The sequence below is a fragment of the Asterias amurensis genome, chromosome 4, assembly GCF_032118995.1.
Source record: "Asterias amurensis chromosome 4, ASM3211899v1".
Taxonomy (NCBI): domain Eukaryota; kingdom Metazoa; phylum Echinodermata; class Asteroidea; order Forcipulatida; family Asteriidae; genus Asterias; species Asterias amurensis.
Genome location: NC_092651.1, coordinates 2,149,366 through 2,221,454, shown reverse-complemented (window position 1 = coordinate 2,221,454; position 72,089 = coordinate 2,149,366). Strand labels below are relative to the sequence as shown.

At 38.7% G+C, this 72,089-nt stretch overlaps 2 protein-coding genes across 4 annotated transcripts; both read right to left on the bottom strand.

The window, feature by feature from the left end:
- Positions 1 to 76: 76 nt before the first annotated feature.
- On the bottom strand, positions 77 to 6,650 carry LOC139936271 (E3 ubiquitin-protein ligase TRIM33-like). Its single transcript, XM_071931060.1, has 3 exons — positions 6,587 to 6,650; positions 4,052 to 5,314; positions 77 to 3,191 (listed from the first exon to the last, which is right to left on the bottom strand). The coding sequence occupies exons 2-3, from the start codon at positions 5,307 to 5,309 to the stop codon at positions 2,578 to 2,580; spliced, it is 1,872 nt and encodes a 623-aa protein (XP_071787161.1). The 5' UTR covers positions 5,310 to 5,314; positions 6,587 to 6,650; the 3' UTR covers positions 77 to 2,577.
- A 32,203-nt stretch (positions 6,651 to 38,853) lies between these two features.
- Positions 38,854 to 68,469, bottom strand: LOC139936069 (E3 ubiquitin-protein ligase TRIM56-like). 3 transcript variants are annotated; one of them, XR_011785889.1, is made up of 6 exons: positions 68,385 to 68,469; positions 66,728 to 66,912; positions 53,836 to 53,911; positions 44,711 to 44,812; positions 43,196 to 43,311; positions 38,854 to 42,281 (listed from the first exon to the last, which is right to left on the bottom strand). XR_011785889.1 is itself a non-coding variant. In XM_071930794.1 (3 exons), the coding sequence occupies exons 2-3, from the start codon at positions 50,916 to 50,918 to the stop codon at positions 48,179 to 48,181; spliced, it is 1,872 nt and encodes a 623-aa protein (XP_071786895.1). In that variant the 5' UTR covers positions 50,919 to 50,923; positions 52,870 to 52,963; the 3' UTR covers positions 45,682 to 48,178. The 3 variants fall into 3 exon arrangements, 1 of the variants encoding a protein (XP_071786895.1); XR_011785890.1 differs by having other exon boundaries at positions 66,728 to 66,870; XM_071930794.1 differs by lacking the exons at positions 38,854 to 42,281; positions 43,196 to 43,311; positions 44,711 to 44,812; ... (1 more) ...; positions 66,728 to 66,912; positions 68,385 to 68,469 and adding exons at positions 45,682 to 48,792; positions 49,661 to 50,923; positions 52,870 to 52,963.
- Between the last annotated feature and the right edge of the window lie 3,620 nt (positions 68,470 to 72,089).

Below are 72,089 nucleotides of genomic sequence, written 5' to 3'. Positions count from 1 at the left end.
TTCGAGTGATACTTGTGTGGATCATTAAATTCTACTATTAAATTATCTTTCTAATCATATGCATTTTATAAAAAAACGGTTACAAACGCTTTTCAAAGACCAACTCGACCGATTCAAAACCACACTCTGCTGGTCAGAAACACCAGAGTCTGAATTTGGTGCTCTTAACCGCTCAGCGGTTAAGTTCAATTGTCAAATGAAGATATAGGAATACAACAATCTACATTTTTAGTAATTACCAATAGTGTCCAGTATATAAAAACATATAAACACAGATCAAACCTAGTTTGAAACATTAACTAAACTACTGTTTAAGAACTAACTACAGATAAACAATCTTAGTCCGGTAAAATTAACTCTCAATAAATGTCAAACAGGAAAAACATTATATTTATCTTTAAATCACTTTACACATGTTCCTTAACATCAAAGCAAATTCAGAAAGTTTAACACATCAGTCCAAACTTCTTTTTACTAACTACAGAAAAAAAAATCTTGATTATAGAAAATAGACTTAACTTCCTTTATTGGTTAATACCAAACAAATGTTTATATTTGTATGACTTGATCATAATGTACACTTGTTTCTTAACATCAAAGCAATCACAGTCAATTGGAAGAATCATTTATAATAACAAGTTCAATTGTCAAATGAAGATATAGGAATACAACAATCTACCATTATAAAGTTATGTCATCAGAAATTTCAATCAATTCTGTGATCAATGGTGTTTATTGATTCAGAGTCAAATATTTCTAGTTCTACTTTTTCCACACCATGATCAGACTATTGTGTCTACAAGAGCAAACCTACTTCACAGTTGCCATGTACTCTAAAAACTCCTGACTCAGAACTGACCCCGACTCTAGATCCAATTAGACCTGACCAATGTTTGGATCAATCTGACCCATATTCAGGGTCATCCAGGAGTATTAAGAGTGCTTAGTATAAAGCCATCCAGCTTACCAGGCAAGTTGGAGGAACTCCATGATTACTCATCCTGACTCTAGATCCAATTAGACCTGACCCATGTTTGGTTCAATCTGACCCACATTCAGGGTCATCCAGGAGTATTTAGAGTGCTTAGTATAAAGCCATCCAGCTTACCAGGCAAGTTGGGGGAACTCTATATTTACTCATCCTGACTCTAGATCCAATTAGACCTGACCCATGTTTGGATCAATCTGAACCACATTCAGGGTCATCCAGGAGTATTTAGAGTGCTTAGTATAAAGCCGTCCAGCTTACCAGGCAAGTTGGGGGAACTCCATATTTACTCATTCTCAGATTGTAATGTCAGTAAGTTGGTCAACAACTACATACAAGGATTTCAAACTTTGTATATCAGAGCTACAATCAAGTTAAGTTTGATGAACTAAAAATATCTGTCTAGTCATAAATTACCAAAGAGCCGACTAGCAACAGGTTAGAAACAATTCCAAATGTGTTTCCAGTTGATGTCTGTTGCAAAGTCTTTCTGGTAATTGTTTCAAAATTGGTATCAGAGCTGACCTTTCAATGCTCCTTGTTTGCTTACTATACAACAACAAATACTACAAATGTATTACATTTGCAATACAATACAATTAGGCCATACAGCATCATAAGAACATACAATTAACAAGGTAAACCATTGTTCCTTTGCAAGTCAACAATGATGTTTATAAAATGAATTCTGCTCAACTAGCACAGCATGTTATATTTCTGATTACAAATCAGTGAAGTAGACTTGTCAATCTTGAACAGACAATTTCTACCATCACAATTATATGGTCCCTGCATGTGACAATTTGTTGGCATTTTACCTAAAATCGCAATCATACAAAATCCTGAAGCTAAAAATGGTTCAACAGTAGAGAAAGATAAAGAGTAACAAGACAAAACGGTTGTTCTTTTACAAATCAACCATGACAGCATGGAAACCAATTCTACTCAGCTAGCAGAGATGTTATTTTCTGATTACAAGTCATTAAAGTATACATGGTCAATCGTGAATAGACAGGAACAACAATAAAGGGACCACTCTTCTACCGTTACATTAACACTTTTTCAAAGTGGTTGTCAAACCACCAGTAAATGTTTGAATGGACATGCAGGCTTATACTAAAAAATGTTTGAATTACTCTCCAATATCATAAAAACGGGGGAGGGCAAAGGCTAGTAACATTTCTCATGGAAGAATCCGAGGGTGATTTCGGAAAAAAATTAAACTGTAAAAACATGAAAAAAATCGAATCAAATTAGTTCCAGTGAAAGCCTGGAGGTGTTTGAAGAAAAGTTAATAAAGCATCTGTACGGGATAGCCACAACAGGCGTTTGTACAGTAGCTGGCAGATGCAGATGCAGATGAGTTCACTTCATGATTCAAAATAAAACAATTGTGTGAATGTATTACTGATATTATTGATCAATTGAACTAATTGTGAGTTTCTAATTTAAACTGATCAGATTATTATTTGATTGAAGAATGAAAAACACACATCTTTTTTTAATTCTATATTGATTTTTATTGTCAATGTACATGTTGTACTTGTAGCATTTGTTTCTCTTACCAGTATCATCATAATCAGATAACATTACACATTGTTATAAATCTTCACTGAATCACAGTCAGCCACTGCAAGCTGCTGACCATCTGATGTCAATGAGATTCCATATGGGTTGTACATACCCTGAGCAATACAGCTGAGAAATCTACCCTGAGTGTCATACTGATGAATATGACCACTGCTCTTATACCCATTGCCCACTGCAATGTAGATAGCTGAGCTGTCACAGCATACACCTCTGCAGGATTTAACCTGTTGACTATCAATCTTTGGATAGATGCTGATTAGTGTAGCACCATCGACTCCAACAATGTCTACTTGTCTGTCATCATCACTGACTACTACTCTGTCCTTGCTGTCAATTGCCAAGAAGCAAGGTTTTGTCTGAACTGAAACAGTGTCTATCAGTGAACCATCACTGGATCCGTGTTTAGTTATAACTGACCTCCCCACATCCCCGACCATGATTGTATCCTTTATGACTGCTACACTGCAGAGGTTTACTGGTGTCTTGCCCACTTCACTATGAGGCACTGTGTGGAATTCAAACATCGTGTTGCCATTCCTATTGTACATCTTGACAGAGTTGGTCACATCCACAATCACTAACTGATTCTTGAATGCAGCAACAGCCATTGGACCTGAAAAATAAAAGAACAAATACAATGATAATTTATTCGCAAATTACTTTCAATCTATTTAATTTGATGATTGTGAAAAATGAAAAAGATACAGTTGCTTTATTAAATTTTCTCCTATATTAGAAAAGTCTGTATTACTTTGCTAATAACTCACAAAGCACCTACATGTACATGCAACTTTGAAATACAGTAGGACAATAAAGATGAATCTGTTCATACTAGCAAGGTGACTACTATCAAGAGAACTTTGGTTTTGAAGATAGTCTCGTTGACTCTTATTTTCAGTCTTTACTTAAATTGCATTAATCGCTGTTATTTATTCAATCATTTAAAAATAGAAACTTCTTTGTTGATGGTGTTGAATAGAAGAATGTAAATATTCAGAATGACAGTAGATAGAGTGAATTCGGGGATCATGTAGAAAGTATGTATAACAACAGCACTAGCCTGCAAGGTCATTTAATCAATCTCATACATTGGAAATGATTTAAAATAAAATAAAATTAACCCAGGCAATACATGGCGGAGTGAACAAAAAACTGAGATATTATAATTGTTTGAATTATAAATATAAAAAAAACATTTAAAACCTATGCAGGGGACAAATGTCAGCATGACAATGACCAAAGGGGCCTTGCAACCAAACAGGTCCCTCACTGCAGGGTTTTAATGATTGATTTGAGTTGATCAATTTGATTAAACTTTTTCAGATTTGGTTTCAGTTTTGGACAGTAGTGACTTATTTTCACGAAATATTGTTCGACTGACAACTAATCAACTGCAGCTTTTAAAAATGTTTGAACTGAGAGTTACAGCATAAATACACCTCTAACTAAAGACTTAAATTATAAAGGACTTACGTTGTGGTAGTTTGATAGTTTTCTTCTGGTGTCCCTCAGTGTCGTAGATTACCACTCTGCTTTTCCCTAAGTCTGCCACTGCTATCTCATCCCCAGGAATACAGGCGTCAATATCCCTAGCCGCACCGATTCCTTTATCATACTCCAAACAAAGCTCCCACCTTGGCTTCTTCATAATCAGATTACCAAGGGAGATGTCACAAACCCCTGGAGTGAATCTCAGATGGGAAGGGGTCAGATCTATCTTGGGTTGATTTTGATCTCTGAGTTCCTTCAAGTCCTGACTGATAGTAGAATAGACTGCAAGGAAGTCAGGAGCTAATGAATTCTTGCTGAAATCTTTGGCGCTCTGCAATGATTGCTGTATTTGCTGCAAGTTCACATTCACTGCTTGCTCAAATTCCTCCAATTTCTTGTTCCGATCTTTAAGGATGGTTTTTATTTCATCCATGATGCGACTCTCTTGAGCTGTTACCTCAGCCCTGATTTCATCAGCTCTGTTCTTCAAGTCTGCCATGGTTCTCTTAACTGCAATGTTTAGGTTGTCTTTCATTGTTGAGGCAATTGCTTGAGATTTTGCAAGCTTCTTCAAGGTTTCTTCAAGGGGAGTAAAGAGTTGAGCCAATGACTGTTTGTATGTGGATGAGGCTTGGTTGCAGTCAATATACTCATGTTGTGGATTACAGTGATCTATGACAGTGCAATCTCTACAAATCATCACATCACATGTTGTACAGTAGAACCTCATCACTTCACCTTCATGAGTTTGGCATTCTGGATGGCGTTTTGGTTTTCTGTCTTTGCTTGCAATCTTCCCATCACTAATGTCTTTCAAAGTGTTTACTGTGTGGCTTTTCTGGTGCACTTTGTAGCAGTTTGCACAAAAGATTGCAGGGCAGTCAAAACAGAAATGAGTTGCCTCATTTTTGTCCTTACATAATTTACAAACCCACTGGTTGTCTTCAGATAAGCTGACCAGCTTCAGTTGATCTGCAAGACCAGTTATGTTGAAGTTAGTCTTGAGAGCTTGAACATCTTTCTGATGAAGTTGTGTCTTTTTTAGACACACAGGACAAATAAGCATCGTAGCATCTTTGTAGTTGGTAGACTGGTATTTCTGCAAACAGATTTTACAGAAGCTGTGCAGACAGTCAAGAACTCTGGGATCATTATATTGCTCGAAGCAAATACCACACTCCAGATGACTCTGGACAATTTTCTGAAGAGCTGAAACCTTTGGTGGGTTTGACGAAGCCATTTTATCTGAAAACAAGGACAAAGGAGCAAAACAATACTTTTAAATAAGATTAAGCATTTAGTTTACCAGAACCACTTTCACTGTACGACTTTAAACTAACAGATATAAGCATAAGACAAAAAAAGCACCTTGTACCCAGTAGTTTGAATTTCTAAAGAAAAGTACTTCACCATTCACCAATATGTGATAAGCACTGCATACTCAGTGCTTTCCACTGAGTGATGCAGACACAAATCACAAGCAACCTACTCAGGTTGGATTCGAACCCATGACCCACAGCATCCGAGAGCTGATAACTAAACTACTAGCCCACTGAGCATCCCAGCACAGAGTGATGAGAATCCTGTAATTCATGCCTAATAAATGCTGATCACACATCAGTGTTTGGTCAAACCCATCGACCTATTGAAACACCAACCAATTTAAAGATATGATATTATTTTGGGTATTTGTCCAAACTCTTAAATTTTGTGTACATTTGTATCCAGAAAAAAATGTACCTATGTTTAAGATGTTATCAAAAAGGACATCATTTGACCAAAGCTAAACATGAAATGTCCAGAGAATGTTAAAAAATTAAATGTACATTGATTTTTTTTATGCCAGTCTATCCTACACAACACTTTTTTCCTCAATAAACTTTAAGTAAATGTTGAGACTTGTATATAAAAAAAATAATTGGGTTCTAAAATTCAAACCAATAAGTCTACAAGACACTCAGACACCCCTCTGACTAACACCATGACATGAGAAACATGTAAACTGAAGATGAGGTTGAGTTTCTAAATTCAAACCAAGGAGTCTACAAGACACCTAGACACCCCTCTGACTAACACCATGACATGAGGCACATGTAAACTGAAGATGAGATTGAGTTTCTACATTCAAACCAAGGAGTCTACATGACACACAGACACCCCTCTGACTACACCATGCCATGAGGCACATGTAAACTGAAGATGAGATTGAGTTTCTTAATTCAAACCAAGGAGTCTACAAGACACCCAGACACCCCTCTGACTAACACCATGACATGAGGCACAGGTAAACTGGAGATGAGGTTGAGTTTCTAAATTCAAACCAGAGAGTCTACATGACACCCATGCAAACCTCTGATTTAAACAAAAACGTTGCCTATGAATTAATAACTTTTCAACAATGCTGAGTGCGTAGTTAAAGGCTAATTCCTGAAATAAATAAATAAATAGTTACATGTAGGCCTATCAAAGCCCAGAGTTTTGAGCAAAGGTTTAATAAATTTTGTAATTTGTACTCACCTTGTCCCTGTGTACTGTAAACACTATCAAATATCGCTGATCACAGCTATACGTACTACTGAGGTCTTCTCACGAACAATGTTCCAAGCGAAAATGCAATGGCGACAAATTGTTTTACCTTTTGACTCCAAGAGTCACGTAGCAGATATTTACAAAAGGTCCTGGTACAGCCGGGTACAGCAAATAAAGAACAAACAATCCAGTTGTGGACTTTCAAGTTGGTATATCCGTGAAGTTTAAAATACTTGAAGCTAAACCTATTGTGGTGTGTTTGTACACGAACTTTTAACTAAACTTGACGTGAACTTTCATGAAGCAAGTTACCCTTGCTGTTTGCCTGCGCTGCGCAACAAGATTTGATATCTATAACATAGGTGTAATGCAAATATTAAAAGTAAGCAAGACAGATAACAACTTGTCCATTGTCTGGTCACGTATTTGATGTTATTATACTTTAAGATGTTTCATCATTTTTTCTTTTCTAAAATTTCTTGAATGAACAGTAGAAACTGAAGTTCCCTTTGATGTTTTAAAGAGACAACGACAAGGATTTGTAAAGATACTGTACACTTAAAGACACTGGACACTATTGATGATTACTCAAAATAATTGTAAGCGTAAAAACTTACTTGGTTATGAGCAAAGAAAGTTGTTGATAATACAAAACCATGTGAGAAACGTCTTCTTGTGAAGTAACACAGTTTTTGAGAAAAAAGTAAATGCTCACTAAAATACTTGAATTGATTTCGAGACTTTAGCTGAGGTCTCAAAGTCAAGCATCTGAACTGAAAGCACACAACTTGTGTGACAAGTTTTTTTTTTCCTTCAATTATTCTCTCACAACTTCGACACCCCATTGAGTTTTATTGTTAACAGTTTAACAGGTTTGTTATTTTATGCTGATGTTGAGATACACCAAGTGAGAAGACTGGTCTTTGACAATTACCAAAAGTGTACAGTGCCTTTAAATGAACAGTGGAAACTGAAATTCCCTTCAATATGTTTTAAAGAGGTGAAGGCAAGAATGTGTCAAGATACACTTATTCAGAGTGAACCAATTCATCACTACTTCAAATGTAAGATTCATTTGTATGGCACTTACCATTCAATGTGCAAATATAAAGAGGAGCTTTCTTCTTGTTCCTTTACTTTTACTTTAGTTCCTTCCGGCACCAAGTCTTTGAAACAAATCAAAAAGAACAATAAATCAACGTTGAATTGATTGAAGTTGTGATTAAAACACTGTACATGTAGGTATTCTATAATGTTACTTATAAAAGAGATGTTTGGTAAGTTTAATTCACTTCTTTGAAAAGAAATTGAAGTGTTATCTTCCAAGTTTCAAGACTGATGAAGAAGGTGATGAACACAAATCCTAAAAAGAGGACAAATTGTGAATCTAGACAACAAGCCTATATGTAAATGGTGTTATATTTGAAACATTCAAGACAGACATTATTTATTTTTGTCTAAAGATTGGATGAAGATTAAATTATGAATTTGAAGGACCATTTGGAGCTGGAACCAATGAACTCCAGTCAGTGTGGCAAAGGTTGTGGAAATTATCTTCTTTTAATTTACAACGTTTAATTAATTACACTGTATATGAGTTTCATATACATACATGTACATTTACAATATACATTGTACAGTGAACAACAGTTCTTTCATTTCATTCGTTTAAGACGAACAAAAACAAAGTGCCTATAGAGCGCTAATTGAACCAATGACCACAGAAAAAAATGCAACCCCCTCTACCAACTGAGCTACATGTAGGTGGTAGTCCACCTATTTTGTCAATATCCTTTGCTTGTGGGTGCCAGTCATAAGCCATACAACCTTTAACTGGAAAAAAAAATCTAATTTGGTGCGGTTAGAACTACAATTAGGTAGACAGGTCCGCTGTTCTATGTGGAGAGTGAAGTGTGTTAGGAGCGTGGCGCTTCAATCTTTGTCAACACTAAATGAATTAGTTACTAAACTTTTTCAGAGTCTAATGCCCTCCAAAATAACGACAATTCACGGCAATATTGTTAGATACATAATAAATGTCCGCTGGTATGTTACACTACCTTTTCGGTTGAAAATGGTTGAGATAATCATCGAAAAAAAATCACTAGAAAGTCCCGCAAAACACAGACCTACCAACCCCGTGATCACAATATACAACGCACGCAGCATGCAGTCACAAAGTCTCCAATAAAGGCTCCTAGTCTTTTTACTTTGCATTCTATAATAAAGGCAAGAAACATTGAATGCTAGAACGCCCTCTATTGTCGAAATAACGCAGTGCATTACGCGATACCGCCTTGACCAAAGACTGCAGATGTCTGTGCATACTTAAACCGTACAACAGCATAGTCTATGCTGGTACGCACGCAATAGCCGCCCACAGCGTGGTCTGCGAAGCATATAGTTCCTCGGTTTGTTAGTCAAAAATCAATAATGCTGTGATGAAGACGCATTGATTTTGATCACATGCGCAATGGGAAGTTGCATCTTAAACAGCCAATAGGCTGGGGCAGCAGCGGCAGTTTCTTTTGAGGTTTTACTGTGCACTCGCCGCGCGGTCGTGAACTTCTCCGGCGGGCCGGCAGCTGATGGCGAAAACACAAAGAACAAGCAGACATACTTGGTTGTAAAATTTATTTTGTTTAATAGGGCAACTCAAAATGATGAAACTACATAACGACGACGGCTTTTCTAATACTCAAACACAGATTTCTTTTAAATAATTGGACACTCTTTTGGTATTTTCGATATCATTTAGGAACATCAAAATTTTCAAATCATCGAAATTTTCGATATATCGAAAATCCGGTATTACGATATGATTATAAAAGTGACATCGGCGATTTCGATGTCAAAAAAATATCGAGTTTTTGAGTATTTTCAATATATCGACGGACGTTACCCCCCCCCAAAAAAAAATAAAAATAAACATGTTAGACGGCGAACATCAATATATTTTTTCCGGCCTGATGAAACACGGAGCGCCGGAAAAACTCGGGGAAAATCTGAAAAAAGCCGGAATTCCGGCAATAGCCGGAAAACTGGCATCCCTGTTATAAAAGATGCCCATTATCGATTATACATACATCTTGTGTGTTCAACATTTTAAACGAGTTTGGAAAAACCCTCAAAAATGAAATTCCATTATAGGGCCTAACCTGTTGATTTCTTTTTGTGTGTGAACCCAATTAGTTTGTTTGTCACGCTTAAATGTGGTTGGTCAGAACAAAAATCGCCTAAATTCACAGATTTACGAAAAACTTACACGGTCAAAACTTATCATGATGGTACATGTACATGTACAATAAAACATCCCTTGAAATATACTGTCTGAAATATCATCTATGATGAGAAATAAATAAAACTAATTTCATGTTTTGAGTTAATAACTCAGTGGGCGTTTTATCAGTTTTGATTAAATAATGATTTTTCCACTATTTTCTCATGTCAAAGATGGCCGATCGATGCCAAACTTCTACAGGTGTGTCAGTTCATGTTCATGGTGGATCACATAAAGTGCTTACACTGCCAGCAACTGTTTAAGTTCGTTAGCAAAAAAAGAATCTGTAATGTTCCTTTAATGACTGCGTTTGATTAGCTTCCCTGGGTCGACCCAGATCTGCCCCCGGTACATTCAAATAGCTTTGACGTCATTTCAGGGGTTCACCTGGGTCAGCCCCAAGTGCCCTGCTTGTGGATAGGTCACTCTGGGCTGGCCCAAGGTGCATGGATGTCACCACGAGAGGGTGAGTGATCGTTTTGATATGCTCTTGTCAGGTGCTCACCCGAGTGAACACCGCGGGTCGACCCAGGGAAGCTAAGCGAACGCACTCTACATGTAAGTTACAGCTTGACAAAAAAACAAAAACAAAAAACTACAAACTGAAATCATGGGATATCTTTAAATCGGTATTCTAAAGAGTGCGCCTATACTTTCATCCAATGTATACAATATTCACTGGATGTGCTCCGACAGTAGCAACAAAGCTAGACATACTTCAAACTGTTTTCGTGTTTAAAGTCCAAGTCCATTATCAATAGCCATACTCCAATAAACTGATAATCTAGCCATTGATCATTATAAATGGTTGTTTGTTTGATCTTTGACTATAACAGCAAGTAGCTCTAGTGCACAGTTTGTACATCATTAGCCCTGTACCTATATTACGTCTTATTTATTTGTTGATTTTATCTGGACTGGAAAAACCACAGTTGGGAAATCTAAGAGGTCGTTCACACGCCGTACTAAAGTTGGTCTAAGTCCACTTAGACCGGTTCGGGTTCAACATTGTGCGTGTGAACGCAAATAAAGTTAGACCGGATCGGGTCTAAACCCCAAAACTTAAACCGTCCAGCGAGGCGGTCTAAGTCTAAACCAGTTCGGGTTTATCTTTTAACACTGCGTGTGGACAGAATGACCTCCGGTTTTAACTCACAACGGACGACCCATTGTGTGGTTCAATGCACACGCCCGGGACCCGGAGTGCTTGTATACGGTTTCTGTTGTCTCTGATGCCGAAAAGCACCGAGTATTTATAATTATATTACTTTCTTGCCGCTTACCGAGTTGGCGAGACCCTCTCGATCGGTGTACGCAGTTTAACACAGGCCCACGCCCATGATTTATTAAATTCTGAAACAAAATTATATTTTCCAAGCTTTTTTTGTTGCCAACAATAAATTGAAACTGTTTTTCATGCGTATACTACGAGCGCAGCGAAGAAGCATATTTTTTAATGTTTCTCACATGCACAGCGCTGCCATCCCATAGTGATCACTCTCTGATATCCCATAGTTATCCATCACCGATCCCGTGGATGTGCCTCTCTATTGCCGTCACCGTTACTAGCGTGCTGTACTTTCAATCTAGGAGAATGAACTGCAGTGGGTGCGAGGCTGGGTGTAGGGGAAATTCCCTTCGCCAGCAATATCACCACGTTGTTGGGAAGTTGGGAAAATACTGCAAAGTACATGTATTTACGTAACTTGCACGTGTGTAGTTATGTTTATGAACGAATCGGAATAAAAATCGCGGCACCAGCTTTTGAGAGATCGCAACTTCCAATCGATTGAAGTACAAACTAAAAGTATTTATTAAATCGGAAACAGTGGTATAAAACACATAAATGAACGTGTTCTGTTTCATGGAATATGGACAATATTTTGGTGAGTTTTCTCTCCGGTTTGTATCAATATTTTGTTTGTTTAAAAAAAGAATTCGAGTCGTGTTCATGTTTGTTTTAAGTGCCCATATCCTCCCAGCGGAAAAACTGTTTTCCGCGTTCGATCGAGCCATTTTTATCCGATAATATGTTCTGATGATCATCCAGGGCATGAGGCACTCAGTATATCGGCATGCTCGGTGCGTGAATCTGATGAATAAAACCGGATGTTAGAGCAATGGGGTCGCGTCTACTTTGACCTCTTAAAACTGAAGATAAACCAGATCGGGTTTAACTCTGTGCTGTCTGAACGCAAGGGGTTTTTATTTTTACGACCACCCCCGCTGCTCGTAAAAGTTAAACCGGTTCGGGTCTAAGTTAGTACGCTGTCTGAACATACCCTGAGAGACAGCACCACCTCATCTTGAATACCATTTGAATATTAACATAGGAAGAAAATAAAACCCCAAACTGGAGTCTCATTTAGCACAACAGTTTTTTGTATGCATGGGTACCAATCTGTCTTGAAAGAGGGGGGCGGGGACATCGTTAGTCATAGCAGTTATGGCGTGGGGCCCGAGGCCCGCTTTAAGGCCCTGAAGATGTTTAGGTCGTAGATGCTCTCTGGTGCGAGAGGGTGAGTGATCGTTTTGATTTGCTCTTGTCAGGGGCTCACCCGAGTGAACACCGCGGGTCGACCCAGGGAAGCTAAGCGAACGCACTCTACATGTAAGTTACAGCTTGACAAAAAAACAAAAACAAAAAACTACAAACTGAAATCATGGGATATCTTAAAATCAGTATTCTAAAGAGTGCGCCTATACTTTAATCCAATGTATACAATATTCACTGGATGTGCTCTGACAGTAGCAACAAAGCTAGACATACTTCAAACTGTTTTCGTGTTTAAAGTCCAAGTCCATTATCAATAGCCATACTCCAATAAACTCATAATCTGGCCATTGATCATTATAAATGGTTGTTTGTTTGATCTTTGACTATAACAGCAAGTAGCTCTAGTGCTCAGTTTGTACATCATTAGCCCTGTACCTATATTACGTCTTATTTATTTGTTGAATTTATCTTGACTGGAAAAACCACAGTTGGGAAATCTAAGAGACAGCACCACCTCATCTTGAATACCATTTGAAAATTAACATAGGAAGAAAATAAAACCCCAAACTGGAGTCTCATTTAGCACAACAGTTTTTTTTAAATGTTGAATTAAGAGATCTTTTTATGCATGGGTGTCAAACTGTCAATCTGTCTTGAAAGATGAGGGGGGGGGACACCACACACCATCAAGTCATAGCAGTGATGCTATACATGTATGAGGCATCTGGGGTTCACTTTAAACCCCAAACTGGAGTCTCATTTACATGTAGCACAACAGTTTTAATGTGTTTAATGTTTGAATTAAGAAATTTTTGTATGCATGGGTACCAATCTGTCTTGAAAGAGGGGGGGGGGGGACATCGTTAGTCATAGCAGTTATGCCGTGGGGCCCGAGGCCTGCTTTAAGGCCCTGAAGATGTTTAGGTCGTAGATGCTCTCTGGTGCAATCTAGACCCTTTCAGACATCTTTTGACCCTTTCAATTCATCTGAAATGATTTAACCCTTTGGTGCACCAAGACAGTCGCTAGCGTCCACCAAAACAGTAATTGTTGAGCTTTCGTTTGGTGTGTTGTTCAACAGGGGGTGCTATTGCAAATTATTGAGAAAAACATGGTTTGAACATGTCTTTGTTTTGTTTTTGTTTTTGATATAATCTGTGCACAAAAGTGATGATGAGTCTGATGGGGTGATTTGCCTCCCTCAGAAGGTTCAGTTTTTTGGATTTAAGGTCTATTGTAAGCCAAAAGCATTTTGCTATGATGTTGGTTATTATATCTGAAAAACAACTCATTTATAGCTTTGTATCCATATTATTTTTGCGCATTTAGTGCTCAGACGGCGTTTAATACCAATCATCACCAAGGGGGGGGGGGGGGAGGGGGGATTCCAGGACAAAGTTTTTAATTATTATTATTATTATTATTTTTTTGGGGGGGGGGCGGGGGGGGGGGGGGGGAGATTGTGCCAAGAAGATGGAGCATGTGTCAGAGTATGTGCAGAACCAAAGGCTTTTACGGATTGGGGTTTGGGGTCTATTTAAGGGCCGGGATATATTGTGCATTCTAATGTAGATGCTCTGAGGTGCAATCTTAGGCCATTTATAGACGCATAATTGATGAAACAGAACATGAGCCTCTTCTACTTAAGCAGCAGTAGAGCCTCTTAGAATACCAGCATCTTTAAACAGATACTTGAGCAGAATATTTTTAAACAAAAATGCTATTTTAACTTCCAAATATGATTTGTTTATAACATACAGTAACTACACTGAGACTTTGAAAGTAAATATTCTGGTGATGGCAGTTGCCGAATAATACAAGAGTTAACAAAATCTGATGGGACATTTGATTTGGTGTTCCCCACCCTTTAAAAACGGGGGACGTGTCCCCAATCGCCCTAGGCTTAATGGCCATGGCAGGATAGGGTTTGGCCTCACACAGTGCAATCTTCATAATAAAGCTGGTCAAAAATTGGGAGTCGGGAATTTGATAGTGTCCCTCTCCCGTCAAAAAGTGAGGGACGTGTCCCTTGTCTGCCTGAGGATTGATGCCCAGGGCAGGACACAGGGTTGGTCTTACACAGTGCAATACTTGAGCATCATGTTAAAGGTGATCAAAAGCTGAGGGGTGGGCATAACGTCCGTCGATATTGGTTTTTTCCCATTACCGATATATCGAAAATTTAATATCGAGTATACTCGATATATCGAGTATTTCCCGCTCGCAAGATGAAGCCTAAAAACAGCACTTGGTATACTCATGGCGAGTAGAAATATATACACCGTAGACTGACAGTTTAATAGGGTTACATTTAAACCTGTTTTTGGGGGCCCCGACCTTGTTTGTAGTTCAAAAATTTCAAATTGCGTAGTCCCGCGCCCCGATTATTTCTGGTTTTACAACAAAGTATGATCGCCGCTACCGCTGGCTTGGCCAATATTGGTGAACGCTCACCACAATTCTCGATTCGAGATTGGCCATGATTGACCGTCTCAAAGTGACACAGAGCCTTTGTGAGTTGCGTGACTCGCCGACATTAAGGTGTCAGTTGCCGATGCATTGACGTAAAAGTGTCAATCAAGTTGTCCGACGGGCGCGCAGCTTTGGGTTGAGATCTTTGGTACGATGTGGAAAAAAAAATTGGTGCGACAGGCCCGCTGTTCTATGTGGAGAGTGAAGTGTGTTAGGGGAGCGTGGCGCTTCAAACTTTAACACTAAATGAATTAGTTACTAAACTTTATCAGAGTCTAATGCCCTCAAAAATAACGACAATTCACGGCAATATTGTTAGATACATTATAAATGTCCGCTGGTATGTTACACTACCTTTACGGTTGAAAATGGTTGAGATAATCATCGAAAAAAAAATCACTAGAAAGTCCCGCAAAACACTGACCTACCATTCCGCGCTCCTAATATACAACGCAAACAGCATGCAGTCACATAGTCTCCAATAAAGGCTGGTAGCACTTAGTATTCTATAAAGGCATGAAACATTGAATGCTAGAACGCCCTCTATTGTCAAAATAACACAGTGCATCACGCGATACCGCGTTGACAAAAGACTGCACTTGTCTGTGCATGCTTGGGCAAACGGGTTTTCCCCCCGAATTGCAATAACCACACACGCTGGTGTGCACGCTTAAACCGTACAACACCATAGTCTTTGCTGGTACGCATGCAATAGCTGCCGACAACGTGGTCTGCGAAGCATAGTTCCTCGGAAATGTTAGCTTGTTTACGAACACAACGTGTAGGCTTTATTTGACCAAAATGACGCCATTACGATACCTTGGATTGATAGAAAAGATTATTTTTCTGTATAATGTAAGATTGTTTTCTTCCTTATTTTGTTATGTCTTGTTGATTCGGGGAAATTTTTTGCGAGGTATTTTTGCAAAGTAGCGGTGGTTTCTTTTGAGGTTTTACCGACGCTCGCCACGGGGTCGTGAACTTCTGCGGCGGGCCAGCGGCTGATGGCGAAATCCCAAAGAACAAGCAGACATACTTGGTTGTAAAACGTATTTTATTTAATACGGAACTCAAAATGATGAAACAACATAACGACGACGGCTTTTCTAATACTCAAACACAGGTTTCTCTTAAATAATCGGACACTCTTTTGGTATTTTCGATATCATTTAAGAACATCGAAATTTTCAAAACATCAAAATTTTCGATATATCGAAAATCCGATATTACGATATGATTAAAAAAGTGACATCGGCGATTTCGATGTCACAAAAAAATATCGAGTTTTTGAGTATTTTCGATATATCGACGGACGTTAGGTGGGCATTTGATATAGTGTCATCCTACGCTTTAACAAGTGAGGGGTGTGTCCCCCGTCGCCCCCAAGATTGATGCCCAGGGTAGGACACAGGGTTGGTCTTACACATTGCAATACTTGAGCATCATGTTAAAGGTGATCAAAAACTGAGGGGTGGGCATTTGATAGAGTTTCCCACACCCGTTAAAAAGTAAGGGACGTGTCCCCCCTCGCCCCCAGAATTGATGCCCAGGGCAGGACACAGGGTTGATATTACACAGTGCAATACTTGAGCATCATGTTAAAGCTGATCAAACACTGGGGGGTGGGCATTTGATATAGTGTCACCCCACCCGTCAAAAAATGAGGGACGTGTCCCCCGTCGCCCAGAGGATTGATGCCTAGGGCAGGACACAGGGTTGGTATTACACAGTGCAATAATTGAGCATCATGTTAAAGCTGATCAAAAACTGGGGGGTAGGCATTTGATACAGTTTCCCACACCCGTTAAAAAGTGAGGGACGTGTCCCTTGTCTGCCACAGGATTGATGCCCAGGGCAGGACACAGGGTTTGGTCTTACACAGTGCATTACTTGAGCATCATGTTAAAGCTGATCAAAAACTGGCCGGGCTGGGCATTTGATATATGTAGTGTCACCCCACCGTTTAAAAAGTATGGGACGTGTCCCCAGCAGTCCCCAGGATTGATGCCCAGGGCAGGAAACAGGGTTGGTCTTACACAGTACAATACTTGAGCATCATGTTAAAGGTGATCAAAAACTGGCCGGGGTGGGCATTTGATATAGTGTCACCCTACCCTTTAAAAAGTATGGGACGTGTCCCCCGACGCCCCCAGGATTGATGCCCATGGCAGGACATAGGGTTGGTCTTACACAGTACAATACTTGAGCATAATGTTAAAGCTGATCGAAGTGTAACTGCCTTCGATTTCATCAAACTCACTTATGAGTAGACTTGGGCTTGCAGACAAGTTAAAATTTGTAACCATAGAGTTAGGATACATTGAACCATCATAATTTAGGACCAATAACTCGTCCTAACTCGAGCATTTCATAAAATCGGCTGCTGGGCTCTTTTTACATTAGTAAGCACAGGACCTGCAACCTTTTGTTGCTATGGGTGAGGCATTTTACTGAGTAATTAATACACAGCGGTGTGAGGTAAATAAAATTCATTATCTTTATCCCAGATTATGGTAGATACAATTGAGGCACTCACTGCTAACACTATGTAGGATTTGAACTGCCTCTAGCCTTCATGTTACGGGCTAGCTCAATAGTCTAGTGGTATGCCATCTGAATTATCAATGCAAAGGTTGTGGGTTCGTTTCCCACCTGAACTGACAAACATGGGGGGAAGGGAACATTTGATATAGTGTCCCCCACTCTTCACCCCCCCCCCCCCAGTAGGCAGGGGGGGGCAAATCTATTAACAAAAGAACATTCAGGCGTAAGGCCTTATACAGCGGTGGGTACATGTATGCATACGGGGCCCCGCTGAATGGCTGAAGGGCTCGGGAAATTTTTGCATTTAGGATGCTTTGTTGAGCAATCATAGGCCAAATTGAGGGGGGCACTTGATAAAGTGTCCCCCACATTCAAAAAGTGGGGTGGGGACACCCCCCGGGAATGGTGCCCATGAGCTTCATGTTAAGGTGGTCAAAATTATGGGCTGGACACTTGATATTATGTCCCCTACCACTGTCCCCCTCCCCCCCCCCTGATTGACGCTCATGTTTTTATGCAGTACTGATAGGACTATTGGGTATTTTAGATTCTGTGGTGCACTCAGCAGCCACTGCTGGAAACATCAGGGCAAACCCCTCCTCTTAGCTTTAAGTGTAACTGCCTTCGATTTCATCAAACTCTTCCTAACTTATGATTAGACATAGGCTTTCAGACGAGTTCAGTTCCGTATCATACTCATAGAACACATATGTATCCTAATTTAGGACAAGTTACTTGTCCTAACTCGAGATAGGATTAATCCTAGCATTTCATAACATAAGCTGCTGGGTTCTACTTACATTACACAGCACAGGACCTGCAACCTTTTGATGCTATTGGTTGGATACTGTACATGTACCATCTGAGTATACAGTGCTTACTGTGTATGTAAGACAAAATTCAATAACTTTATCCCGAATGCAATCCTGGCACCCACTACTAACACATAGGATTCGAACTGCCTCTAGCCCCCGGGAATGCAACCGTGGCACCCACTACTAACACATAGGATTCGAACTGCCTCTAGCCCCCGGGAATGCAATCGTGGCACCCACTACTAACACATAGGATTCAAACTGCCTCTAGCCCCCGGGAATGCAATCCTTGCACCTACTACTAACACATAGGATTCGAACTGCCTCTAGCCCCCGGGAATGCAACTTTGGCACCCACTACTAACACATAGGATTCAAACTGCCTCTAGCCCCTGGGACTGCAATCCTGGCACCCACTACTAACACATAGGATTCGAACTGCCTCTAGCCCCGGGGAATGCAATCCTGGCACCCACTACTAAGACATAGGATTCGAACTGCCTCTAGCCCCCGGGAATGCAATCCTTGCACCTACTACTAACACATAGGATTCGAACTGCTTCTAGCCCCCAGGAATGCAATCGTGGCACCCACTACTAACACATAGGATTCGAACTGCCTCTAGCCCCCGGGGAATGCAATCGTGGCACCCACTACTAACACATAGGATTCGAACTGCCTGTAGCCCCTGGGAATGCAATCCTGGCACCCACTACTAACACATAGGATTCGAACTGCCTCTAGCCCCTGGGACTGCAATCCTGGCACCCACTACTAACATATAGGATTCAAACTGCCTCTAGCCCCCGGGGATGCAATCGTGGCACCCACTACTAACACATAGGATTCGAACTGCCTCTAGCCCCTGGGACTGCAATCCTGGCACCCACTACTAACATATAGGATTCGAACTGCCTCTAGCCCCCGGGGATGCAATCGTGGCACCCACTACTAACACATAGGATTCGAACTGCCTCTAGCCCCTGGGAATGCAATCCTGGCACCCACTACTAACACATAGGATTCGAACTGCCTCTAGCCCCCGGGGATGCAATCGTGGCACCCACTACTAACTCAAGGATTCGAACTGCCTCTAGCCCCTGGGAATGCAATCCTGGCACCCACTACTAACACATAGGATTCGAACTGCCTCTAGCCCCCGGGAATGCAACCGTGGCACCCACTACTAACACATAGGATTCGAACTGCCTCTAGCCCCTGGGACTGCAATCCTGGCACCCACTACTAACATATAGGATTCGAACTGCCTCTAGCCCCGGGGAATGCAATCCTGGCACCCACTACTAACACATAGGATTCGAACTGCCTCTAGCCCCTGGGAATGCAATCCTTGCACCTACTACTAACACATAGGATTCGAACTGCCTCTAACCCCTGGGAATGCAATCGTGGCACCCACTACTAACACATAGGATTCGAACTGCCTCTAGCCCCTGGGAATGCAATCCTGGCACCCACTAATAACACATAGGATTCGAACTGCCTCTAGCCCCCGGGAATGCAATCGTGGCACCCTTTACTAACACATATGATTCGAACTGCCTCTAGCCCCCTGGGAATGCAATCCTGGCACCCACTACTAACTAACACATATGATTCGAACTGCCGATAGCCCCCGGGAATGCAATCGTTGCACCCACTACTAACACATAGGATTCAAACTGACTCTAGTCCCCGGGCCAGCCATTGGTAAAAACATATGACCTAACAATGCAAAGATTGTGCGTTCAAATCCCATCTGGTTAATTGTTTGCCAATGCTTTTTTGCACAGCATTCAAGAAAGTACTGAGTATAGAGTGCCTATTACACATATCGTTGTAAGGGTATTAGAACAAATTGTAATATTAATAAAGCCAATGAGTTATAGCGGCTAGTAGTTTCCCTTTAAGTCTGTAGTGACTTATTGGTAAATTCAAGTCATGCAACAGCAGTTGATTTTGTAATTTCTGTATATTTGTGACTTGCAACAGCAGTGACTTTCACATGTGCTTTACTTTTTCATAGACAATACCATCTTGTTTTGTAAGTTCACTTGTCGAGGGTGTTTTTTTGATGCAACAGTTATCTGCTCCTACCTTTGACTTTAGAACTTATTCAAGCTTCGTTTAGGGTAAACAGGAAAATCCATTTACATGTACATACATGTACATGTACCTTTTTTTCAGTCTGTGTGTTCTTTGCCATGGATATGAGTAAATGTTAAGCTATCCTGGGATCCAGATACATTACATGTAGATACAGACGACAGTGTCATGAACAATATTAGTATCTGGCTATATAAGCACAAAGTACAAGAGCTTGGGTACTGTACCCACGCACACTCTGTTGGTTTCAATGTGTCACAATGGGCTTGTGTTTCCTTTATCTTGAAACAACACCCAGTTATTACCCAAATGGTACAACAAATGGAATTCAGTCATTTACATCACAGAACTTTCTGACGTCTGAACACCCAGAAGTAAATTCACTTTCAATGGGGGCCTTATTGTCCCCCTTTTCACTCTTTGGCTGCAGCTCTAACTGATTATCCTACACACTTTCCAACTAGGGCCTTTCATCAAAACTAGGGAGTCACCATAACGGTATTGTTTGTTAAAGTTCCCCAGTTTTAATGTGCATATCTTGTTTGCTTGTTTGTTTGTTAGTTTGTTTGTTAGTTGTTTGTTTGATCTTCTTGTCCACTGTCATTTGTAAACCTTTGACCAATCTCTCATTGGTTTTCCTCTACTCCTGCAATTGTCCCTAAAGCAAACAGCCCCAAACCCGTAAAGGCAGTGGACACTATTGGTATTTACACAAAATAATTATTAGCATGAAACGTTTGTTGGTAATGAGTAAAGGGGACAGACTGACAGTGTAAAACATTGTGAGAAACGGCTCCCTCTGAAGTGTAGTTTTAGAGAAAGAACTAATTTTCCACAATTTGATTTCGAGACCTCAGATTTAGAATTTTAAGTCCCAAACTCAAGAATATGAAAGCATTTCGTGTGACAAAGGTGTTTTTTCTTTCATTTTTACCTCATATATCATAAAGTGTCACTACATGGTTTACTTTTTTGTGCATATGTTGAGATACACCAACTTTGAAGGCTAGTCTTTGACAATTACCAACAGTGTCCAGTGTCTTTAAACATGTTAAAGAAATAAATAAATAATGAAATGTTTTAAACTCACCTGAGGTACGCAGGAGATGTTGATGGTTAATATGATGGTATGATTGTGTGAGTCACAGGCTGAATCCTCAGCAAGGTTCCACATTAACATCTTGGTATTGAAGCCCCCAACACCAGTCCACAGTCTGTTGCATCTCACCCATTCCAGATGCAGAAAATGTACATCAAACTGACAACCAAGCTCACCTATGAAAACAACAACGTTGACAAAAACAGGTCAAAATATGAAAGATTTTGCTACTTGTTGTGAAGGTCACACAAACCAATGAGCAACAAAGGTGTCAAGTTTTGTCTTAATTTATAGCTCGAAAAACATTTGTTTTATTTAAACGATCTATGTACTTTTTGTAGGACACAAAACACAATGTTGACAGATTTACATTAAACTTACACAGTTTTAAAATAATGATGTAGAAGGCTTCCCTGGAAATATTACTTGCTGAGGGGATGTAGTTTTTGAGAAATGAGTAAAACAATGCCATGAAATTAAGCTTTTACATGAGCACTACAATAGTTTCCGTCTCATGATCACCAAGATGAAAAAACCTTGTCACAGCTAGAGGGCGCTATCATTCCTGTAATCACAGCACTCATCCATTAACAAATTGAAGTGGGCCTTACTGCCAGAGGACAACAGAGGGGGTGCAACTCGTGTCAAACGTTTAACTTACATGTTGATTGAAAAAATCAGGGACATCGCGCAAAAACATTGACATATAAGGAAAAATATTACTTCGCTGGAAAATTGAAACACTGATTACTCTTATTGTTGACTAGGTATTGCAGCTGTTGTTATAAAACAATCCCTATTTGAACCTTTTATCAGATTTTTTAACTTATTAATTGTTAACAAATTTGTTAACTACATGTCTCTTGTTGTTTACATTTTTACGGAAAGAAATTACAGAAGGGAAGTTATCATTTTTGCTTGTAATAGTGGTACTTTGATTTTCTTTTGCTGTATAATTATTTGTAAACATCCCCACTACCTGCACATATACCTAGCCTGTATTTTCTAAGTGGTTGTTGAGGTCCATCAACAATGCTCTGACCAGTGTTGATGCTGACGTTCCATACTCAAAATGTTTTACCTCAACTTAGTTGAAAGGCTGTCAAAATTGTGTAAGATATCATATGCCAGGTACCTCTAGTTTATTACATAAATAAACAAAATAGCTTTCACTTATAAAAATATCAGGGTCTGAATTTAAGACTAACATCAATCAGTCCATACATAAAAAAAGATGCATGCCTATAGTATACAAAATGGTAACCTTCTCAAACAGGTACAAACATAAACAAATTGCGGACAAAATTGTGTGTTTACATTGTAGAGAATATTTATTCTTAGAATGTCAGTGCGATGGCATTGACGTCCGACTAGCCTACCAATACCAGGCCACTACATCTCCATGTATTGTATTGTATGCAGTAAGTACTGGACCGGGGCTAGATACACTGACCCATACCCTGCCACTGACGCGTTATCCAACGGACTTGGCCGGTAGTCCAACTAAACAGCTAACTAATAAAAACTAAAAAACGTGACAAAGAGAGGCAAGGAACAGAGAATTACGAACAAATTGAAGTACATGTACATTACCATTTCAAGTGACAATTTACCAGTTACTTTGTTGAATGTCTGTCTCTCAACTCAGCGCCAAAACTCACAAAACAGAGGTGTGTTTTGGAGTCATTTGTTTCGTGATTTTCTGTTTGCGCACATGTACATGTAGATTTACATGTACATACATTAATTAGTTGTACATGACCATTGGGTAGTAGTGTAATGTTAACAAGCTAGACAAGAGAGGCTGGGTACCACATCTGACAGTAGACTGTTCCCATGCCCATGGCCTTGCTGCGCCACTAGAGGGAGGTAAAATGAGTTTGCCTGGATCTTCCATCCAGGGGCGCACCAAACTAAAACAAACAAGAGTTTTAGTAGTAACGTTTTGGGGTCATATTTACAACAATATATCCAAACCTGAAGACGTTCTGTGCTTCAACGTTTGAGGAGACTGGATACATTTTAGTTTAGACTTGAAAGTTTTCAAAAAATTTTGTCGGGGTAATTAGCAAAATAAAATATTGAAAACGGCTGACCCCAAAAAGTTTAAAGGAAATTTGAAGTTTATTTGTCGGAAAATAATGTTCGATAGGTTTCTTAAAGGCTGGGGCACTTTAAATATTGGTTGAATATTTTTGAATATCATTAAGCGTTGGTTGATATGAAAGTTTATTTTGAGTGGTGGTGAACCTGCAACCATTCATTAGGGGTGGGGGCGGTCACGTTTATCACCGATTTGAAGATGACCTTAGCTATCGAAACTAAATCATAAATCAAGTAGTTGTCAGCAAGTTAAACAAGTTTAAATTTAATGGGCTAAAAGAATTAAATATCATTGTATTAAGTAGTTTTACAATTTGCTTTGTGTTTGGACTTTCAGATAAAGAGAAACAGGCTCCGTATACGGGAGGAGATTTCTCAAACAAAAAGGGCTGACAAAATGGAGACGAACTTTGTGAACCCAAGAAAAATAACTCTGCAAAGAGCTTAACATTTGTATGTAGGGGTTAATATGGACTAATACTGAACAAAAAGGGCTAGGCATAAGCCCTTTCATAGGTTTGGATACATTTGTTTTAACGGCAGACAAAAAACATGACAGCAAAATATAATAAAAAGTAGTTCAAGCTTTTAAGAAGAAAAAATATATATATATTAAAAAGTATTATTTTGTTCATGGAATTTAAAATTTAAAGGCAAGCTTAAATGTACAATTCAATATTTTTGTTTGCAGTTAATTTTCAAAGTTTGTATCAATGGACACTGGTTTCTTCCTTTTTGTGTTATTATATCCAAGCCTGCCAAAGTGCCTTTCTGTACTATTTGCAGTGATCTACATATCTATGGGAAGCAAAGACTACCTAGACGGAACTGGCAACCACACCATTATTTAGAAACAATACTTCGTCACTAGATTGCGTTCACAATGAACCAAGGCACATCAGATCCTCGGCAAACCCATAGGGTTACATGTTGCTGTACGGTTTCGGAATTCTATAAATTGATTACTGCATCACCATGCCAACTAAAACCATCCTTTGTTAGCATTATATAACAAATTCAGACCAGTACAATGCTAAGTTCAGGCAACCTTTACTCATATCCAAATAAGTTTGTTACGGTCCCTATGTGAACACGGTCCCTCGCAGCAAATGAAAGTGTCAAATACTGAACCAAAAAGGGCCAGGCAATATCCCTTTCATATAGGTTTGGGTACATATTTTATCGGAGAAAACAAAAAAGTTATGTCCAAGAGTTAAGTTCTTTCTTAATAAAGCAAACTGTACAATTCAATATTTTTGTATGCAGTTAATTTTCAAAGTTTTTATCAATGGCCACTGGTTTCTTCCTTTTGTGCTATTATATCCAAGCCTGCCAAAGTGCCTTTCTGTACTATTTGCAGTGATCTACATATCTATGGGAAGCACAGACTACCTAGACGGAACTGGCAACCACACCATTGTTTAAAAACAATACTTCGTCACTAGATGGCGTTCACAATGAACCAAGGCACATCAGATCCTCGGCAAACCCATAGGGTTACATGTTGCTGTACGGTTTCGGAATTCTATAGATTGAGTACTGCATCACCATGCCAACTAAAACCATCCTTTGTTAGCATTATATAACAAATTTAGACCAGTACAATGCTAGGTTCAGGCAACCTTTAATCATATTCAAATAAGTTTGTTACGGTCCCTATGTGAACATGGTCCCTCGCAGCAAATGAAAGTGTCAAATACTGAACCAAAAAGGGCCAGGCAATATCCCTTTCATATAGGTTTAGGTACATTTTGTTATCGGATAAAACAAAAAAGTTATGTCCCAAGAGTTTAGTTCTTTCTTAATAAAAGGCCCTAGACTGCCAACGCATTTTATGAAGGCTCCACTGGCAATGGTTTACAGATGGGTAGTATTGACTGCTTGCAAGGGACACTTTGTGGTATCTTTCTACAACTGGCAAGCGCACCATTGTTATTAACAATGAACCAAAGCATAGCGGCCAGACCATCTAACACAAAGGTTTACTTGTTGAAGAATAGGACGTGCGGTTTGAGAATAACGGTGATTAAGGTTTGCTTAACCATGACAACCGAAGCCATCTATTGTATTCTTATATAATTCCCATCGCATAGACTAGTAGGTGTAGGCCTAACCATTTGATGAGAGAACCAGGACAAGATACATGTAGTGAATTCGTTTCAGCAATCTTTAAAGTTGTTGCTTACGGTCCCTACGTGAACACGGTCCCTCACAGCAGTAGCGTGACGTCACATGAATAGTTTAATGTCCGGTCATTTTCCTAACAACCACAAGTTGGATAAGGTTCATTCCACGGGGAAAAACACTATGTAAAAGTTTATTTGAAGCTTTAGAGATTTACTTTAAGTTTTATTTTCCTTTTAAATAATGGGTTTATAAGTAAGCACTTGAGTTATTATTTATTTATTAATCCAGCTTTTTTAAATTTTCTATATGCACATCAGATCCTCAGCAAAACCATAGGGTTACATGTTGCTGTACGATTTCGGAATTCTATAGATTGAGTACTGCAACACCATGCCAACTAAAACCATCCTTTGTTAGCATTATATAACAGACCAGACCAGTACAATGCTAAGTTCGGGCAATTTCTAATCATGTCCAAAAAGGTTTGTGTACCGTCCCTATATGTGAACACGGTCCCTCGCAGCAAACGAAAGTGTCAAATATCGAACAAAAATGGGTCAGGCAATATACCTTGCATATAGGTTTAGATACATTTATTTCGTAGTATTACAAAACGTTGTTCAAGCTTTTAAGAATAAGAAGAAAATAACGAATTGAACGTTATCATTTTGTTCATGAAATTTGATATTAACAGAAAAGTTGTGTCACAAGAGTTAAGTTCTTTCTTAAACTAGACTGCCAACGCATTTTATGAAGGCTCCACTGGCAGTGGTTATAGATGGGCAGTATTGACTGGTTGGCAGGGACACTTTTTGGTATCTTTCCACAACTGGCAAGCACACCATTGTTTATAGGATTTGAGCCATTGTTATTAACAATGAACCACCATTGTTATTAACAATGAACCAAAGCATAGCGGCCAGCCAATCTAACACAAAGGTTTACTTGTTAAAGTATAGAACGTGCGGTTTGGGAATAACGGTGATTAAGTTTTGCTTAACCATGACAACCGAAGCCATGTATTGTGATTATATAATGGCTCACCGCATAGACTAGTAGGTGTAGGCCTGACAATGTGATGTGAGAATCAGGAAAAGATATGTATACAGGTAGTGAATAAGTTTCAGCAATCTTTAAAGTTGTTGCGTACGGTCCCTACGTGAACACGGTCCCTCACAGCAATAGCGTGACATCACGTGAATAGTTTAATGTCCGGTTATGACCCTTACAACCACAAGGTGGATAAGGTGTTCAGAAGTAAGCACTTGAGTAAAGCATACAATTTATTAATCCAACGAAAAGAAAAAACAAGCCAACAAAGTATAAAACAAAATGTAGATCGTAAAAATGCTTGAAATGTATAAACTAAATCTCGTCATTAAATTTTAATTACGGATTTTTTAAAAATGAATTCTGCTGATTTTTGTTCGTTTACTGAAAAAGGAAATAATTATGGTCGATTTTATGGGTCGGATTATCTTTCTTTGGGGCAAGCCATATACCATTTCATCTGTCAACCCATAGGTTTCATGTTGGAGTTTTCAGAATTAAATACAGGCTGCATATCAATGACAACTATATAGAACCATCCATTGTAGAAATCTCATGGTTGTATAGATGTAAGGGATTTGTGCGATTCAAATGATTCACGACAGACCAGTGCAATGCTAAGTGTCAGCAACCTTAACCAAAATGTTTGTTACGGTCCATAAGTGAGCATGGTCACATGTTGCTGTACGATTTCGGAATTCTATAGATTGAGTACTGCATCACCATGCCAACTAAAACGATCCATTGTTAGCATTATATAATAGACCAGACCAGTACAATGCTTAGTTCAGGCAACGTTTAATCATATCCAAATACGTTTGTTACGGTCCCTTTATATGTGAACACGGTCCCTCGCAGCAAAGTGTCAACTACTGAACCAAAAAGGGCCAGGCAATATCCGTTTTATATAGGTTTGGGTACAATTATTTCACCGGCAGAAAAAAAACCTGAGACAGAAATTTTTAAGTATTGTTTTAAATTATAATTTTGGATGAAGACAAAACGGGGCAGACAATATTCCTTCCATATATGTTTATATACACGTATTTTAAGGCAGAAAACAACATTACGAAAACAAGAATTGTTTTAAAACATTGGTTTCTTCCTATTTTGTGTTATTATATCCAAGCCTGCCAAAGTGCCTTTCTGTACTATTTGCAGTGATCTACATATCTATGGGAAGCAAAGACTACCTAGAGGGAACTGGCAACCACACCATTGTTTAGAAACAATACTTCGTCACTAGATTGCGTTCACAATGAACCAAGGCATATCAGATCCCAGGCAAACCCATAGGGTTACATGTTGCTGTACGATTTCGGAATTCTATAGATTGAGTACTGCATCACCATGCCAACTAAAACCATCCCTTTCTTAGCATTATATAACAGACCAGACCAGAACAATGCTAGGTTCCATGAAAGTTTCAAACACTGAACACAAACGGGCCAGGAAATATACCTCCAATATAGGTTTGGATAAAATAATTACATGATAGAAAAAAACATGCCAACAAAGTATTCAAAACCTATATAGTTTTAACTTTCAAATTGTTTCAGATGTATAAATTTAATCTTTCAATGAAAATACGCATGCTTTTTATAGATTTAAAACACGTGACAACAAATTATACTTAAACGTAGTTCAATCTTTTAAGAAGAAAAACAAAGATTTTTTTTGTTTTTTTTCCCATGAAATTTAATGGCAAGCTTAACTGTACAGTTTAATATTTTTTTATCAATGGACACTGGTTTCTTCCTTTTTTTGCATTATTATATCCAAGCCTGCCAAAGTGCTTTTTCGTACTACTGCCAGTAATCTACATATCTATGGGAAGCAAAGACCAGCTAGAAGGAGCTGTCAACCACACTATTGTTTAGAATCAATACTTCGTCACTAGATTGCGTTCACAATTAACCAAGGCACATCAGATCCTAGGCAAACCCATTGGGTTACATGTTGCTATAAGATTTCGAAATTCTATAGATTGAGTACTGCATACCCATGCCAATTGAAACCATCCTTTCTATATTATTACATAACAGACCAGACCAGTACAATTCCAAGTTATAGCCAGCTGTAACCATATCCAACAAAGTTTGTTACGGTCCCTATGTGGACACGGTCCCTCGATGCAATCTGCTTTAGAACAAAACACGCTTCTCTATAGGAATAACATTATGAGGCAATTTTTTTTAATGCTTTTTCAACAATTTTGAAAATGATTTATTTCCCTTTTCGGTGTAAACAAAGGTCATATGTGATATTTATAGATGAATGTGTTCTGTCGAGGTTAAGGGTCAAAACATCTTAGCCAGTCCAATAAGAAAGGACCAGCCAAAGTGCCTTTTCTGTACTGCAGTGGTTGACGTAGCTACGGGAAGCAATGACGAGCTGGCAGAAGCACTTGGCAAACAGACAATAGTTAAAATACAATACTTTTACACTGGATGCTATTCACTATGAACCTATTGCATACCAACCTAACCATAGGTTGCTGTACGATTTCAGACTTGTACAGATTGACTACTACATCAGAACAATGCCAACTGCAACCAACCTTTGTAGTGTTACATAATTTCCTTTGCCTTTAACAATGAATGTAAGATTCATCGTTTGGTTCTAGGGTCTATACATAGCCGCTACTGTCCATAACTATTCACAGTCCCTAAACGCACATGAAAAAGGTGATTGCCACTGAGTACAAAAAACAAGTCATGCAGTTGTTTTCCAAACCATTCAATTGAACAGAAAGCTTACTTAGAGCTTTCGTATTGTATAATATAAAACAAATCTTGTTTGACTTACCACTACAACAGCCAACATGTCAATCTTCCACTGATCGAAGCACCTTCCATCATTCTTTGCCGTCCCGTGTTCCTATCTGCGTTCACAATAAAACATAGGGATTGTGAAGTTAGAACTAAGAGGCCAGACTAATTTCCCTTCCAGCCTCGGTTTGGTTACATTGGGTTTCATAGTAGAAAAACAAATAGTGGCACTAGTTTCTAACTATTCGATTGGTATGTTTTTAAAGTACTACCAGCGGTAAACTTGCAACTATTAGCTTGAAAATGCAATTACTTGATACTCCGTAAATGAGTGATTTAGTTGTATTTGTGGTACTGCAACTTCGTAAAAGGGAAAGCCAATAAAGGTTTTCTCTGAAGGGAACATAACAATTCAAAAGAATATTAAAATGGTAGGCCTACCACATGAGTTTACATCTTGGCAAAACGAATAAGGATACGAAGGGTCGCCCAGTATTACTTTGCTGATGAGCACAATATTGTTTACTTTAATTTAATTTTGTTTTCTTCTAAGGCGTGAACAATAAGTTTGTCAAATACAAGTTAAATCCTTCAGAGGAACACACACGCATACAGTTGGCATATATTCCATTTCACATTACAAAACATTTCCCACTTCTTCATTTACTTCTGATAAACAACAATCTTTGCACTCGTTATGCAAACCTTCATATCGAGGCTGAGAGGAAAATACAATGGAGGTCAAGCAAAGGATTTCCCTTGGAATGAGATTTAATTTAAAAGTCCAAATCAAGTTGGACCTCATGGGACTCCGCCAACTTCTTGAACAAAAAGCACCGACAAGAACAATGGATAATGACCTAGCCCGGTGAGGGCGCTATGTCAGTTTAACGGTGACAAAAAAGTACGACTATCTAGTCGAGACATCTAATTATTCGATTTTCTGCCCCGAGAAAGGTCGGTATGTCTGGTGGGAAGCTTAGCCGCTTCAAGATGATACGTACATCTTGAAAGGACTTCTTAAAATTAAACAGTTACAAGAATGAACTGATACAGTTAAGATTAAAAGCCAGACTTTTTTATTCGTGGAGTAAGCTTAGCGATGGCAATTAAATACATGGTCAAATTTCATGCTTGCTGTGGAGTTTTGCAGGGACGTAAATTAAAGTATTATAAATAATAATGTATGACAACGCCTTGTTTAGGATTTGCCGGCTACAGTCTAGCATGCCTGTTTCCCCTACCCTTCTAAAATGCTTACAATTAATATTACACGCTGATGAGTAGGTTTTGTTGACAAAATGAATTGTTTTGGACAGTGTTTAATCTTAAAAAAATAATAGCGTTATACAACAAACTTTAGCGGCTCAACTGGGTTACTTTATTCGAACTTTGGAGGACATTGTCAGATGCTATAATCATTTCGTGATACAGGCCAACAATTGTGTAATTTTTGGTGCTCATATTCTTGGACTTGGCAGGTCATGTTGGAAAAGATATAGTTGTTAGCGTGGAAATACTTATAAATGGGGATCGGGCCAGCGAGCACGTTGGACACTGCAACTGATTTCTTATAAAATCGTTGCACATGAATTAGCTACGGTGTATAATATTCCACTCTAGAATTCTAATTCTAAGTTGGTGTATAACGCGACTAAGTCAATGGTTTGTTTAATGCTTGGCCCGTCGTTGCAATTAGCATCTTTTCCAGTGTATACTTGGTTTAATTTACTGATAATTATTTGTGTGAAGCTTGTTTGGACTGGCAACAATCGACGACAGAAACTGTGAGCAATTAAATAATATAGAGTTTCAGAATTTCAATTCAACATCACATTGGTCATTGTAGGACTCCCACAACTCTATGAAACCCTACGACTGAAAAGAACAATAAATAAATCGAGGATCACAGAGCAAAGTGAGGGCGCTATGCCAACTTAACGGTCTCATTTTTACTTCGCTATACAGGGGACATAGACAGATTCAGTCCTTACATGTTGTGTATTGTCATCCACTTGGTTTATGTTTTGCCGGCTACAGTCTAGAATGCTAGATTCCCCCTGTGATTAAAGTACTAAACTATTAATTAACAAGAGCTGATGAGAAGGTTTTGACAACATTTGTTTTGGAAAGCGTTTTAGCCCATTGAAACTGGCGACCAAAAAGAAGGGGGGAGGGTAACGTTGCTTGGATTTTGGTGGTCATAGTCAAGTAGTTTTGGTTTTTTTGCTGTTTGCTATTTCCAGTATTCTACTTCAAAAGAGGTTTTCTTTTGAGAGTATGGCTAGACTTAACGTAAATTACTGAGGTTTGAGCGAGCTCAAGCGCCGGGTTTGTTGCGTTGTGTGCGGCGTAAAGTCGGGTTGTGTTAAGGAAGATCGCGAAGTTGTCTGACAGCTTCCCCTTCTAACAAAATAATTTGAGGGTGTAAATACAGGGATTTTCACCCTTTTCTAGAAATGTTTATTGAAAATATTGGCAACAAAACCATTACAATGAGTAATATAAAACCTTACTTTTCGTGCATCAACACAAGACATCGAGTGAACATTGGTCAAACTGTGTTTACTCACTACTCTCATGTCAAAAACTCCGGAATATTATTCCTTTCCAAAATTATAGTTCTAATTTTGTGTATAACACGACTAAGTCAATTTTAGTTTTGTGCTTGGTCCGTCCTTGCAACTCAATGTAACCACGTGTGCTAAAATGTGAATAACTGAATAAAATATAATTCCAGAATTCAACATCACATTGATCATTGTAGGACTCCTACAACTCTATGACTCCCTTCGACTGCAAAGAACAATACATAAATCGAGGAAAACAGAGCAAAGTGGGGCGCTATGCCAACTTAACGGTCTCATTTTTACTTCGCTATACGTGGTATCTAGCGGGGACATAGACAGATTCAGTCCTTACATGTTTTAATGTTATCTACTCCTTGGTTTACGATTTTGCCGACTATACAGTCTGGGATGCTAGATTCCCGTCCCCCCCCCCCCCTGTAATAAAAGTGCTAAGATGAGCATAAGCTGATAAGAAGATTTAAAAAACATTTGTTTGGGACAGCGTTTTAGTCTGTTGAAACTTGCAACCGAAAAAGGGAGAGGGGTAACATTGTTTGGATTTTTTATATGTGACAATGATTTAAATCAAGTTTGCTGTGTGATATTTCAAGTATTCTACTTCGAAAGAGGTTTTCTTTTGAGAGTATGGCTAGACTTAACGTAAATTACCGAGGTTTGAGCGAGCTCAAGCGCCGGGTTTGTTGCGTTGTGTACGGCGTGAATTCGGGTTGTGATAAGGGAGGTCGCGAAGTTGTCTAAAGCTTCCCCTTCTAGTAAAATAATTTCAGGGTGTAAATAAAGGGCTTTTCAGCTTCTCCGGGAGATTTTTATTGTTAATATTGGCAGCAAAGAAATTACAATGAGGGCAATGTACAAGCACACTTTCCGTGCACAAACACATGACATCCATAGATGCCAAGTCCAGAGGCCAGCTATGCGTGACATTTTTCAAAGCTCAACCCCCCCTCCCCCCGAAAAAACAATGCCAGTTGTAGAAGGCCTTTCGAAATCGCCGCCCAACTTTCTCTTTTTTTTATTCTTTTTTTTAAATCAGAAATTTAATTGTGGACAAAAAGTGTGCCAAAATGCATCAAAAACCCCTTCAGAGTAATTAAAACTAACATGAGGTACACAGAATATGGCGATGGTTAATGACTACACAACCATACACAAGTCAATTGGAAACTACACAACCATACACATGTCAATGGGAAACTTCACAACCATACACAAGTCATTGGGAAACTACACAACCATACACAAGTCATTGGGAAACTACACAACCATACACATGTCAATGGGAAACTACACAACCATACACAAGTCAATGGGAAACTACACAACCACACACAAGTCATTGGGAAACTACACAACCATACACAAGTCAATGGGAAACTACACAACCATACACAAGTCAATGGGACACTTCACAACCATACACAAGTCATGAATGGGAATTGACACAACCATACACCAGTCAGTGGGAAACTACACAACCATACACAAGTCTATGGGAAACTACACAACCATACACAGTTCAATGGGACACTTCACAACCATACACAAGTCAATGGGAAACTACACAACCATACACAAGTCAATGGGAATATACACAACCATACAAATTTCCAGAGATGCCAAGTCCAGAGGCCAGCTATGCGTGAAATTTTTCAAAGCTCAACCCCCCCCCCCCCCCCCCAATAATGTGTGTGAACTTGTTTGGACTGGCAACAGCGCACCATAGAAACTGTGATTAATTAAATAAGATATGATTTCAAAGCAACATCACATTTGGTCATTGTAGGACTCCTACAACTCTATGACTCCCTACGACTGAAAAGAACAATACACAAATCGAGGAAAACAGAGCCAAGTGAGGGCGCTATGCCAACTTAACGGTCTCATTTTCACTTCGCTATACGGGGTATCTAGCGGGGACATAGACAGATTCAGTCCTTACATGTTGTAATGTTGTCAACCACTTGGTTTAAGTGTTTGCCGGCTACAGTCTAATAAGATGCTAGATTCCCGACCCCCCCCCCCCGTAATAAAAGTGCTAAAATGAGCATAAGCTGATGAGAAGATTTTGACACCATTTGTTTGGGACAGCGTTTTAGCCTGTTGAAACTTGCAACCGAAAAAGAGGGGGAGGGGGGTCACGTTGTTTGGATTTTGGCGGTCAAGTAGTTTTTGGTGTTTTTTTTTGCAATAATGATTTAAATCAAATTTGCTGTTTTATTTTTTCAGTATTCTACTTCAAAAGAGGTTTCTTTTGAGAGTGTGGCTAGACTACACGTAAATTACTATGGTCTGAGCGAGCTCAAGCGCCGGGTTTGTTGCGTTGTGTACGGCGTGAAGTCGGGTTGTGATAAGGGAGATCGCGAAGTTGTCTGACAGCTTCCCCTTCTAGTAAAATAATTTCAGGGTGTAAATAAAGGGATTTTCAGCTTCTCCGGGAGATTTTTATTGCTAATATTGGCAGCAAAGTCATTACAATGAGGGCAATGTAAAAGAACACTTTCCGTGCACATACACACGACATCAAGTGAAATTCTCGTGGACCTGGTTGGTGGAACTGTGTTTACCCATTACTGGCTTTGTCAGCGACCGGTAAGGTCTCATGTCACAAACTCCGGAATATTCTTCCTTTCCAAAATCATAGTTCTAATTTTGTGTATAACACGACTAAGTCAATGGTTAGTTTTGTGCTCGGTAGGTCCTTGAAACTCAATGTAACCGCGTGTGCTTAGCTCATGGTACATTTGTCAAAGGTAAACTTGGTTAATTTACTGAAAACAATGTGTGTGAAGCTGGATTGGACTGGCAATAGCGCACAATAGAAACGGTGGTTAATTAAATAAGATATGATTTCAAAGCAACATCACATTTGGTCATTGTAGGACTCCTACAACTCTATGACTCCCTACGACTGAAAAGAACAATAAATAAATCGAGGATCACAGAGCAAAGTGAGGGCGCTATGCCAACTTAACGGTCTCATTTTCATTTCGCTATACGGGGTATCTAGCGGGGACATAGACAGATTCAGTCCTTACAGTCTAGCATGCTAGATTCCCCCTGTAATACAAGTGCTACAATTAACTTGAGCTGATGAGAAGGTTAATTTTGACAACATAAATTGTTGTTTGGGACAGCGTTATTAGCTCAAAAAATCGCAATTGACAGTGGGTTGGGGGGGGGGGGGCGTATAGGATTTTGGTAGTCATAGTCAAGTAGTTTCTGCTTGTTACGAAAATGCCAAAATAATTATTCATTGATGAGTAAAATTGTTGGAAATATTATTATGAACAAATAAAATACATGATTTGAGGCATTGCATGGTGATGAGGTATCAATCATTGGTTTGCTGTAACATCATATGTGTATCTACATGCCAGATGGAGTTTGTTCTTTAGAGAACTTCCTTGCTATTATTTTACTAACGCAGAGTAGATTTATCGGATGTTCGGGAGACTTCTAAGTTCGGAAAATAACTTTTCTGATTTTTAACTACTACCTGGGCGGAAAGTATAGAAAACGGAATGTGAGTATTATGCTCATAAAATATGAGCATGAAAACGTACGTGGTATAAAGAGAAGTAAAGCAGCTTTGATAGTATATCTTTTTGAGAAAGTACGAAGTACTGCAGTTATAGAAACAGATATTATTACTTATTCTCCCCATGAGTTTGTTTTCAAACGCTTGTCGGATTGCGTATTCCTCAAGGGATTATTCTTTCTGCGTGGACATTACTAGCACCAGAGTTACAAGGATAACTCAAAAGCGAAAACACAAGTCGAAATAAAATGTTCACAGATGTTAAATTTGCATCGGGGTAAATAATGATTTAGCACTGTATAATCAGTACTTACCCAAGTTTTGTGAAAAGAAAAAAATCAAACGACCCCGGTGGGATTCGAACCCACGACTTAAGCTATACTAGGACAGTGTCTTACCAACTAGACCACTGAGACTGCTCGAAAGATGAGGCAGTTCGAATCCTATATTTTAGCAGCGGGTATTACAAACAATTTAATAAATGTTAAATTTGCATCGGGGGATAAAGAATAATAATTTTGATTTTTACCCTTCCAAATTGATGTGTGTTACCACTGTATACTCAGTACTTACTGTTTTATACTTTATTATGATTAAAACTGTCCAAAACACCAGAGGATTACAAGGCCTTTAAACATCTAATTGTTGGATATTACTTGAGGTGGTAAGCGCCTAATTGATTTGTTTTACACCAAACATATCAAACAAATATTACAAATAAATTGTCGCGACGAGATATATTATTATTTCATTTGTTATTTTTATGATTGGGAGAGTGCCTCTCTTTGCCGTCGATGTTTCTGGTTAAATAAAACATACAACTTGGAATACAAACAAAAAATTATCAAAATAAAAAACAAAAAGTTACTCTGCGATTTGTCAGGTATTCAGGAGCCGCGATTCGGGTTATTCCCCCATTGCAATGTATGGTCCGCGCAACACATACACCACTAACAGAGGCCCCTTACCGGCTTCCATATAGCACCCTTCTGGTATGACAACCGACTTCACAGTATATCCTTCCCTATCTCTCAACCCTAGCAGTCCTTGCCCCCCTCGCTCAGGGTAAACAAAGCGGCTCCCAAACCATACTGGTGTCTTTCCCAGTAATTAATGCCTTGTTTCGTAATATTGCGAGGGGCCGGGATCGAACTCGGGACCAGTGGCTCATACCAATCCGGAATTCAGAGACAGTACCAGCGCCTAACGAATCGCCCTAGCACGTTGGTGCTTGCCAGATCCGATTTTAATTCTTATAAGGCAAAATAAATCCACGTGCATTGTGGGACGGTCGTTTGATCACTTGGACGTGAACAACAGACCATAACAGACTTAAATTATTCTCTGATAGAAGCACTACCGCACTAGCTCAGTGAGTTAAGGTGCAGTAGATGTCATACTTCAGACGTCATGTCCGAGTTCGAATGCCGGCCTCGACACAAAAGGTTAGATTTTTATTTTAAATTACAGTAATTTTTTTTTACTTGAAATAAATCAACAAATTTACCACCAAAATAGCCATACTGGAGAAGAAAAAATACTTCAAAATGGACAAGAGTTTTTAAAAGATTTCAAGGTTTAGTACTAATTTGTTGAACTGAAGTAGGCCTATTTATTGTTGAAGTAATTTTTTTTCCAGAATTGTTTAGCTTGTCCATGGTCTTATTTCTTGCAAACTAAATATTGTTTTAAAAGCAAATAAAATGTCTGTCCACGCACTTATGTCTACACAAATATGACTTTAAGTTTTTACTTAAGGATTTGATTCTCTAATATCATGTCTTTTGAGGCAAGTTTCAAACATTAATACAAAATGTTAACCACCAGCACCCGTGGCGCAATGGGGGTGAGAGCGGTACCAGAACCCTAGCCCCACCCACCCCAAAGAGATCATAAACCGCCTCAAAATGAATGGTTCAATACTTAGCCCCACCCCGTGAGTTATGTTTTTGCCCCTACTTGCACCCCCTTCAGATTGGAAATGTTTGGTTACGTCAGTGACCACCACTAAGCTAAAAAGTTACCTCCTGTTCCTTAGCATGCTTAGCGAGGAAACTAACCTAAGGACAAAACTGCTTTACTCTAAACAAGACCAGCATCTGACGTTAGGTACTTGTTGTTTTTAGCGCTACCAAGATACACACTTATAGATAAACACTCTAGGGTCACTTTGAAAAGCTCGGCTTTCTTTCGGTAAGTTTGAAAACGTGCACATTCGGTACAAAATTCCAATAAGATAAGAGGGGCTATAGTTGGAACCCAAGCCTTGGTTACGGAAAGGACATACAAAAGAAAAACAGAGGGCGCCCTTAATTGTTGCTGTTAACCGAGCGCGCGCACATGTCTACAAATTGAATTTGATTCACGTACCTGATGTACTCCAGTTGCTCTCTTCCACTTGACCTTCCTTGCCTCACACTGAGATATAAACATCTGGTTTTATGTTCACATTTCTTCTCCTCCCAGTTGAACACTTCTTCAGCTCGGAAAGTCATGCATTCTGTACGAAAATTAACAGACAGGATGCAGGCACGTTGTGTTTACAATGTGGCCATAGAACGCTGGGTCTGGTCCCTACACATGTGTGATGGGAAAGGGTCTAAATGACAATGAAGGGGGGCAAGCTATAGACATGTAGGAATCTATGGTAATACTTTACTTTGACGAATTTTGAAACCCATTCCCCAAGTTGATGATTAGCAAGTTTCATTTAAATAGCATACAGTGTATACATTAAATCGTTGTAATATATAAGTGATATTTTTCAGATTTGACTTAGTCCTTGTTTAAATAAAAACACACAAACAGGCTGACTTAGTTGTGTATTCTAGTCATCAATAACGTACAGTTAAATCTATAGTCAAGTTGTAGTGATGAATTATATTGAGTGTTCTTGGAACAATCGAAATATTTAAAGGTTTTAAAATTCAACTGATCCTTTTTGCTTCCTCTGTGCATGCTCGACGAAAAAAAAATGTCTCTTGCATTTTTTCCCAGACGGCGTTTCTACTCCTCCCCAATGACCGAAACAAAAGCGAGAACGAAACGTCAAAACCCAGAACCAGTCAAAAAACACCAACAATCTCAACAACCAAACAATAGAGTAGTAAAAAAGAACTAAGTATAATGAAATTTTAACTAAGAAGTAAAACAAGATCAACAATAAAGATCAACAAAAACGGAATAACAAAAGGGGCTTAGCTTGCCACTACTGGTCAACAGAAAATAACCACGGCGGGAAAACAAAAACCACTTTGTGTCATTCTTATTTATTTGTAACTCAATCATTTCGGCACAGCAATAAGTTATCGCTACTTCAAACAAGCTGGTAAAGAAACCCAACAGGGTTAAATAAAAGAAAACTGTTGAATAAATGAACTTTGTTTGTTTAAATTGAGACCAACCTGAGAATGTTTATACAGACATCTTGACATTATTGACTTTGCTGCAACAGTCGGGTCCCCGACGCCCACAGTGACAATGACAGTTCTTATGCTGATTTCATTAAGTCTGGTTTGCCTTGTTATTGGTATACTGTGGTTTGAATTAAAGACAAATAAAACCGTTGTGTCATGATGGATTGCTTATTGATTGCAGCGACATTAAAACTGTAGTACAATTAATTCAAAAGTGAGCAAGGCACAACAAAATGAGCTAAGAACAGAAAAGTATTGTTTAGCAAAAAAATATCACCAGCCAAAGTTATATTAGAAATAGGTTTAGACAGACTTTTGCCCCACTCAATTTATGCCTAGCAAACAATTTTGTCTAACAGTTTTTCTGCTCAACAGCTTTATGAAGTTGGGCCCTGAAGGTAACATTAACACCAGTGATTAACACCAGCAACGAAACTTTGTGGATTTTTGGCTGGTAACCAGTTTCTGTTAAGCAAGCTTTTTCTGTGCTTGGCAACTGTTCATGCTAACAGGCTTAAGGCAATTGGTTCAAGATCTATCCTCAATAGATTTGGAATAAGCCAGAGATGAAGTCGGAGAACATTCAGGCTAAAAAAGGCCCTTTTTAGAACAGCTACAATACACAAACAATTGTTACCTAGTGTGTAAATAAATCAACATTTAATTACTTCACACCCTCAAAATGTTCATTAAAAACTTAAACACGCCTTTCAAATAATACATAAATATTAGCATACATTAAGACTGATTATGTACAAGGTTTTTAAAGGAAGGGGGGTAGTCAAATCTTCCAGATTTCATGAAACATTTGGTTATTTGAAGAATACATTCATTCCAATCTTCTAGTATTAAAGAAACATATCATAAAGGGATGGTGCATCATTGGTTATTGGAAGAGTACATTCATTCCAATCCTCTAGTATTAAAGAAACATATCATAAAAGGATGGTACATCATTGGTTATTGGAAGAGTACATCCATTCCAATCTTCTAGTATTCAAGAAACATATAAGTTATAAGAATTCTCAAAATATAGGTCTTTATTATTCACACCGAAACTAGGGTTAAATTTTAGATGGGCACAAAGGGGTGCACAATGCCCTGCACATCAACAAATATTACAGCACTGTGCTATAATGCAAAACATTATTGATCATCAGCTGCCTTAAATTTACATATATTTGTCAATTAACTTTATTCTCATGATCAAACACTGCTTGTATAATATTATTTTGTTCTTTATAAAGTCACCTTTGGATCAATAACTGTTTGAATTTCAACATTCTAAAAGTTGCCCTTTTAGCCCAATTCACCTGATGTCATCATCACAATAATATTGGTTGTGCCTTTTTGTTGTCAATGTTCCTGTTTGTTACACAATACGCTGTGCACTTTAGGCAATGAGGCCTTTACAGTCTTACCATAACTTGTATGTGCAATTTGATTCCCAAAAGCAAGGGTGAGTGTAGCCCTGGCGGTCTTACACTTTTGTATTGTACTACAGTGACGTCCTGGATATCAGGGTACATTTCTGGGGCAGAAAATGTTCACAGCTTCATAACTCAAATCTTACCTGCAGGAAGCCAATTTCAAAAGATTCACATTCCATATTTTTCTGCGGTGGGTTTTGATCCCAATGTATTTTCACAAATCCGTCATTTTCATGAAATAATGCAGCTCCCAACGTTAAGGAATCCCATTTTTGTTCGTACACTCACAGTCTGCTGGTGTATGCAATTGACGCAGAGCAGCATGACGCGCATATATTGCGTTCTGTTGCGTGTTAATGCTGTGCAGTCAAGATACGGTGACCACAGATACAGAATTAAAATAATAAGATCGGCCGCACGTACATACGCAGGTTCTGGCATGGGACCGCCGTTGGCCTATCTACCGTGTTCATTTTATGTGCGTTGCCGGCAGCACGCGACTTGTTGCCGTCAGCACTTGACATTTAGCGCGTCCAAACCTACCTCCTGTGTTCATTTTATGTGCGTCGCCTTTCGAACGTGACTTTTTTATCGCGTCCATGTCGAACCAAAACTTTTTCTAGACAGGCAATGGCGCATGTGTACGCGCGGCTGATCTAGTTATTCTATTCTATATCTATGCGGTGACCAAGAATTCATGTGTCTCTTCTTGCGTCTTGCACGGAATGTATATGCGTACGCACAGCAGCAAACAACACTGTGAGAGAGTTCGATCAAACAGGAATTTCTTAGCGTTGGCAGCTGCATTATTTCACAAAAATGCCGGATTTGTGAGAAATATATGAGGACCAAAACCCACCACAGAAAAATGTATGCCGCCATGGAATGTGAATCTGTTGAAATTAGTGGCTTAATGCAGGTAAGATTTTACTTATGAGGCCTTGAAAATTTTCCACCCCCAAAATAAGACTCCGTATCTGTGTACAGAGGAAGAGTCCTATAAATAGGGCTAGGGTGAGTGCTGCAGACAGCAGCTGCATGTGGCATACATGGGATCAACACTCAATACTCATTATTAAATACTCACTGCTTCACTGCTACCGTAATATCAGAGGTGTCTGCATCATCCACTTTGGTTGAGATAATTAGGATCCTGTTACTGCAGTGGCCTTCTCAGCTACAGCAGTTTTCTGAGCGATGGCTGTGGAGTACTTTGGGGTCCATGGTACGCCTTCACTGCTACTGTAATATCAGAGGTGTCTGCATCATCAACTTTGGTTGCGATAGTTAGGATCCTGTTACTGCAGTGGCCTTCTCAGCTACAGCAGTTTTCTGAGCGATGGCTGTGGAGTACTTTGGGGTCCATGGTACGCCTTCACTGCTACTGTAATATCAGAGGTGTCTGCATCATCAACTTTGGTTGCGATAGTTAGGATCCTGTTACTGCAGTGGCCTTCTCAGCTACAGCAGTTTTCTGAGCAATGGCTGTGGAGTACTTTGGGGTCCATGGTACGCCTTCACTGCTACTGTAATATCAGAGATGTCTGCATCATTGACCTCAGATGAGATTGTTGAGATTTCAAATCCAATTCCAGCAGCACAAACTCAGTTATTGGTTGATGCATGAACAGCTTCATCAGGATTCCAGTTTGAGACTCAAACCCTGATGCTCTCCTCTCTCTTAAACTGCAGCAATGATCTCAGCAATCTCGTTGGACTTCTGGCGGGAGTTGCAACCAATGAGTACCCCTGGCACCACAGTCCACAGCCTGCTTGGTTCCCTGATGACCATACTTAGTGTGGTGATTTATCTCATTCTTGATACTATCAGTTTCTCTGTCAACCTGTGAAGATAGAGAAGCATTTATATTAATATTAATATTAAAGTCTTATATAGCGCACGTATCTACCAACAAGGATTTCAAGGCGCCTGTGATATACATTTTAAGAGAAAGATAGGTTTTGAAGTTATGAATTCTGAGACCCAATTATGTAGCACATTATAAGGGTTTACAAGGTGCTACACGGCATACAGCAGCCACAGCCATGAACACCGGGGTGAACCCCGTCTCTCTTTGACAAGTGCACAGAGTTCTTTTATGTGACGTTAAACAACACACTTGACCAACGGCATGACGTCCCATCTGAAGGACGAAGCAATGGTTTAATGACTTGCTTGAGGACACTAGTGTTACGACAGGGACTCGAACCCACACTATGTTGATCAGAAACAACAGAGTTTGAATTCGGTGCTCTAAACCCTTCGGCCACGACACCTCCATGGACTAAGAGCTAGCTCAAAAACTAAACATTTAAAAATTCTAAAGATTCAACTTTGTACCGTAATAGAAAAGACGATAGTTTTAATTTAAAAGTTTTGTGTATTCATTCTTGTTGTGATAAGAAAACAAGTATGACATTAAGTAGGATTTGAAACTTTGCACAGTGGAAACACAATATAGTGAATGGTTTGCAGTAACACCATGTAATGATAATATCTAAATTAACAAACTGGTCGAAACTTTGAGTTGAAACCACAGGTTCTTTTCAGGACCACCCCAACTTATTTAAAGATTCTCATTACATGGTGTTATTGCAAACCTTTACTATCTCAGTATGACATTGCAACTGTCACAAGATCGTACCGCATTATATGACCTTGTCTCAACGATGCAATAAATCCATAGTTATTGTGTATTCTTTTCTACAGAATTAAATTTTTTTCCACAAAATGAGCAATAATTGTGGATGTATTTACCTCATCAATTGTGACATGCAGCTTTGTCTCCACACCACCAAATTGTTATATACTTCATCATCAGTCCGGTAGTTCACATCCTTCTTCTCGCTGATGGTATGATGCATTGACATTAACTGTTGGGGGTCAAGAAGTTTGGGAATGAGGTTAGACTAGTAGACTAGAATGATAAGTTGGTTCAATATAGTTTGACAACAAGAATCAAAAACAGGGACAGATTGTGATACAAGCGTGAACAGCGAAGAACAAAAGAGGTCCACATAATGTATAGCATTGCAGCTACACGGACTTTCAAATGTCAACACAGTAATCTTTACAATGTTGTAGAATATGATTTTTTTTAAATTAGAACAAAGCGACATCCAATGAGTGTGTGCACCACAAAGTTAAGACCAAATGCCACCTTTTGTTACATAAAGAATTATCATTATCCACAGTTAACCACTATTCAAACTTGCTTCTTGTCACTGGGTGAGCTCATTGGCCTAGCAGTTAAGATCTACTCTAGAATGAGGAAGGAGGACTACCATCTCAACTGCCTCAGTATTTCGATATGATTCAAACTTGCTCCTTGACACAGGGTGAGCTCATTGCCTTAGCGGTTAATACCTACTCTAGTATGAGGAAGGTGGACTACCGTCTCAACTGCCTCAGTATTTTAATATGATTCCAACTTGCTTCTTGTCACTGGGTGAGCTCATTAGCCTAGCAGTTAAGATCTACTCTAGCATGAGGAACGTGGACTACCATCTCAACTGCCTCACTATTTTAATATAATTCAAACTTGCTTCTTGTCACTGGGTGAGCTCATTGGCCTAGCAGTTAAGATCTACTCTAGAATGAGGAACGTGGACTACCATCTCAACTGCCTCACTATTTTAATATGATTCAAACTTGCTTCTTGTCACTGGGTGAGCTCATTAGCCTAGCAGTTAAGATCTACTCTAGCATGAGGAACGTGGACTACCATCTCAACTGCCTCACTATTTTAATATGATTCAAACTTGCTTCTTGTCACTGGGTGAGCTGATTGGCCTAGCAGTTAAGATCTACTCTAGAATGAGGAACGTGGACTACCATCTCAACTGCCTCACTATTTTAATATGATTCAAACTTGCTTCTTGTCACTGGGTGAGCTCATTGGCCTAGCAGTTAAGATCTACTCTAGAATGAGGAACGTGGACTACCATCTCAACTGCCTCACTATTTTAATATGATTCAAACTTGCTTCTTGTCACTGGGTGAGCTCATTGGCCTAGCAATTAAGATCTACTCTAGAATGAGGAAGGTGGACTACCATCTCAACTGCCTCACTATTTTAATATGATTCAAACTTGTTTCTTGTCACTGGGTGAGTTGATTGGCATAGCAGTTAAGATCTTTCCATTAAGATCTATGCTTAAAGAATATTAGTAAGCAACACTCTCAGCAGCAGAATGTTATTTGACAGTGGATTTGTCTGCAATCATATTTCTTGACTCTAAGACACACCACATGGTTCCTCTCATCTCATACCTGATTACTTTGGTTTAGTTCCAGCAGTGACATCATCTGCTTCAGCTTTAGACTCCCACACTCCTCATCTTAAAGACACTGAACTAGACTTGAGTTCTCCTTCTGTAAAGAACAAAGATGAGAAAGAGGGTAGATGATGTGAAAGTGAAATCCAGTAGAATTCCAACCAATGATGATCCTTACACCATGTTCAGAATCTCATTCATGAGAACAACTTCTGTCTGAGGTTCATTTTTCTCTCCACCTAGGACTCTTAAAGCAGTGAGTAAACAGTGCTTATCACACATCAATGAAAGGGTCAAACTAAAATAGATTATTCGTTATCCCAGCCTGGCTATCATGAGCAGCGCTGTATTAATACTTCTCATCACTAAACCCAAGGAAGGGATGAGCTGCAAAACATCAATGAATGGCTACATTTGAATGGTTTACAGTGTAATTTCGATTCAACAAGCTTAAATTTTAGCTCGATCTGATAAACGGTTTTCGCACTACGACACACTTGGCTTCGACCAAAATGCGAAGGACTCTGATATTCAACGGTTAACACTGGGTCAAATTGTTTGAAATTGGCATCTTTAGAAAGATAATTGCATAAACGTTCCAAATCTGCCATTACTTTCTCCGTGTTATAAACATCTAAAGGAATTATTTCCAATGGTGTTTGTACTTTTTAACAAGACAACAAATATAAGTAGGTAACCATTCTCACTGTATAACTTGATTTGTTTTGAGCTTCTTCAAGATCCATAAAGTAACTTCAACTATTCCTAAACATTTTTAAAACAACTATTCTTAAACATTTTTAAAACAAGGAATTTTCTCTTAGCTCAGAGCAGTTCGTACAAGACAGTCAAAATGAGGGAGAAAGAAATTGAAAAATAAATCTCCACTTGACAGAAACAATAATAGAGTAAGAATCATCTCAAGTTTTATTAACAATGTCAAAAGTTGAATATACATGTACTTTGCTTTAGAGATCGAGTAGCATTAATCCAAGCAACTTTTCATAAGCAATAATCCACTGCAATGTCTTAATATACAGATCAAACTTACTCAAACTAAGTCAAACTAAGGGAGCGTCTCAAAAGTCGGAACGGTAGGAACGTTCTTTTTGGATCGCAAGAGTATCCCCGCCGCTTTTGTCCGTTCCACAGGACCGGTCTTTTGGAACGCTCCGCGTATACTTTGTCATGATGTTGCGATCCTTCGGGCATATGCCTGCAGGAACGTTCTTTTGCGCTAGGAACGTGCCCGACTTTTGAGACGCTCCCTAAACTACTTTTTGTATTCACTATGAACAGCGTTAACCAGTCTTGATTATCAAGTAAAATGTACTCCCAATATTGGTCAAAAAGCAAACTCATACAGTATTTGTCTTTAAAAACACACCTGCCTTTAAAGGCAGTGGACACTATTGGTAATTACTCAAAATAATTATTGGCATAAAACCTTTCTTGGTGACGAGTAATTTGTAGAGGTTGATGGTAAAACACATTGTGAGAAACGGCTCTGACATCTGAAGTGCCAAAGTTTTTGAGAAAGAAGTAATTTTCCACGAATTTGATTTTGAGACCTTAGATTTAGAACTTGAGGTCTCCAAATCAAACATCTAAATGCACACAGCTTCGTGCGACAAGAGTTAATTTTCTTTCATTATTATCTCGCAATTGAGCTCAAGTTTTCACAGGTTTGTTATGTTATGCATATGTTGAGAAACACCAACTGTGAAGGCTAGTCTTAGGCAATTACCAATAGTGTTCACTGCCTTTAAAGGAACACATTGCCTTGGACCGGTCGAGTTGGTCTATAAACACAAATTTGTCTCGAAATTGCATGGTTCTCCTTTTACCTCTTGACTAACACGGTCGGCCATTTATGGGAGTCAAACTTGGCCGACCGTGTTAGTTTGCAAAGCAAAAGGAAAACCACGCAATTTCGAGGCAAATTTGTGTGGATCATTGTATTCTACTTATATAACATCTTTCTAACCATATGCATTTTATAACAAACGGTTACAAATGTTTTTTATAGACCAACTCTCCGATCCAAGGCAACGTATTCCTTTAACATAAGAGCAAATCCCGGTAGTTGGAAGTATCAGCAATAAAATTACTTCTAACAAATACAAAAGTCTTGATTATGCAATGAAACTAAAGTAAACTCTGAACTTTTCAAAATTTAAAGTTATGAATTCTGAGAATGTAGCACCTTGAAGGTTTACAAGGGGGTACGATGCATAAAGCAGCCACAGCCAGGAACACCAGGCAAGCCCCTTCTTGTTTTGATAAGTGCACTGGGATCTTTTACATGCATTATACAACACATTGGACCAATGGCTTTACATGTACGTCCCATCCCAAGGTTGCTTAAGGATACAAGAGTCATGACTGGGGGATTTGAACCAACACTCTGCTGATCACACACACCAGAGTTTGAATTCTTTGCTCTTAACCACTTGGCCAAGACACTTCTACAGAAAACAATCTTGATTATACAATGAAACTAAAGTTAACTCCTCTGTTATAGGTAAATACCAAACTCCTATAATTGATGTATAAGTGTTTGTATTTATATGACTTGATCATAATGTACACCTGGACACATTTGGTAAATTGTCAAAGACCAGTATTCTAAATTGGTGTATCCCAACACATGCATAACATAAAAAAACCTGTGCAAACTTGGGCTCAATTGGTCACATAATTGCAATAAAAAAAAATTAAATAAAAAACACCCTCTTTGCACCAATTTGTGATCTTCTAGATGCGTAATAAAAGGCTTCAGACATGACGTTTTTTTATTAAAGTAAAAAATTACCCGATTCTTAAAAAGCATTTTCTTTCAAAGGGGAGCTGTTTCTCATTGTTTCTTCAAAACTAGATTTTGAATCTCAAAATCAAGCATCTGAAAGCACAAAACTTCGTGTGACAAGAGTGTTTTTTTTTCTTTCATTTTTTATCTCACAACTTCGACAACTAATTGGGCTCAAATTTTCACAAGTCTGCTATTATATGCATAAATTGAGATACACTAGTAGAGAAGACTGGTCTTTGACAAATTATTACCAATAGTGTCCAGTGCCTTAAATTGTAAAAACATCAAATGAATCAACTCAAATTAATTCCAGTGAAAGCCTGCATGTCCATTCACATGGCCAAACATTTGTAGGTGCCCTAAGAAAATAAAGATACTTAAACACTACTAGAGTTCACTACGTTTAGGTTTGAATAAGAAAATTGCGTGGATGTTTTACTGATGTTATGAATCAATTAAACTAAATGTGAGCTTCTAATTTAAACTGATAAAATTATTGTTCGAATTAAGAAATGAATAACACACATCTCTTTTCAATTCTAGATTGTTTTTTATTGAGCTGTATCGACAGACTTCGGTCATTACATGCAATGTACATGTTGTACTTGTAGCATTTGTTTCTCTTACCAGTATCATCATAATCAGAAAACATTACACCTTGTTATAAATCTTCACTGATTTACAGTCTGCCACTGCAAGCTGCTGACCATCTGATGTCAATGAGATTCCACATGGAAGGTACACACCCTGAGCAATACAGCTGAGAAATCTACCCTGAGTGTCATACTGATGAATATGACCAGTGCCAAACCCATTCCACACTGCAATGTAGATAGCTGAGCTGTCACAGCATACACCATTGCAGGATTCAACTTGTCCACTATTGATCTTTGGATTGATGCTGAATAGTGTAGTACCATCGATTCCGACAATGTCTACTTGTTGTCTGTCCCCACCACTGACTACAACTCTGTCCTTGTTGTCAATGGCCAAGTATAAAGGTGGTGTCTGAACTGAAACAGTGTCAATGAGTGAACCATCACTGGATCTGTGTTTAGTTATAACTGACCTCATCACATCCCCGACCATGATTGTATCCTTTAAGATTGCTACACTGCGGAGGTGTACTGATGTCTTGCCCACTTCACTATGAGGCACTGTGTGGAATTCAAACATCTTGTTGCCTTTCCTATTGTACATCTTGACAGAGTTGGTCTCATCTACAATCACTAACTGATTCTTGAATGCAGCAACAGCCAATGGACCTGAAAAACAAATGAATAAATGGATAGGACTCAATACAATGATAATTAGTTCGCAAATTACTTTCAATCTGTTTAATTTTATGATTGTGAAAAATGCAAAAGATATGTTTGCTTTATTAAAATTTGTCCTATATTAGAAAAGTCTGTATTACTTTGCTAATAACTCACAAAGCACCTACGTGCAACTTTGAAATACAGTAGGACAATAAACAGTAATCTGTTCATACTAGCAAGGTGACTACTATCAAGAGAACTTTGGTTTTGAAGATAGTCTCGTTGACTCTTATTTTCAGTCTTTACTTAAAAATTGCATTAATTGTTATTTGTTCATTCATTTAGAAATAGAAACTCTTTATTGATGGTGTTGAATAGAAGAATGTAAATCTTCAGAATGACAGTAGATAGAGTGGATTCAGTGATCGTGTAGAAAGTATGTATAACAACAGCACTAGAGCCTGCAAGGTCATTTAATCAATCTCAACATTGGAACTGATTTAAAACAAAATAAAATGAACCCAGGCAATACATGGCGGAGTGAACAAAAAACTGAGATATTATAATTGTTTGAATTATAAATATAAAAAAAAACATTTAAAACCCATGTGGGGGACAAATGTCAGCATGACAATGACCAAAGGGGCCTTGCAACCAAACAGGTCCCTCACTGCAGGGTTTTAATGACTAACTTGAATTGATAAGTTTGATTAAACTTTTTCAGATTTGGTTTCAGTTTTGGACAGTAGTGACTTATTTTCACGAAATATTGTTCGACTGACAACTAATCAACTGCAGCTTTTATAACTGTTTGAACTGAGAGTTACAGCATAAATACACCTCTAACTAAAGAATTAAATTGTAAAGGACTTACGTTGTGGTAGTTTGATAGTTTTCTTCTGGTGTCCCTTAGTGTCGTAGATTACCACTCTGCTATTCCCGTAGTTTGCCACTGCCATCCCATCCCCAGGTAAACAGGCGTCAATATCCACAGCCCCACCGATTCCTTTATCATACTCCAAACAAAGCTCCCACCTTGGCTCCTTCATAATCAGATTGCCAAGGGAGATGTCACAAACCCTTGGAGTGAATCTCAGATGGGAAAGGGTCAGATCTATCTTGGGTTGATTTTGATCTCTGAGTTCCTTCAAGTCCTGACTGATAGTAGAATAGACTGCAAGGAAGTCAGGAGCTAATGAATTCTTGCTGACATCTTTGGCAGTCTGCAGTGATTGCTGTATTTGCTGCAAGTTCACACTCACTGCTTGCTCAAATTCCTCGAATTTCTTGTTCCGATCTTTAAGGATGGTTTTTATTTCATCCATGATGCGACTCTCTTGAGCTGTTACCTCAGCCCTGATCTCATCAGCTCTGTTCTTCAAGTCTGCCATGGTTCTCTTAACTGCAATGTTTAGGTTGTCTTTCATTGTTGAGGCAGTTGCTTGAGATTGTTCAAGCTTCTTCATGGTTTCTTCAAGGGGAGTAAAGAGTTGAGCCAATGACTGTTTGTATGTGGATGAGGCTTGGTTGCAGTCAATATACTCATGTTGTGGTTTACAGTGATCTATGACAGTACAAACTTGGCAAATCGTCACATCACATGTTGTACAGTAGAACCACATCACTTCACCTTCATGAGTTTGGCATTCTGGACGGCGTTTTGGTTTTCTATCTTTGCTTGCAATCTTCCCATCACTAATGTCTTTCAAAGTGTTTACTGTGTGGCTTTTCTGGTGCACTTTGTAGCAGTTTGCACAAAATATCGCAGGGCAGTCAAAACAGAAATGAGTTGCCTCATTTTTGTCCTTACATAGTTTACAAACCCACTGGTTGTCTTCAGATAAGCTGACCTGCTCCAGTTGATCTGCAAGACAAGTTATGTTGAAGTTAGTCTTGAGAGCTTGAACATCTTTCTGATGAAGTTGTGTCTTTTTTCGACACACGGGACAAATAAGCATCATAGCATCTTTGTAGTTGGTAGACTGGTGTTTCTGCAAACAGGTTTTACAGAAGCTGTGCAGACAGTCAAGAACTCTGGGATCATTATATTGCTCATAGCAAACACCACACTCCAGATGATTCTGGACAATTTTCTGAAGAGCTGAAACCTTTGGTGGGTTTGACGAAGCCATTTTATCTGAAAACAGGGACAAAGGAGCAAAACATTACTTTTAAATAAGATCAAGCATTCAGTTTATTAGAACCACTTTTAGTACACGTCTTTAAACTTATAGATCATGGCATCAATACAAATAACACACTTGTACTCAGCAGTTTGAATTTCTAAAGAAAAGTACTTCACCATTCACCAATGTGTGATAAGCACTGTATACTCAGTGCTTTCCCCAGAGTGATGCAGAAACAAATCCCAAGCAACCTCCTCAGGTTGGATTCAAACCCATGACCCACAGCATCCTAGAGCTGATAACTAAACTACTAGCCCACTGAGCATCCCAGCACAGAGTGATGAGAATCCTGTAATTAATAAGGGAATAAAAGGGTAGCGACGAGTTCTTCAACGGCCGTTTAAAAAGTCGGCAGAGTCGGCGGTCATGTGATGGGTTTTAAACGGACGTTTAAGAACGAGTCACTACTCTTTTATTCCATTTCATAAATGCCCTTTTGTTAAAAAACATTTCAAAAATACAATTATAGACACTTTAATAATTGAAAATTCAAGGTTTGAAATATTTTTTTCAAAAACTTTGTGAAGAATCTGTTTGATGTGTGTGGGTTGTGTGTATGCGCACGCGCTTAGATTATGAGCTGTTACTACAGCTATGAATTGCGTTCCGCATGATAATCTTGCGCGCACGACACGCGGAAGCCAGCTGGTTATAGTTACTGGTCATTATCATAGGTTTATACACCCCAACGTGACGCGCTCTCCACCAATAGGAATAGCAAAACTGTCTGAGGTATTTATGAATGCCTATTCCAATAGGAATAGCAAAACTGTCTGAGGTATTTATGAATGCCTAATTAATGCCGATCACACATCAGTGTTTGGTTAAACCCATCAACCTAAAATTAAAGTTAAAGTTATAATATCTTTCTGGGTATTTGTCCAAACTCTTAAATTTTTTACAATTGTGTCCAGAACAAATAATGTACCTATGCCTACGATGTAATTAACATTTGATCAAAGCTAAACATGAAATGTCAAGAGAATATTTGAACCGAAATGACAAATTAAATATACATAAGTCTTGTTTATACCAGTTACACAAAACTGTTTTCTTCAATAAACTTTAAATAAATGTTGAGACTTTTATAACAAAAGATGGTGTACATGTAAAGTTCAAACCAAGGAGTCTACAAGACACCCAGACACCCCTCTGACTAACACCATGACATGAGGCACATGTAAACTGAAGATGAGATTGAGTTTCTAAATTCAAACCTGAGAGTCTACATGACACCCAGACAGCCCTCTGACTAACACAATGACGTGAGACACATGTAAACTGAAGATGAGGTTGAGTTTCTAAATTCAAACCAGAGAGTCTACAAGACACCCAGACACCCCTCTGACTAACACCATGACATGAGGCACATGTAAACTGAAGATGAGGTTGAGTTTCTAAATTCAAACCAAGGAGTCTACAAGACACCCAGACACCCGTCTGACTTACACCATGACATGAGGCGCATGTAAACTGAAGATGAGATTGAGTTTCTAAATTCAAACCAAGGAGTGTACAAGACACCCAGACACCCCTCTGACTAATACCATGACATGAGACACATGTAAACTGAAGATGAGGTTGAGTTTCTAAATTCAAACCAAGGAGTCTACAAGACACCCAGACACCCCTCTGACTAACACCATGACATGAGGCACATACATGTATAAACTGAAGATAAGATTGCATTTCTAAATTCAAACCAGAGAATCTACATTACACATATGCAAACCTCTGATTTAAAACAAAAACGTTGCCTGTGAATTAATAACTTTTTAACAAAGCTGAGTACATTGTTAAAGGCTAATTCCTGAAATAAATAAATAGTAACATGTAGGCCTATCAAATCCCAGAGTTTTGAGCAAAGGTTTAATTTTTGTTAATGATTTGCACTCACCTTGTTCCTGTGTACTGTAAACACTGTCAAATATCGCTGATCACAGCTATGCGTACTACTGAGGTCTTCTCACGAACAATGTTCCAAGCGAAAATGGCGCTGGCGACAAATTGTTTTACCTTTTGACTCCAAGAGTCACGTAGCAGATATTTACAAAAGGTCCCTAGAGTTGGATGTCTGGTACAGCCATGTACAGCAAATAAAGAACAATCAATCCAGTAGTGGACTTTCAACTTGGTACATCCGTGAAGATTAAAATACTTGAAGCTAAACCTATTGTGGTGTGTTTGTGCAAGAACTTTTAACTAAACTTGACGTGAACTTTCATGAAGCAAGTTACCCTTGCTGTTTGCCTGTGCTGCGCAACAAGATTTGTTGTCTATAACATGCATATAGGTGTAATGCAAATACAAAAGTAAAAGTAAGCAAGACAGCTATATAACACATTGTCCATTGTCTGGTCACTGTATTATAAAATATTATGAGAAAATGCTCCCTCTGAAGTAACGTAGTTTTGGAGAGGGAAGATATTTCTCACTTAAATATTTGAGTTGATTTTGAGACCTCAGCCGAGGTCTCGAAACCAAGCATCTGAACAGAAAGCACACAACTTGTAAGAAAAATTGTTTTTTTTTAGTTTAATTTTAAACTGGTTTGTTATTTTATGCAGATGTTGAGATACACCAAGTGAGAAGACTGGTCTTTGGACGTACCCCCAGTTCCGACAGTCGGAGCCCTCCCCAATTTCCATTTCCTTGAACTACTCATTTATAACGATCTTTCAATAAAGACTGGTCTTTGACAATTACCAAAAAGTGTACAGTGCCTTTAAATGAACAGTGGAAACTGAAATTCCCTTCAATATGTTTTAAAGAGGTTAAGGCAAGAATGTGTCAAGATACACTTCTCCAGAGTGGACCAAATCATCACTACTTGAAATGTCAGATTCATTTGTATGGCACTTACCGTTCAATGTGCAAACATGAAGAGGAGCTTTCTTCTTGTTCCTTTACTTTTACTTTAGTTCTTTCCGGCACCAAGTCTTTGAAACAAATAAAAAAGAATAATAAATCAACGTTCACTTTATTGGAAGGAGTTGTTATTTCAATTGTATTTCAATTTTACATGTCAAAATTAAAATATGATTACACTACACTGTCATTCTGCTGTGTAAAAAAACGTTGTGTAAAATCTTTTTTAAACAACTTGTGTAACTTGTACACAACGTTGTGTACTCATTTCCAAGTTGTGTACAATGCTAGTTGTGTAATTATTATAAATCGATAAAACCTCCAAAACTGAATTTACACAACTATTGTGTAAACTTTGAAGCACGTGATCAAAAAGCAACCAATCACGAAGTACTTTTGCTTGGCAAACAAAACGAACAAAACAAAATGGCTGACGTACTTTGTCGCTACTGTCGACGTCAAAAGCAGCGAGGATTCGAAGGTTTTGTTCATTGTGGCGGTAAGTAAATAACAATTCACTGGTTTGAACGAAGAGTACCGTAATAAGGACCATTTTGTGTGGGTATCTGTCAGTTGGCTTTCAGTAAATTAGCATAAAATTATAAGTTTTACCTCGTCGATGACAATGGGTTACGCGGATCGTAAAGGCCATTGTTACAACGCTGCACACTGTGCAGCGAAAATTTAGAGTTTGCATGTAACTATAAGATTTTTAACCCTCCGTAGTCAGATCAATATTGGGCCCAAGAGAGACATCAACCCATGAGAAGTTTGGTCAATAAATGCAGACACTTTTAATAATAAGTTTGACAGTTTTAACGTTAGTTATTCAAGTCAGTTTTGCTGTATTTTCCGACTAGTTCTATCATTCAATCATGTCTATTTCGTCAACTCGACCTATCTCCAACTCAGAGTACATTGTACATGTACAACAATATTGATTTTTAGTCCCCCCGTGCACCACGCACACAGACAAACCGCGTGTGTTTCGGGGTGCTCCATGGTCTCACATGCACAGCAGTGTGTGAAGGCTTGAACATTTTTCATTGACATTTGTTTGTATATCTTCTGACGATTTGACATAAATTGTTCTTGCAAAACACTGTTTAGTTAGCTGAAAATAGTATATTTATTTGGGCTTTTATAAGGGCTTGAAATTTTTTATTCGGTATAATGGAATTATTTGGTATGATGCAAAGAAATTTTAACTGCAAAACATTGCTGGGAATTTTAGACTCGTACGTACATTGTGAAAAAAATGCAAAGCAACTTGAAGAAAAACAATTATGCCCTTTGGATCAGCACTAACCTAAAGTCGTGCTGGTGGGACTAACTAGTGGCCCCTCATGTTTTTTTTGTAGGCCTACTCTCAGCTACTTGATTCTGTGTTTTAAGTATCTGTTCATTCAGACTATTTCAAAGTTGTCTTTCTTTTTTAAACAGGGTGACATGTAACAGATATCCAACACTACATAATCAGCATTCCTGTATTGAAGCACCAGCCACTGCCATTCATCCTTCTCACTTGGTGGAACTTGCTACAGCACAAACTAGTTAAGGATGAGTACTAGTTGGATTCTGAACGTCAAGCTATGGAGATTATTATGTGCTGGATGTGGAACAATCATGAACTATCAGCCACACTGTTCAATACACGCCTGTACTGTTAGGAAATGCAAGAAGAATAGCAAAAACCAGCTCCCTGGAACTACCAACATGACTATCTGGATGGACTGAGTAGATGAACTTGTTTCATTGGAGAGTTTAAAATGTACAATTGACTGCAAAACAGTATTTACAAGGGGAAGCTGGATGTTTGAAAAGTGGACAGTTTGTTTGCCATGTTGCATTCCTTTTTGTGTCATTTTATAACTAAATTACAGTTTGTCTGAGTGACACGACACAGCGTGTTGCTCTTGAAATTCACAGTTTTTCTATAAAAAAACATATTTAACAAGCAATATTAAAAACCTGCTATTGCGCAAAGCATTTTGGCCTTGGCCAAGTTCTCTCTTGTCATTTTGTCAACATGAGGTCGATATTGGCTGGTGACCAACACATTTTTATTGTCATTTGTGATGAATGAATGTATGATTGGTGCAGTTTTGACCAATAAAATTCATTTAAATATCGTTAAAAACAAGTTGCTGAATTATTTTCTCATTATGTGTCTACACTTTGCTTAAAAATGGGCGTTCCACAACTAAATATTAATACATTGTGAACAACTATAATTGTGGAAACAAATTAACTGATTGTTATGTAAACAGTTTGCACAATAATAGCTAATTTGGTACTTTACACATAATTTTGTAGAATTTAATCTTACAAAATGATGTGTAATTAAGTATACCCAATTATTGTGTAAACTGTTTACACAGCTACTTGGTTAAAAATCTTTTACACATAATTGTGTACACTTATCACACAACTGTTGTTTAAAAACTACACAACTGGGGTTGTGTAAACCGTTTACACAACAGTTGCTAGGTTCATATAGTAAACAGGGGTTGTGTAAAATTTTACACAAGTTGTGTAATATTTTTAACCAATTAATGTGTAAACCGTTTACACAACTAGTTGTGTAAAAAACTTTTACACATAATTGTGTACAATTATCACACAACTGTTGTTTAAAAACTACACAACTGGGGTTGTGTAAACCGTTTACACAACAGTTGCTAGGTTCATATAGTAAACAGGGGTTGTGTAAAATTTTACACAAGTTGTGTAAGATTTAACACAACCGAAATAACAGTGTAGGTCTTACTATAATGTTACTTAAGTTTGGTAAGTTTAATTAACTTCTTTGGAAAGAAATTGAAGTGTAATCTTTCAAGTTTCAAAACTGATGAAGAAGGTAACTAACACAAGTCCTAAAAAGAGCACAAATTGTGAATCGTAAACAACATGCCTACATGTAAATGGTGTTATATATCAAACATTCAAGACAGACATTATTTATTTTTGTCTAAAGGTTGGATGAAGATTAAATTATGAATTTGGAGGACCATTTGGAGCTGGAACCAATGAACTCCAGCCAATGTGGCAAAGGTTGTGGAAATTATGTTCTTTTAATTTACAACGTTTACTTAATTATATTAAGTTTATAACATGTACATGTACATTTACAATATACAGTGAACATCAGTTCTTTCATTTCATTCGTTTAGACGAACAAAAACAAAGTGACTATAGAGCGGTAATTGAACCAATGACCTCTTCAAAAACGCAATGACCTCTGCAAAAATGCAACACCCTCTACCAACTGAGCTATACATGTAGGTGGTGGTCTCCCTGTTTTGTTAACATCCTTTGCTTGTGGGTGACAGTCATAAGCCATACAACCTTTAACTGCCGTATAGCCAATGGATTACACACAAGTTTGTGATACAACCAGAAAGCAGCAATGGGGGGGGGGGGGGGACTTTATTCTTCAAACATTTCAGGTTTTATCAAGGTCTTTTTCAGCACCTTTTATATGGGTGCCTCACAGTGCTTATTACCTTGTAAGACAGGCATGTTAAGTTGTTGAACTATTAGACCTATGTGATGTACCATAGAGCAAGCTGGTCCTTGCTCTATAGATGTATATAACATCCTATATAACCTGCAGTACACCATGCCAGATACACTGTGGCAAGTCTCTCAATGTTTTGAACATTGTGGGAAAAACTGAGTGTCAAAATGTTACAATGTGAGTTTCTAATGCCCCCCAAAACAAAATAATTGAATGCAACAAGAATGAAAAAGGAACCCTGGAGCTTGCTGGAACGTGTAAAACTCTTCCTAAAGAAGAAACGTATAATACTGAAAACAAGAGAAACATTAAGATCAGTATTCCAAAGAGTACACGTAGGCGCTACTTTTATCTAATGTACACAATAATCACTGGATGCAATAACATGTACAGTAGCTGATAACAGACCTAAGGGACCTTGTCAAAACTCATCCTGGACAGCCAACGGACGGGCAGCCGTCCAGGACCAGGTTTCTGTCCCATGTTCAATTCCCTTGTAGTGCTTACTTTATCGGACGGGCTATAGGACGAGCTCGCAGTGACTGGCCTTCACCAGGGATCATTTGTTTACAAACCGCAGAGTGTTAAGATTGCTATCTACTGGAAAACAAGCAGGGGGTCTCCGAGGGCCAGTTTGCGGTTTCACACTGGGCTTCAATGACCTTGAGTATTTACTACAGACAAATTGGTCATATCTTAATATAAGCTCTCTGTGCATTTCAACTTGTAACTTGTTTACGGGATGGGTTTCAACGTTTTTATTTCAGTCTGTGAACAAAATTGCAATTGTCTTTATTGTCTATTTTGTTCTTCTGCGTCAATAAATGCTTACTTAGTTATCTAGTGGGACAACCCCTTTTAAAATCTTTAGATTAAAATCTAACTATTTGAGAATTCCATGTTATTAAACAGCACCTTTACAATGATGTACCCCTTTTGATGTATCGTGATTGAATAGAAGTTATCCTGAAAGTAATTTAGACAATAAATAACCTTGGAAACCTCACCCCACGATCAAACAAGTTTGGAGTGTTATGGTCCATTTTTGAAGGGTACAAATCTTTAAAGGGAATTTCCTGTGTATGAACGGGTGGCCATGATTAGCATCCATGTTTTATTTTTTTCAAGATGGTGGATAATTTCACCAATATTGCAAAAAGTTTTCTTTTGATATTTATATTTTTCATCAGTTTAATTTTTATAAACCTACCAATTTAGGAATGGAGAATAAAACACTGTTAACGGTTTACATGAGCTATGCTAGTATAATCTTACAGTGACCTCCAAACAGTCAGTCCAGACTTGCCCCAAACCACAAACCCCAGGTTTGTTTATCTAGTGTTTAATGAGCCAGTGAAACCACAGAGCGCTCAGTGGGGTGCCTTTGGCACTGTGTATCGGACGGAATACATATTTCATCGTGTGAAACCTTGTTCCATATGAACACCCATCCTGTGGCCCGTCCGACAAAAATGTGACATGGACGAGCCTCGTCCTGTGGTCTGTCCAGGATGAGTTTTGACAAGACCCCTAAATGTACAAGTACTTCAAATTAAAGTTTCGTATTTAAAGTCCACAATTGTTCATTACCAACAGCCATTTTCCAATTAACTTATGATCTTGATAACTGATCATTATAAATGGTTGTTTCCAAGTCCGGGAATGTTCTCGAGCGATTTGATTGCAGTCCTTGGCAGCCTTTACATAGATTTTTAAAAACAATTTACGTGAGCCTTCTTATAAAAGATGCCCCTTATCGATTATACATCTTTGTGTGTTCAACATTTTAAACGAGTTTGGAAAAATCCTCTTAAATGAAATTCCATTATAGGGCCTAACTTTTTGATTTCATTTTGTGTCTGAACCCTATTACAGTTTGTTTGTCATGCTTATAAGGCAAGTAAGAACAAAAATCGTCTAAGATCACAGATTTACATAATACTTAAACAGTCTAATGAAGATGATAGTAACAAACATCCCTTGAAATATTACTGTCTAAAATGTCATATTTGATGAGAAACAAATAAAACTAATTTCCCGTTTGGAGTTTATCACTCGCTGATCGTTTTATTTACTTTTTTTTATACAAATAGATGTCATGCAAAAGGCATTAGTGTTTTTTACTTCTCGTTCTACAGATTTGTCCAGTTAGATGTACAACGACGAATTATATAAACTGCTGCACTGCCAGCAACTGTTTTGTTAGCAAGAAAACAAATCTTGAATGTTCCTGTAATGGCTGCGTTCGATTAGCTTCCCTGGGTTGACCCTGATCTGTCCCCGGTACATTGGAATGGCTTTGACATCATTCCAGGGGTTCACCTGAGTCAGCCCCATGTGACCTGCTTGTGGATAGGTCACTCTGGGCTGGCCCAAGGTGCATGGAGGTCACCACGAGAGGGTGAGTGATCATTTGATTTGCTCTTGTCAGGGGCTCACCCAAGTGAGCACCGCGCGTCGACCAAGGGAAGCTATAAGCATTGTTAAATTTGCAGCGGGATAAAGAATATTAATTTTGGCTTTTTACCCATACACTGATGTGTGTTAGCACTGTATACTCAGTACTTTCCTGAGTCCTGTGAACAAATATCACAGGGAAGCTAATCGAATGCACTCTACAATGTATGTTTGTTACAGCTTGAAAAAAAAAACAAAAAAAACTACAACACTAATTTTGGTTTTTTACCCTTACACCGATGTGTGTTAGCACTGTGTAGTCAGTACTTTCCCCGAGGTCTGTGAAAAAATATCACAGGCATGTTACTCGGGTGGGATTCGAACCCACAACATTTGCAATTCTAGAGCAGTGTCTTACCAACTACAGTACCGAGGTTGCCCGGTAGCTAGAAGCATATCGAATCCTATTTTTTTTTGCAGCGGGTATCGCAACGATATAAGAGATGTTATTTGCATCGGGGATAAAGAACATTAATTTTGGTTTCTACCCATACACTGATGGGAAGCTAATCAAACGCACTCTACATGTACTGTATGTTACAGCTTGACAAAGAAACAAAAACAAAAAACTACAAACTGAAATCATGGGATTTCTTTAAATCGGTATTCTAAAGAGTGCGCCTATACTTTAATCCAATGGATACAATATTCACTGGATGTGCTCTGACAGTAGCAACAAACCTACATGTAGACATACTTCAAAGTGTTTTTGTATTGAAAGTCCAAGTTAATTATCAATAGCCATACACCAATAAACTGATAATCTGGCCATTGATCATTATAAATAATAATTTGTTTGATCTTTGACTATAACAACAAGTAGCTCTGTGCACAGTTTGTACATCATTAGCCCAGTACCTATATTACGTGTTATTTATTTGTTGATTTTATCTGGACTGGAAAAACCACAGTTGGGAAATCTAAGAGACAGCACCACCTCATCTTGAATACCATTTGAAAGTTAACAAACAATAGGAAGAAAATAAAACCCAAAACTGGAGTCTCATTTAGCACAATCATTTTTTTTGCATGTTTCAATTAAGAGATCTTTTTATGCATGGGTGTAAAACTGTCAATCTGCCTTGAAAGATGGGGGGGGGGCACCAAACATCAAGTCATAACAGTGATGCTATATGAGGCATCTGGGGTTCGCTTTAAACCTTTTAGCACAACAGGTTTTTTTTTTCTTGAATAAGTAACTTTTTTAAGCATGGGTGTCAATCTGTCTTGAAAGATGGGGGGACATTGTAATGTCATAGCAGTTATGGCGTGGGGCCCGAGGCCTGCTTTAGCGCCCTGAAAATGTTTAGGTCGCAGATGCTATCGAGTGCAATCTAGACCTTTTTAGAGATATCTTTTTACCCTTTCAATTCATCTGACATGATTTAAAAGTACACATGTACAGTAGTACACATGTACAGTAGTAAAAATGTTGCAGTACAAGTTAGTCCCTCAGAAGTTGGAGTTTTTGGGAAAGTCTATTGTAAGCCACTTGGTAAACCATTTTGCTATGATATAAAATAAGAATAAGAATTGTGGCTTCTTATATAATAGCACACTTATCCGTCACCTAGTGACGCTCCTGGCGCTGTAACATACAGTATTTCTTGCAAGATGTTTAAATTATGAGAACTAATTCTGATAGCACCATGTAATGCTTTACAACATGCTGTGGCGCAGTTTGCTGCCGATCAGACCAAAAACACCCGAGGCGAACCCCTTCTCTTTTCGATAAGTGCACTGGGTTCTTTTACAAGAGTTACATAACACATGGGACCAACGGCTTAAAGTCCCATCCGAAGGACGAAGCAATGGTTGAGAGTCTTGCTTAGGACACAAGTTTCAAAGCTGGGGATTCAAATCCACACTCTGCTGATCCGTTTGAATGCGGTGCTCTTACCCGCTCGGCCACGACACTTCCACAAAAAACAACTCAGTTACAGCTTTGTGTGCATATTAATTCTGCATATTTTAGTGCTCAGACGGCGTTTAATACCAATCATCGCCAAGGGAGGGGGGGATCAGTGTTTCATCCCAATCATTGCAAGTTTTTTTTTTTTTTGGGGGGGGGGGTTGGGGGCGGGAGATTTGGAAGATTGGGGAAAATCTGTTAAAGATGGAGAAATGAGGCCTACATAAGGGCCAGGGAAAATGTTGTGGTGCAATCTTTGGCCAATTATAGATGAATAATTGATTAACAAAACTGAATATGAAGCCTCACAAATTAAAGCAGCAGTAGAGCCTCTTATAGATTACCAGCATGTTCAAGGGTGGAACTAAACACAAATTTTAGGGAGGAGGGGCAAAATCTGTACAGAGCATACGAGCGTGAATCCTTTATGTCATGGGTTTGGGTTGCTTAAGGGCCTAGGAAAATATTTTTCATAATAGATGCTCTGTGGTGCAATCTTAGGCCAATTAAAGGCCAAAGCAGATTGAAACAGAATCATATGCATTAGAAATATGAGCAGTATAATTTGCGCCTTTCGGATTTTGGAATGAGTTTAATTTTCTAATTTTAAAACATCTCAATGAATATTGACTTAAAAGGGACACAGTTAATAACAGCCTTGGGCATGAAGTTACTTGGGTAAGAAATGACCAACATTACTCAAACTATATGTAGCAAAGGGGGCTACAGAGCGGCAGTGACAGACAGAAAAAGAGCATCACTGTATGATGAACATACACTATCTACAAGACTTTAGAAGTACAGTCTGGTAATGGCACTTGCTGAATATATACAGTATACCAGTTAACAAAAACTGAGGGGGCATTTGATATAATGTCCCCCACCCTATAAAAAGTTGGACCGTGTCCCCCCCGACGACCCCACCAGGATTGATACCCATTAAGCCTAGACGATATGACGATAATATCGCCACGGTACGATTTTGAAAACAATATCGCCAATATCGATGTTGGTTTTGAATTTATCGAAATATCGTCTCAAAACGATATTTTTTTTCATAGACGATATCTGTCAAAATATCGAGTATTTTCCCACGGGTAAATAAGATTTGTTAGGGCTGATGCCGTCTTTTACGACTTCGAATGAAAGTTGTGGCTGAACGCATACCTTGTAAACATCATCATATCTAGACATGGTGGTGTCTCTTTGCAGCGCTGAAGCATGACCAACGTTCTTGAACCATTTTTGTGCTGTGTGAATACCAGAAGCAGTATCTATCACCTCGATCCAACTGTTATTATGGTACTTTATTATTAGGGGATGCATGAACTGAGTGCTGCCGTGGCCAAGCGTGGGTGCAAAGCTGTAGTGGAAATTCCCTTGGCCAGAAATCACCACGTAGCAGTATCTATCACCTCGATCCCACGGTTATTTTTATAAGTTACTATTAGGGGATGAATGAACCGAGTGTTTCCGTGCCCACGCGTGGGTGCAAAGCTGTAGGGGAAATTCCCTTGACCAGAAATCAACACGTTGTCGTCAGGAAATGTCGGACCATGTCGGACGCACTGAAAATACGGGTCCAACTACTTGCCGTCAACTCAATGTCAACTCGCTAGGTGCTGTAAACTCACCATCAAAACCTCCAGTAATATATTTAAAATCCACAAAAGAGTCATAGAAATGTAAAGTATTAGACAAAAGAGAATTTTTACTAGTTTTGGTTCCATTTCGGTAATAAAATGAGGGTTTTTTTATCGTGAAAAAAATTATCTTGAGGCAGCAAAAGCCGTCGGCCGCCATCTTGCTTCTTCACATAGCTTGTATTGTACATCATGGACAACAGAGGGCGCTTTCCTGCATTTGGAACTGTTTCGGCCATACAGCTATATAAAATAGCAATGGTCGTGTTGACGGTGAGTTGACCAACACAAGCGAATCGACTGTGAATATCCATGCACGTGTATAGTGATGATTGTGAACGCATTGGAATAAAAATAGCGGCACCAGGTTTTTCCTAGAGATCGCAATCGATTGAGGTACAAATATGATTTAATTGATTCAGTGATGTAAAACAAAAAAATATTACGTTTTCTGTTTCATGGAATATGGATGTAATGTTAATTCAGTAATTTTCATCAAGGCGGTTTGAATAAAATTTATCTAATTTACGCAGTCAATTTTTTTGTGTATATATTTTTTTTATACACAACAGTCATGTTTTGTTTGTCTTGTCTTCGTCCTTGCGGTAAAACTGTTTTTAGCGTGCGATTGAGCCATTGTTGTCCCCTTCTGAAGGGTACTTTCAATTTTCGACGATATATCGTCATATCGGCGATATTTGCCTGACGATATATCGCCAGTCAAAATTTTCGATATCGTCCTGGGTTAATACCCATGGCAGGACACAGGCTTTGATCTTACTCAGAGCAATACTTGAGCATCATGATAAAGCTGGTCAAAAACGGGGGGGGGGGGGGGGGGGCATTTGATATAGTTTCCAACACCCTTTAAAAAGTGAGGGCATGTCCCCCGTCGCCCCCAGGATTGATGCCCATGGCACAGGGTTTGGTCTGACATAGTGCAATACTTGAGCTTCATGATAAAAATGGTCAAAAACAGTGGGGGGGAAATTTGATATATACATGTAGAGTCCCCCGCCCTTCACACCCTCCTTTTTCTTTTTTTAGGCCAGGTGGGGGGGGGGGGCAAATCTGCCAACGCCGGAGCATTCAGGCGTGAAGCCTTTACAGTGTGGGGTTCATTTGGGAACATTTTGCACTTATCATGCTTTGTGGTGCAATCATAGCCCAATTTGACGGGGGACACTTGTCATAGTGGAATGATATGCCCTCGAGTTTCATGATAAAGGTGATCAAAAACATGGGCGGGACATCTGATATTATGTCCCCTACCACTGTACCCCCAACCTCTGATTGACGCCCATGTTTTTATGCAGCACTGAGAAGGGAATTTAAGATTCTGTGGTGAACTCAGAAGCCATTTGCCAGAAACACCAGGGCAAACCCCTTCTCTAAGCTTTGAGTTTAACTCCCTTCAATTTTATCAAACTCTTCCTCACTTACGATTAGACTTAGCCGAGTTAAGATTCGTAACCATAGCATTAGGAAACATTGAACCATCATAATTTAGGACGAATAACTCGTCCTAACTCAAGCGTTTCATAAAATCGGCTGCTGGGCTCTTCTTACATTAGTCTTAGTTAGCACAGGACCTGCGACCTTTTGTTGCTATGGGTGAGGCATTGTACTGAGTAATTAATACACAGCGGTGTGAGGTAAATAAAAATCATTATCTTGATCCCAATTGTGGCACTCACTGCTAAAACATGTAGGATTCGAACTGCCTCTAGCCATCGGGCTTACGGGCTAGCTCAATGGTCTAGTGGTAAGCCATCTGAATTACATGTATCAATGCAAAGGTTGTGGGTTCATTTCCCGCCTGAACTGAAAAACATGGAGGGGAAGGGAACATTTGATAGTGCCCCCCACCCTTCACAACCCCCTCCTTTTGTATGCGGAAGGGGAGGGGGGGGACACAAATCTGTCAACGAAAGAGCATTCAGGCATAAAGCCTTTACAGCGGTGGGTACCAGGGCCTCGTTGAAGGGCCTGGGAAAATTGAATTATCAATGCAAAGGTTGTGGGTTCAATTCCCACCTGAAATGAAAAACATGGGGGGTAAGGGGAACATTTGATAGTGTCCCCCACCCTTCACACCCCCCCCCCCCCTTTGGGAAAATTTTGCTTTGTGGTGCAATCATAGGCCAATTGGAGGGGGGACACCCTTGTCACACGGAATTGTGTGCTTTCAGATGCTTGATTTCGAGACCTCAAATTCTAAATCTGAGGTCTCAAAATCAAATTCGTGGAAAATTACTTCTTTCTTGAAAACTACGTAACTTCAGAGGGAGCCATTTCTCACAATGTTTTATATTATCAACCTCTCCCCTTTACTCGTTACCAAGTAAGGGTTTATGCTAATAATTATTTTGAGTAATTACCCGATAGTGTCCATCCACTGCCTTTTAAAGGTAATCAGGAAAACCCTGGTCTACATGTACATACATGCACTACATGCATGTATTTCAGTCTGTGTGTTCTTTGCCATATATGAGTAAATGTTTAGCTATCCTGGGATCCAGATACATTAGATACAGACGACAGTGCCATGAACAATGCTAGTATCTGGCTATCTAAGCACAAAGTACAAGAGCCTTGGTACTGTACCCACGCACACTCTGTTGGTTTCAATGTGTCACAATGGGCTTGTGTTTCCTTTATCTTGAAATAACACCCAGTTATTACCCAAATGGTACAAAAAATGGAATTCACTCATTTACATCACAGAGTTTTTTAATGTCTGAACACCCAGATGTATATTCACTTTCAATGGGGGCCTTATTGTCCTCCTTTTCACTCTTTGGCTGCAGCTCTAACTGATTATCCTACACACACTTCTCATCCACTGTCATTTGTGAACCTTTGACCAATCTGTCATTGGTTTTCCTCTACTCCTGTAACTGTCCCTAAAGCAAACGGCCCCAAACCCTTAAAGGCAGTGGACACTATTGGTATTTACTCAAAATAATTATTAGCATGAAACGTTTGTTGGTAATGAGTAAAGGGGAGAGGTTGATAGTATAAAACATTGTGAGAAACGGCTCCCTCTGAAGTAATGTAGTTTTAGAGAAAGAACTAATTTTCCACAAATTTGATTTCGAGACCTCAGATTTAGAATTTCAAGTCCCAAACTCAAGCATATGAAAGCATACAATTTCGTGTGACAAAGGTGCTTTTTCTTTCATTTATATCTCGCAACTTCAACAATCGATTGAGCTCAAATTGTCACAGGTTTACTTTTTTGTGCATATGTTGAGATACACCAACTGTGAAGGCTAGTCTTTGACAACTACCAATAGTGTCCAGAGTCTTTAAACATGTTAAAGAAATAAACTTTGAAACATTTTAAACTCACCTGAGGTACACAGGAGACGTTGCTGGTTAATATGATGGTATGATTGTGTGAGTCACAGGCTGGATCCTCAGTAAGGTTCCACATTCACATCTTGGTATTGAAGCGCCCAACACCAGTCCACAGTCTCTTGAGTCTCACCCATTCTAGATGCAGAAAATGTACATCAAACTGATAACCAAGCTCACCTATGAAAACAACAACGTTGACAAAAATAGGTTATAATATGAAAGATTATGCTACTTGTTGTGAAGGTCACACAAACCAGTGAGCAAACAAGGTGTCAAGTTTTGTCTTATTTTATCGCTCGAAAAACATTTGTTTTATTTGAAGGGTCTATGTACTTTTTGTAGGACACAAAACACAATGTTGACAGATTTACATTAAACTTACACAGTTTTAAAATAATGATGTAGAAAGCTTCCCTGGAAATATTACTTGCTGAGGTGCTGAAGTTTTTGAGAAATGAATAAAACAATGTCCGACATGAAAAAACCTTGTCACAGCTAGAGGGCGCTATCATTCCTGTAATCACAGCACTCATCCGTGAACAAATTGAAGTGGGCCTTTCTGCCAGAGGACAACAGAGGGGGTACGACTCAAGTCAAACATTTAACTAACATGCCGATTGGAAAATTCAGGGACATCGCGCAAACACATTGACGTTTTAGGAAAAATATTCCTTTGCTGGAAAATTGAAACACTGATTACTCATATTGTTGACTAGGTATTGCAGCTGTTGTTGTTATAAAACAATCCCTATTTGAACCTTTCACCTGACTTTTTTTTTAACTTATTAATTTTTAAAAAAATTAATAAATTTACATGTTTCTTAATTGTTGAAATTTTTTAAGGAAAACAAATACAGAAGGGAAGTTAGCATTTTAGTTTGTTATTGTAGGATTTTGATTTTCTTTTCCCGTAATTATTTGTAAACATCCCCACTACCTGGACATATACCTAGCCTGTATTTTCTAAGTGGTTGTTGAGGTCCATCAACAATGCTGACCAGTGTTGACGCTGACGTTCCATACTCAAAATGTTCTGAATCTGAATCTGAATTTTATAGTCGGCAAAGGCAAAGCATCCTTTCAGGAAACATTACACCAACTTTTGTTTTACCTCAACTTGGTTGAAAGGCATGGGCTGTCAAAATTGTGTAAGATATCATATGCCAGGTACCTCTAGTTTATTACATAAATAAACAAAATAGCTTTCACTTATAAAAATATCAGGGTCTGAATTTAAGACTAACATCAATCGGTCCATACATAAAAAAAGATGCATGCCTATAGTATACAAAATGGTAACCTTCTCAAACAGGTACAAACATAAACAAATTGCGGACAAAATTGTGTGTTAACATTGTAGAGAATATTTATTCTTAGAATGTCAGTGCGATGGCATTGACGTCCGACTAGCCTACCAATACCAGGACACTACATCTCCATGTATTGTATTGTATGCAGTAAGTACTGGACCGGGGCTAGATACACTGACCCATACCCTGCCACTGACGCGTTATGCAACGGACTTGGCCGGTAGTCCAACTAAACAGCTAACTAATAAAAACTAAAAAACGTGACAAAGAGAGGCAAGGAACAGAGAATTATGAACAAATTGAAGTACATGTACATTACCATTTCAAGTGACAATTTACCTGTTACTTTGTTGAATGTTTGTCTCTCAACTCAGCGCCAAAACTCACAAAACAGAGGTGTGTTTTGGAGTCAATTGTTTCGTGATTTTCTGTTTGCGCACATGTACATGTAGATTTACATGTACATACATTAATTAGTTGTACATGACCATTGTATAGTAGTGTAATGTTAACAAGCTAGACAAGAGAGGCTGGGTACCACATCTGACAGTAGACTGTTCCCATGCCCATGGCCTTGCTGCGCCACTAGAGGGAGGTAAAATGAGTTTGCCTGGATCTTCCATCCAGGGGCGCACCAAACTAAAACAAACAAGAGTTTTAGTAGTAACGTTTTGGGGTCATATTTACAACAATATATCCAAACCTGAAGACGTTCTGTGCTTCAACGTTTGAGGAGACTGGATACATTTTAGTTTAGACTTGAAAGTTTTCAAAAAATTTTGTCGGGGTAATTAGCAAAATAAAATATTGAAAACGGCTGACCCCAAAAAGTTTAAAGGAAATTTGAAGTTTATTTGTCGGAAAATAATGTTCGATAGGTTTCTTAAAGGCTGGGGCACTTTAAATATTGGTTGAATATTTTTGAATATCATTAAGCGTTGGTTGATATGAAAGTTTATTTTGAGTGGTGGTGAACCTGCAACCATTCATTAGGGGTGGGGGCGGTCACGTTTATCACCGATTTGAAGATGACCTTAGCTATCGAAACTAAATCATAAATCAAGTAGTTGTCAGCAAGTTAAACAAGTTTAAATTTAATGGGCTAAAAGAATTAAATATCATTGTATTAAGTAGTTTTACAATTTGCTTTGTGTTTGGACTTTCAGATAAAGAGAAACAGGCTCCGTATACGGGAGGAGATTTCTCAAACAAAAAGGGCTGACAAAATGGAGACGAACTTTGTGAACCCAAGAAAAATAACTCTGCAAAGAGCTTAACATTTGTATGTAGGGGTTAATATGGACTAATACTGAACAAAAAGGGCTAGGCATAAGCCCTTTCATAGGTTTGGATACATTTGTTTTAACGGCAGACAAAAAACATGACAGCAAAATATAATAAAAAGTAGTTCAAGCTTTTAAGAAGAAAAAATATAAATATATTAAAAAGTATTATTTTGTTCATGGAATTTAAAATTTAAAGGCAAGCTTAAATGTACAATTCAATATTTTTGTTTGCAGTTAATTTTCAAAGTTTGTATCAATGGACACTGGTTTCTTCCTTTTTGTGTTATTATATCCAAGCCTGCCAAAGTGCCTTTCTGTACTATTTGCAGTGATCTACATATCTATGGGAAGCAAAGACTACCTAGACGGAACTGGCAACCACACCATTGTTTAGAAACAATACTTCGTCACTAGATTGCGTTCACAATGAACCAAGGCACATCAGATCCTCGGCAAACCCATAGGGTTACATGTTGCTGTACGGTTTCGGAATTCTATAAATTGATTACTGCATCACCATGCCAACTAAAACCATCCTTTGTTAGCATTATATAACAAATTCAGACCAGTACAATGCTAAGTTCAGGCAACCTTTACTCATATCCAAATAAGTTTGTTACGGTCCCTATGTGAACACGGTCCCTCGCAGCAAATGAAAGTGTCAAATACTGAACCAAAAAGGGCCAGGCAATATCCCTGTCATATAGGCTTGGGTACATATTTTATCAGAGAAAACAAAAAAGTTATGTCCAAGAGTTAAGTTCTTTCTTAATAAAGCAAACTGTACAATTCAATATTTTTGTATGCAGTTAATTTTCAAAGTTTTTATCAATGGCCACTGGTTTCTTCCTTTTGTGCTATTATATCCAGGCCTGCCAAAGTGCCTTTCTGTACTATTTGCAGTGATCTACATATCTATGGGAAGCACAGACTACCTAGACGGAACTGGCAACCACACCATTGTTTAAAAACAATACTTCGTCACTAGATGGCGTTCACAATGAACCAAGGCACATCAGATCCTCGGCAAACCCATAGGGTTACATGTTGCTGTACGGTTTCGGAATTCTATAGATTGAGTACTGCATCACCATGCCAACTAAAACCATCCTTTGTTAGCATTATATAACAAATTCAGACCAGTACAATGCTAGGTTCAGGCAACCTTTAATCATATTCAAATAAGTTTGTTACGGTCCCTATGTGAACATGGTCCCTCGCAGCAAATGAAAGTGTCAAATACTGAACCAAAAAGGGCCAGGCAATATCCCTTTCATATAGGTTTAGGTACATTTTGTTATCGGATAAAACAAAAAAGTTATGTCCCAAGAGTTTAGTTCTTTCTTAATAAAAGGCCCTAGACTGCCAACGCATTTTATGAAGGCTCCACTGGCAATGGTTTACAGATGGGTAGTATTGACTGCTTGCAAGGGACACTTTGTGGTATGTTTCTACAACTGGCAAGCGCACCATTGTTATTAACAATGAACCAAAGCATAGCGGCCAGACCATCTAACACAAAGGTTTACTTGTTGAAGAATAGGACGTGCGGTTTGAGAATAACGGTGATTAAGGTTTGCTTAACCATGACAACCGAAGCCATCTATTGTATTCTTATATAATTCCCATCGCATAGACTAGTAGGTGTAGGCCTAACCATTTGATGAGAGAACCAGGACAAGATACATGTAGTGAATTCGTTTCAGCAATCTTTAAAGTTGTTGCTTACGGTCCCTACGTGAACACGGTCCCTCACAGCAGTAGCGTGACGTCACATGAATAGTTTAATGTCCGGTCATTTTCCTAACAACCACAAGTTGGATAAGGTTCATTCCACGGGGAAAAACACTATGTAAAAGTTTATTTGAAGCTTTAGAGATTTACTTTAAGTTTTATTTTCCTTTTAAATAATGGGTTTATAAGTAAGCACTTGAGTTATTATTTATTTATTAATCCAGCTTTTTTAAATTTTCTATATGCACATCAGATCCTCAGCAAAACCATAGGGTTACATGTTGCTGTACGATTTCGGAATTCTATAGATTGAGTACTGCAACACCATGCCAACTAAAACCATCCTTTGTTAGCATTATATAACAGACCAGACCAGTACAATGCTAAGTTCGGGCAATTTCTAATCATGTCCAAAAAGGTTTGTGTACCGTCCCTATATGTGAACACGGTCCCTCGCAGCAAACGAAAGTGTCAAATATCGAACAAAAATGGGTCAGGCAATATACCTTGCATATAGGTTTAGATACATTTATTTCGTAGTATTACAAAACGTTGTTTAAGCTTTTAAGAATAAGAAGAAAATAACGAATTGAACGTTATCATTTTGTTCATGAAATTTGATATTAACAGAAAAGTTGTGTCACAAGAGTTAAGTTCTTTCTTAAACTAGACTGCCAACGCATTTTATGAAGGCTCCACTGGCAGTGGTTATAGATGGGCAGTATTGACTGGTTGGCAGGGACACTTTTTGGTATCTTTCCACAACTGGCAAGCACACCATTGTTTATAGGATTTGAGCCATTGTTATTAACAATGAACCACCATTGTTATTAACAATGAACCAAAGCATAGCGGCCAGCCAATCTAACACAAAGGTTTACTTGTTAAAGTATAGAACGTGCGGTTTGGGAATAACGGTGATTAAGTTTTGCTTAACCATGACAACCGAAGCCATGTATTGTGATTATATAATGGCTCACCGCATAGACTAGTAGGTGTAGGCCTGACAATGTGATGTGAGAAT

What these genes read in the sequence shown, in the direction of transcription:
- LOC139936271 (XM_071931060.1), bottom strand. Translation starts at nt 5,309, where the DNA reads ATGGCTTCGTCAAACCCACCAAAGGTTTCAGCTCTTCAGAAAATTGTC. An exon ending in AACTATCAAACTACCACAAC is followed by an intron (nt 3,192 to 4,051) that starts GTAAGTCCTTTA and finishes TTTATTTTTCAG; the next exon opens with GTCCAATGGCTGTTGCTGCA.
- LOC139936069 (XM_071930794.1), bottom strand. Translation starts at nt 50,918, where the DNA reads ATGGCTTCGTCAAACCCACCAAAGGTTTCAGCTCTTCAGAAAATTGTC. An exon ending in AACTATCAAACTACCACAAC is followed by an intron (nt 48,793 to 49,660) that starts GTAAGTCCTTTA and finishes TTTGTTTTTCAG; the next exon opens with GTCCATTGGCTGTTGCTGCA.